The sequence below is a fragment of the Mustela erminea genome, chromosome 9 (assembly GCF_009829155.1).
Source record: "Mustela erminea isolate mMusErm1 chromosome 9, mMusErm1.Pri, whole genome shotgun sequence".
Classification (NCBI taxonomy): domain Eukaryota; kingdom Metazoa; phylum Chordata; class Mammalia; order Carnivora; family Mustelidae; genus Mustela; species Mustela erminea.
In genome coordinates, this window is record NC_045622.1 from 7,090,468 (window position 1) to 7,151,415 (window position 60,948).

General features: G+C 44.2%; 1 protein-coding gene across 1 annotated transcript; it reads left to right on the top strand.

The window, feature by feature from the left end:
• The first annotated feature begins 17,343 nt into the window (after positions 1-17,343).
• Positions 17,344-60,516, top strand: ZC3H12C (zinc finger CCCH-type containing 12C). Its single transcript, XM_032356671.1, is given in 20 exon segments — positions 17,344-18,438; positions 23,846-24,594; positions 50,797-50,816; positions 50,819-50,950; positions 55,337-55,434; positions 55,437-55,505; positions 55,507-55,568; positions 57,463-57,524; positions 57,527-57,544; positions 57,547-57,567; positions 58,199-58,336; positions 58,339-58,401; positions 58,404-58,709; positions 58,712-58,770; positions 58,772-58,978; positions 58,980-59,042; positions 59,044-59,166; positions 59,168-59,363; positions 59,366-59,544; positions 59,547-60,516. Coding segments are annotated over 20 exon segments (2,640 nt in total). The 5' UTR covers positions 17,344-18,414; the 3' UTR covers positions 59,598-60,516.
• The last annotated feature ends 432 nt before the right edge of the window (positions 60,517-60,948 follow it).

Genomic DNA, 60,948 nt, shown 5'->3' on the forward strand with positions numbered 1-60,948 from the left:
GTGAGAAACTTGAAAATAGATTTATATCTTATGGGAGGATACCCTTAAGATTTTAAATTCCACGTATCTTTTAGGCACATCTTCAAAAATATTTTTTTCAGTTTTTAATTTATATTCTCTTCCTTTTTAATTAAATGCACAATCAGTTTAAACAAATCTCGAATTTCAGCAAGGCTGAAATATTACTGCTTTCAGTGTACTTAATGATTCTGTCCTGGTCTCAGTGATAGTTCAAGACCTACTCTTTTCACTGTAGTCCACTGTTACATCATATTTGTAAAATATTAAAGTAGGGCACCTGGGTGGCTCAGCGGGTTAAGCCTCTGCCTTCAGTTCAGGTCATGATCTCAGGGTCCTGGGATCAAGTCCCGCATCGGACTCTCTGCTTGGCAGGGAGCCTGCTTCCTCCTCTCTCTGCCTGCCTCTCTGCCTACTTGTGATCTCTCTGTCAAATAAATAAAATCTTTAAAAATATATTAATAGAAGTAAATGAAGCAGTTTTTACCCCTGGAATAGAACCTTTTATTCAAGTGAAATCTTGGGATCAGGGTCCCAGTGTCCTCCATATTCAGCCTCATAGGCATTTTTTAGAGCAGTGTTTGAAAACTACGTCCCCTCAAAAAAGATTCAAATAATTTATAAATCCCCCCAAAACAGTGCTACTATACCCGAAGTTTTCAGTGGTTAGCAGGAAAACCACCGTCTGAGGTCATGAGGTTTTTACTAAATAGATTTCGCACTGAAGTTCTAATTTAGCATGTCTAAAAAGATGACCAAGTATGGTAATGTGCGCTAGATGAGAATATGGTATTCGCAGATTTGGGTGGACTCTTCTCTCATTGAGTTACTGAAACTTTGGTCCTGGAGTCTCTCCTTTTTTCTACAGTCTTCCATACATCCATTATTGTATTTTAAAATGCCGTCATCTTGCCAATGACTATCACTGGCACGTGGTTAGCTCTCTCTTTTATGCAGCTGTCTTGGGACAATTCCATTTGTATAGCTATTGGTATCTGAAATGAAAATTACCTAAAGCAATTTTTATTCTTCCAAATCTTTCTTTCCAAGACTTCTTCACTTCATTAAGTGTTACTATCTTCTTCTCAGCTGTTCAAACCAAAAATCTAAAAGTTCTTGACTGCTCAGGTCCCTCTTTGCTCTTCCATAAGCAATCCAGTGCATGAGCCTTTCATCGATACATACTATGAATGAACAAGGTTGTTCAGAGGCACCTGGGTGGCTCAGTGGGTCAATCGTCTGCCTTCAGCTCAGATCATGATCTCAGGGTCCAGGATTGAGGCCCACATCGGGCTCTCTGCTCAGTAGGGAGTCTGCTTCTCCCTCTCCCTCTCCTCCTCCTGGGCCCCCACTCATTGGCTGTCTCTCTCTCTCAAAGAAATAAAATCTTAAAAAAAAAAGTTGTTCAATATGAGAAATATCTATTATCATGGAATAAAGTCCACCTGTAAATGTGTATCATTACAATGTAAATACGCCGTGTAATTTACCTTACTTGTAGAGCTTCTGTGGATAGTATAAGTAAGATTAGGCATATATTTGGTTAGTTTTTGTGCCATCTTTGAAGGTTTCATCAAGCAGAATTATGCTAGCCTCTTAAACCACTGACACGTGTCCCATGTTTTCCAGTACCCTAAAATAATCGAAGTGAAGCTGGATGCTTTGAGGTTTTGCTCTAGTGCACCCATAGAAACTATAGGTAGAGCATCCTTTCTCAGGAATGGAATAGAGGATATAAATCACCAAGTGTTCTTCCACGGTATTAACACTTGTAACCTTTTCTTAGGTCAGCTTTCATTATAGATTCCTAATTTATTGGCATGAAGATTTATGAGGAGAATCCTTTCCATTTCATTGAACTTTACTTTTGTCTTGTGAGGTAGATGCAGAACTCCCCACCTCTTGGTCACAGTTTTAGGACATTCGTCATTCATTCGTGCATTCAGAACCAGCTCCATTTTATTAACCGCCTCTGCTTTTTCCTTCTTGCTTCCTCGTTTATTTATTTCTGCTTTAAATTATATTCCTTTGTTCACCTTTATTTGGTTTGCCTGCTCATTTTAACCTTTCCAATTTAAATCTTTAATTTCTTGATTTATTGTTTTCTATTAAATACAGTTGTACGATTAATTTTTCCTTGAGTATCAGTTTGGCCACATCTCCTAGCTTATAATTTTACTTCTTATTTTTCTTTAACTATACAGTTCTTTGGAAGAGAAGTTTAATTTAGATATTGGTTTTTAAAATTTGTTTTTGGCTATCTGCTGCTATCTCCTCTCTGTTTATCATGGCCAGAGTATATTTCCATTCTCTAGGTTTCGGTTTTTACTAAATGCCTTGAAAGCGGTCTTCTAGTGCAAATGTCTGCCTGTATCTCAACTTTGAAGTCAGGCCGCCTGTGGTGAATTACTCTGAGTACTTGAGATAAGGGTCATTTTTATTATTGTTGTTGGTTAAATGCGTGTGTAAACCCCAGAGTTTGACGCCATCAGCATCGTTACAAGCCAGTAAATGAGAGAAGTAAATCTAATGCTTTGGATTGTCAAGGCTTTCTGACAATCATTTCTGACAATTCATCTTTGTGTGAAGATAGGATGGTGTTAACTTTCAGAATAAGCCAATCTCGCAGTTTGTTGCAGAAGTATTTGATTTCCTTCAATGGGACCCCTCAGCTCCTGGATCTGCAGACCTCCGGCCAGGTGTGTCCCCCTCCTCTGTGAGTGTCAGGACATCCTGGGGCCGGGGTCAGGCCAGTGGCCCTGGTTTCCCCGTGGTCCTCGCCGTGCTCTTCACCAGCAGAAGATGTGAAAGGGAGCATCTTCTGAGTCCTCCCTACCGTCCCCCTCAAGATGGTGAAGCTTTGGAAATAAAAATCGACTGTTCTTTGCCGACCTGTTTATGGGAGGGATGAATAAACTGGCCAAGAGGAAGAGTAGACTCATAGCCGTTATTCCACACTCTTGAACATGCGGGATGGTGGCACTTCGAGTGATTCCTGTGAGAAATTAACAAATGACCCTTGTTTTTGAAGGAGAACAAAGTGCTTCAGATGGCTGCCTTTGTAATTCCCGGGTGAGCTCCCGACTGCTCCGTGTTCTCGGGGGTCTTCTGGTGGCATTGAAGAGCGAGCCGCCCGTCGGGCCCCATGTCCACACACCCTCCCCTTCGGAAAGAGGATGTCTGCAGGGAGCAAGGGACAGCTAACATCTGAAGCCCACACCCTGTCCCCAGATCACCGAGATTTTCTGTCCTTAGTCAGAGACTAGATTCAAAGCACAGGGAGCATGTTTAAGGTATGATTTTGAAGAAACACTAGGAATCTGCTCCTAAGAGCCAATGTCACAGGCTGTGGCTCGGGTCAAGGTAGGAGGTTTCAGAGCTGGCCTGGGCGGCTGGGCGGCGGGTACCAGGCTGGCAGCGGCCGCTTAGCCTCGAGACAAGCCCGAGCTGCGAGAGTACCTGAGTGAAGCCGTGGCAGGTGGAGAAGGCGCTCTGGAGCGCCGGGGTGACAGCCAGAATGCAGGTTGGGCAAGTGTGCTGCGGGGGGCTGCGCCTCGAGCCTCAGCATTCCTCAGAACAACAGGCAGATTGGAAATGTTTCTTTCCCGCCTTGGTAGCAAATGAGTGAAGTTTCTGTGCATTTCGGTAGTTGTGAGCACGAATTTGTTGACCAACACCTCAGCTAAGCAGGACGGTTCCATGTGGATTTCCATTTGACCAAAATCCTGAGCTGGTTTCCTTCTACTGTGTGATAGCCGCTTCTCAGCTTTTTGTATGATCGCTGAAAAAATCATCAGTCCTGGAAATCCAATAAGATTAGTGATTCATCTTAGAAAGACTGGTTCCAATGTCGCCAAAGCTTCGCTTTCCAGTAAGGTAGCTCTCTGTTTACCAGACCAAGTGGGTTAGGAAACTCTCCTAAGAGTGAGAAACCGAGTAAGCTAATTCCGTCCTCCCTGCACCCCCTTTTCTCCGTGCGTGTGCACCTGCACGCACACACGCGTGCGCACACACACACACACCTCAGAGGAGGAAAGGTGCAGGGACAAGGAAGCAGGACCACGGTGCGGCTAACACTCTTACACTGAATGGTCTTTCATCAGGTTCTTTATCTAGGTAGTCCTTTGGTTTAACAAGCTGTTGTTCTAATACTCATTGCACCTTTACCCCTTCCTCAGGAATCCTTCACACTTAGATGTTTCATAATTATTTAATCATGTAAGCATCCCAGTCCCCTCACTGATCTTTCTCTGGGCGTTTTGACTTTGGGTGGAGGGAGTCTGGAAGGAGCTACGAGGGGCATCTTTATAGGAGATTACCGAAGGGAGCATTAAGCCTGTAGGTGTCTCCAGGGACAGAAGGTCGTAGATGGATCCAGAGAGGAGGCGGGAGAGCAAAGAAAACGAGCCCCCCCCCCGCCCCCGCTCCAGCCCCCCCCCCCCAAAGTCCGTTTCCTGACTTCTGGTCCTGACTCCTGGCAGCCCTGGCCCCCTGGGTCGCACAGAGGGAAAGCCTGCAGAGTTGGGGTGGTTTCAGCAGACTTACCCTCACTTCATCCATGGACGATGTGCACACCTTTTTTCTCCCTGGTCCCACTGAATCCATTCTCCGGGCTTACACTTTGTAAAGAAAAAACCTTCTCCTTCCCTAACAGCCCCCTCCCCCAATATCTTTACCCTGCTCCTGTCCTGCCTAACTTACGAAAAGAAGACGTGTGCTGTCCTTTTCTCTTCCCCACACTGAGGTGGGAGTTGTCACCTGCCTTCTCTGGTTCCCCCGAGGACCCGTGGGCCTTTTGTGATGTTGGCTGGGAAAAATGTGCGTCTTTATATTCCTGTCCTCTCCTCGAAGTCTCGCGTGTCCCTCCGTTACGAATGTGAGTAAGAAATCCAGTGTCAATAATAGCACATAGGACTTTCTCACCTGCAGAAACCAAAAATGTTTCCCTGTCGTGTCACAGTTGAAGTGAATTCTCCAAAATACCGTTTTCGCTTCTAGCTACTTCAAAATCACGGTAGTTACGAGAACGGCTTCTTCATCTTGTTCTTTCCATGTGTTCATAAAAAATATATATATATGTCACTAAAATCACAGTTTTTACATAACTTGATGACTGTATTTTACTCTGTTTGGCTTCTTTGTAGTGCCCCCCGTGTTTCTGGTTTACATGTTTAGCAGCCTGTCTTTAGAGTGAGGTCTGTGAACTTCAGGAGTCAAGAAGGGCCGTGCGGTCTGGAAAGTTGGTGAAGACCGTCTGCTGTCCGCCCCGCTCCTCAACTCACTGAAGTAGCTCCGTCCCGGGCCGCTAAACACCTTTATCCAGCATTGTCTTCTCGGTCATGATGCAATATATTTGTGTCATTTGATGCCATCCATTTTTCAATACTTTTTTGATATTTTTATTTTACCTCATCCTCTTTTTTAAGATTTTATTTATGTATTTGACAGAGAGAGAGATCATAAGTAGGCAGAGAGGCAGGCAGAGAGAGAGGGGGAAGCAGGCTCCCTGCTGAGCAGAGAGCCCGACTTGGGGCTCGATCCCAGGACCGTGAGATCATGACCTGAGCCGAAGGCAGAGGCTTAACCCACTGAGCCACCCAGGTGCCCCCTTTTCCTCTTTTGTATAAATCCATTGGCTCTATCTTAGGTAATATATCTTGTTTCTTTTTTTTTCCCCTGCATAACTTTTTTTAAAAGATTTTATTTATTTGACAGAGAGGGAACACAAGCAGGAGGAGAGGCAGGCAGAGGCAGAGGGAAAAGCAGGTTTCCCACTGAACAGGGAACCCGATGCGGGGCTTGATCCTGGGATCCCGGGATCATGACTCGAGCTGAAGGTAGACGCTTAACCGACTGAGCTACCCAGCTACCTCTACATAACTTTAGATACCAAGTCACCTTTTGTTTGAACTATTATAATACCTTCCTAATGCATCTTCTTTTAGTTTATTGCCCCCCCCCCAAACTTAACGCAGCTGGACTTATCATCCTAAAATACCGTTAGAAACACATCAGGGTCACCTGGGTGGCTCAGAGGGTTAAGCCTCTCCCTTTAGCTCAGGTCATGGTCTCAGGGTCCTGGGATCGAGCCCCGCATCGGGCTCTCTGCTCAGCAGGGAGCCTGCTTCTCCCCACTCCCTCTCTGCCGGCCTCTCTGCCTACTTGTGATCTCTTTCTCTGCATCAAATAAACAAATAAAATCTTTTAAAAAAAAACACACATCATTCACATTGCCAGAACTCTCAGGGGTTCCCCATTACCTTTCTAAATTGTGGGTAGAGATGCCATTCCCTTCTGAAATTTTAATTCCAGTATAGTTAGCATACAGTGTAATATTAGTTTCGGGTATACACTTTAGCGACGCAACACTTCCATACACCGCCCAGTGCTCCTCCGGGCAGGTGCCCTTCTTCAATCCCATCACCTCATTCACCCGTCCTCCGCCCATCTCCCCGCAGGTGACCAGCAGTGTTTTCGTTAGAGTTAAGAGTCTTTCTTGGTTTGTCTCTCTTTTTCCTTTGTTTTGCTTCTTAGATTCCATGTAAGAGAAATCATGAAGTATTTGTCTTCCTCTGACTGCCTTATTTCACTTACCATTATACCCTCTAGCTCCGTCCATGCTGTTGCAAATGGCAAGATTTCATTCTTTTTTATGGCTGAGTACTATTCCGTTATTTATAGACCCCGCATCCTCTTGATCCATTTATCTGTGGATGGACACGTGGGCTGCTGTCATAATTTGGCTATTGCAAACAATGCTGCCGTAATCATCACGGTGCACGTATCCCTTTGAATTAGTGTTTTTGTATTCTTTGGGTAAATACCCAGTAGTGCGATTTCTGGATTGTGGGGTAGCCCTATTTTTAACTTTTTTGAGGAACCTCCATACTGTGTTGCACAGCGGCTGCACGAGTTTGCATTCCCGCCCACAGCGTATGGGGATGCCTTTCTCTCCACATCCTCGCCAACACTGGTTGTTCCTTGTGTTTTTTATTTTAGCCATTCTGACGGGTGAGGTGATCCCTCACTGTGGTTTTCATTTGCATTTCCCTGATGATGTGACGTTGAGCATCTTTTCGTGTGTCTATTGGTCATCTGGATGTCTTTGGAGAAATGTCTATTTATGTCTTCTGCCCATTTTTTTAGTTGGCTAATTTGGTTTTGGGGTGTTGAGTTGTGTAAGTTTTTTATAGATTTTGGATGCTAGCCCTTTATCATACATGTCATTTGCACATACCTTCTTCTGTTCACTAGGTTGTCTTTTAGTTTTGTTGATTGTTTCCTTTGCTGTGCTGAAGCTTTTTATATCGATGTAGTACTGATAGTTTATTTTTGCTTTTGCTTCCTTTGCTTCAGGAGACATTATCTAGAACAATACTCCTATGACCAATGTCAGAGACATTACTACCTGTGTTCTCTACTATTCCCTTTTTAAAAAAACCTTCAGTGGTTTCCCAGTATCAAAGTTGAAACTCTGGGATGGCTGGCGTTCAGAACTTTTCATGAACTAGCTACAGCCTGACTTTCTAGCCTCTTCAACAGCAGTACTAATCACACAGTGTTCTGCATATTTCATTATCTCTCACATCTCTGGGCCTTTGATCCTGTTGTTCTCGGGACAACAGAAGATGCTCCCTGTCTTCCCCTGAGCACAGATGTGTACACCATAGTCCGGCTGGGGCTGTATTGTCGCCAGCCATCTCCACTCAGCTTACGTGTCACCTCTCCAAACCTCACACCGTAGCCAATGTCCTTGTCTCCTGTACGGACTGATATTGCTGTTAGTGGCATTAATTTTTATATACCCTCTACTTTCTAGATGTTCATTTATCTGGTTTTCCTAGTACAGTTTTATACTCCTTAGGGTAGCACCTGTCTGCGTGTTTATACCGTCTCTCACACTCAGCATTATGCCTTTGACTTTCAAATACACGGTTCTTCAGTGAGCACATCAGTTCATGGCGAACTGGCTGAAGCTCTCATTCAGTTGGGTTGGGTCATCACGGAACATGCTGCTATTTTTGTACCTGACACCACAGTATCACTACTTAAATGTACACAGTCTTAAAACGAAATGTGATCAACTAGCTAACATTTATATATAAAAATGACCTAAGAACTGAGGTACTCTATAATTAATGATACTACTCTCGATAAAATCCCTCTGTCATAAGAAATCTCTTTATTTCAAAGAAGATTCTGTTAAATAGCAATTATTTAAGGGGAGAAATCATCATGGCTTTAATTTCTCAGTAGTTAATAACTCCTGGATCTTAGGAGAGAGCGAACTCAGAAACGTGTAGCAATTTATTACTTGAGGAGAGAGTTCTGTGGCTGGAAATTAAAATGATAATGAAGTTACGTTATGAGAGAGGCGGGAGGGATGGCTGCTCCTCATCGAGAGCCGTTTATTTTAAAATAATTTGTCACAGCCCACCATCTCCATTGTTAAACTGGAAGAAATGTCTCATTTTCTACAAGAAAAATCCTTGCTTCCTTTCAGGTGTCTCTCACTCTTTCTTTCTTTCTCTTTTTTTTTTTTTTTTTCTAATTATATTTGCATTTTCTCTCTCATCCCTTTACTCCTGCCCACTGTCAGACCAGTGTTTTTCTTCTGAATCACTGGCTCCCAACCACTTTGATGCCCATGTTCCTTCTCGGCTTTCCATCAGCATCTCCTGCTGTTCTCCACTGGCCGAGGTATTCGTGACCTTTACACCTTCAGTATGTTTGGCTTTTCCAAACTAAATGTTACCCCCCTTTCCCTCTGAGAAGCATTGCCCTAAATTATTAATTTAACAAGATTCGTGTGACAAGATCGTGAACAAAGGCATAGCCTGAGGCATTTGAACTCCCAAGTGGCTTGAGTTCTTGGTTGTGTAAATACATGGTGAGAAGAGCTCACGGGACACCAACGTAGCCTTTGCCTCCACATTCTTTTTTGTCTAAAGAGAAAACTTTTAGAATTACATCAGGGAGAACATAAAACAATGAAAATCAGGTTTTCTGGGGGTTTTTGTTGTACAATTCCACTTTTCCTATAAACTTTAAGATAATACTTTTAAGTATTTACTATGTGCCAGACACTGTTCTAAGTTACCAAGTATATTAACTCATTCGATCTTTATAACAACCCTCTGCCATTGGGGTATTGTCCCCATTTTCTTGTGGTTAAAACCGAGACACAGCAATTAAATAACTTGTCCAGTTTGCTGAGTTGTTGGAAGAGGGTATGGTATAGTGTTGGGTTTTATATCCATCTGTGCCATCTTCCTCTTGGTCATCCTCTTTTCTTTGGGCCCCGTGCTGGAGTAGACGCTTCCCTGGGATTTATAGTCAGGTTCAGGAGCTAAATCAGATCTCTAGACCTCGTGGTGCCTTTGCAGGAAAGCGTGGCCCGGTCTAGTCAAGTTCCGTCTGGTGCACTGAGCAACTGTTTTGTCACTGAGAAAAAGTCGGGGTGAAATACCATATCCCTTTTCTAACCTCAAAATAGTGGTGCACAACTATGGCAAAGAAAATACATTAAGGAGAGTGATAAGCCAGTCTTATGATTATTGATATAAAAATTCTTGGGGGAAATTGGAGCATATATAACCATCTCAAAATATAATTGTATTTCTCTATTAGTCTATTAATAGAATTCACAGTGTTCACAATTCACAATAATTCTCAAAAAAATATGATCATATTCTTACTGCTATCCACATTCCTAGTTTTTTTCCTAAATCTTTCATGTAGGAGGAAAACGTATTTCTATAAATGACCTTTTCAAAGGCTCTGTACAGTGTGGTGTGTATTTGTATAGATATATATGTAAACATAAAGTTACATATAGCTAACACTTCCTGAGTGCTTACTATGTGTCTGACTTCATTCCAAATTTTTTTTTAATTTATTAGCTCATCTGGTTTCCAAACAACCATATCCTGTCTCTTTTTTTTTCCTCCTTCTTCTTTTACAATTGAGAAAAGTGAGGTCTGGGAAGGTAGACTGGCCCAAGGTGATGTATGTGTATGTTATTTATCTATGTGTGTGTACAGCCTAACGGACAAGCCATATAAAGCTTAATAATAAAACCCCAGAGGCATTCCCATCGACACTGGGAACAACACAAAATAGCCATTAATACAGTGTAATTAGACAAAAGGATTGAGTAAAAGATATAAAAATTGATAGGGAGGAGGCCATCTGATGATTTATGTTGTTCGAGATACCCGGAGATCCCCAGAGCCTGTGCGAAGCTCTGATAGAGACACGGAGACTTCACAGAAATACCGGCTTCACTAATGCTGTATGTGAATAAAATAATAACCTTTTGGACACATGTAGTAACTAGTCAGTAAATATAATGTGAGAAGGAAAAAGAAACCTTCATTCACAGCAGCAAGAACAAAAGAAAATATTTTAAGACAAACTTAGTAAGAAACTTAGGTCTCTTGTGAAGAAATCTAGAGAACTGTACTGAAAGATAGAAAAAATTTCAGTAAGTTCTTTTTTACTAAAGAATAATTTACAACCACATCCTATGAATTTTCAGGTGTACATCATAGTGATACGACATGTTTTAACGTCACAGAATGACCCCCGCGGAAAGTCTAGCTACCGTCTGCAGCATACACAGTTGTGCCGTGTCCCTGAGCACGTTCCCCGTCTGTACACAACATCTCTGGGCCTATTTATCTTGTAGATGCAAGTTTGCACCTTCCAATCCCCTTTATCTATTTTGCCTGCCAACCCCGAACCCTTCTGCGTCTAGTAACTACCAGTTTGGTTCCTGTTTGTGAGTCTGTTTCTATTTCGTTTTGTTCATTTTGTTTTGTGGTTTAGATTCTGCACGAGTGAAATCATATGGTATGTGTCTTTCTTTGAGTTATTTCACTTAGCATCATACCCTCCAGGTCCATCCACGTTGTTGCAAGTGGCAAGATCTCATCCCTTTCTGTGGCTGAGTAGTATTTGTGTGTGTACCACGTTGTTCTTGGTGAAACAGTTGAGCAACTCAGAGCGCTTTTTAAGAAGTATTAGGGCAGCATGGTCTCCATCAAACTCCCAACAGCTTTTTAGTGAAAATCCATCAAAACAATTCTAAAGTATCTGGAAGCATGTATGTGTAAAAATAGCCAGGATGAATATATGAAAATGAGGAGAAAACATGTAGGGAAAGAAGACTTGCACACGCAGGGTTCCCAATATGCCCTAAGTCTACGGTCTTAATATCTGGTACGCGCAGTCTACGGTCTTAATATCTGGTACGCGCACCAAACGGGGAGAGCGATGGGAAGTGTGGAAGGGAGCCCAGGCTTACACGATGTTCCTATAAAGGAGGGTCCTATCCCTCCCTCTACTCAAACTCTGTGAAGGTTTTCCACCGCCGAATACAAGCCAGAGCCTTAGTGTGACCTTCAGCCTTGCTTCTCCCTGTGGGGTCCGTGGGCCAAGGGCAATGGCATCAGCCGTGGGCTTATTGGGATGCAGCATCTCGGACCCTACCCCAGACTCTCTGAATCAGGATCTGCAAGATCTTCAGGATGCACACGCTGTGAAGTCCGGGAAGCGCGGCCCTCCGGAGCGCCACGTGACCGTTTCTCCTGAGCGCGCCTTCCTGCCCTCCGTCTCCTCCCCCTGCTCGCTTGCGTCCAGTGCGACGGGCCACCTTGCTGGTCCTCAAACTCACTCTCCCGTCAGGGCTTCACACTTTATCCTCCCTCTTCCCGGGCACGTTTCCTTTGCTTCCTTTAGGTCTCGGCACACATCTCACCTGATCACACAAGGCTTCTGGGACTCAGCTGCTTTGCAGCCTTCGCCATCACCTGACTCGTGTGCGTTGCTCATACTGTCCCCGCTCCCCACCCCACCCCACCCTGCCACTGCACTGTGAGCTTGGTGACAGAAAGAAAGACTCGCTTCCTTCCTGCTGTGTCCCCAGCACCTCGCCCCTAGGAGGTGCCCGACTGCTGAGTGAAACTGGTATTAAAAATTACAGGGGAGCTCTCTAAGAGTTCTGAAGTCGGGGTGGGGGGGGATGGTGAGCGCTGGCCAAGGAGGGGAAGCCTTGCTTCCCGCAGCCTGGGCTGGACGGTGTCCTCCAGCAGCCCTGATGGTCGGCCTCCGCACACGTCCGGCGATGGAGTCAGGCACCGGGTATTCGTTTGCACGTTACACATCTGCAAATACAGAATCTGCAAATAATGAGGACCAGCCCTGCACCATTCGCTCAATAAATACTGCGTTTCTGTGCGCTCTGCTCCCAGAATTATCCGTCACTCCGACGTTTGTCAAGGCCTGGCCATGTGCCAGGCCCTGCTGGAAACTCCAATAATCCGAAGACAAATTTAACCGTGTTCCAGGGAGGGCTTCCTGGCAGAGTTGGGTCTTGGCTGAATGTTCAGGACTAACGGGTGGGATTTTTAATACGCGACGCTGTGGAGGAAGATATTTTAGAAGAACGGTCACTGGTCTTCTTAAACTTGGGTACACCTCAGACTCTCCCGGCCAGTCCAAAAATACATGTCTCTAGGTATGAGACGCTGGCATCAGTGTATTTTAAATCTCCCCAGATGACTCTAGTGTGCAACCAAATTGCACAAATCGTGTTTGGGTAGAATATGGGTTACGTGAAGGAAAGAGTGAATAAGGGATTTTGACTGAGGTATGGGAATGCCATCAATTTTTTGCATATACCTGTTAGATGCCTGTTGTGTGTCAGACACTTTGCAGGGTCCTGGAGACACCTCCGAAAACAAGAGCCGGGAATCCCTGCCTTGTTCAAGTTTACAGTCGAATGGGGTTGGCAGCTGTTCAGGATGATTCAGGTTCTAAATTTAACTTATGATAGTATATGATGATTTGTATTTGGGAGGAATCTTGTCCTCACTGCTCAGAAATCTAAATTTAATATCAAAATTATTACATCGCCCTCTGATATGAATAGAAGGCTATAAAGAGAAATTCTGTTATAAAACTCTATGCTGATTTCGCTCAGCATCGTCTAACACAACCATATGTTGTGTTAGCCTCTCAGTGGTTTTCCGTTTCTTGCACACCAGGACAGTCATCTAAAACCAGTCGTGTGCAGGAATTTAAAATGACTGGTGTGAGGGCCACTGGAAGTACTAACCCAAGCAATTCATTGCACCATCTCATAAAGAATTAATAGGTAAGGCACTATTTCTGTCTTGATTATCAGGGAGAATTTCGATGGAACTCCTAATAGAGAACTTTCATTGGGTCATAGTTGGTTTGTAGTTGCTTTTGTATCTTTTATTGCATGCCATGCTTTTCTTTCCTGAGTTCCTGTACACGGTACATGCTTACACACTCTTCTAGACCATTAGTAAGAAGAGATGGACTTCATGATAGAGCTTTCTTGTAACCTATCTGATACTTCCTCTTTATAGCTTGACTCTGCCAGTCTGTCTTTTCACAGCACTCCTGGCCAAGCAGTGTTTGAATTGGTTTGCTAAGTAGAATAATTTAACGCCTAAAGAACATGCCCCGTGCCCATCCTCAGCTGGGCTGCACAGCCCAGAGAGAGCCTGATGTATGCAAATGAGCACACATGGTGGGGGAGGGGGGAACGAGGGATGGCACATGGACTGTGGGACATAAGGTCTGTGATATCAGGAGAGAAGTTCTTCCTAGGCTTCAATGATGAGGTTGCGAATGTTACCATTACCGTAAGAGGCAAAGTGTCATTAAGTTGTTAGAATGCAGAGAATGTCTCGTCTATATTTTATGTAAGATTACAAGCTTTTGGTCAGCTTTTCCTCAGTTTCAGTACACTTAATATTACTGTGTTTTATTAATATGGATGATGTGCTTTCTATCCCTCTTTTTAAAAATCATTTATGGCCTCTTTCCCTCATAAATTTTCTCTCCCTTCCTCCCTTACACACGAGCTGCTTGAGTAGCCTGTTTCATCGGCCTTTCAGATGTCCTTTGTACTCCCTGAGCTTTTCTCAAATTCTTTGATTATTTACAAGTTTAATGAGAATTGAAGATCATCTTTCTAAAGACTTAGTTCAATGAATTTTTTAAAATACTGAATGAGAAGTTAATACTGGGAAATAATTTAAGTCTTATGCTGTGGCTTATCACTTAAAGTGACTGCAGAAAAGTTTTTCTTTTTGGACCCCTGGGAAGAAATAACTGTTTTTGTGGATTTATTTAGTATTTGTCTCTGAACCCTAAAGAGAATTGGGGTGTATTTGCTTTTATTGATGTGGCATTGAGAGATTGTCAGACCCACAGAATTTTTATTTGGAGGAACATCATCTTCCCTCTTTGTTACAGGATTTTTAAATTTTTTTTAACCTTTCCCTTCATATGTGTTTTAAAAGGGGTCTGGTCAGAGTTAATTTATGTAAGTCTTTTTATCACTTTTTTTCTGTAATAGTCCTTTATAGCAAAACTTTTGTTCAATGTTGTTCAAGGGGGTGTTTTTCCTGCCTTAGTTCTGAGCCAATTGAGAAATAGACAAAGGAGCCAGGCAGATGGACATCAGAATAGCTTGGTTTTGGTGGGACTGTTGCAGGACATGACAAGAGCCCAGCTTAAAGGACTTAAAGACACTGAATCTTCCAAGTTAGAAAGCTCTAACTGCCCAACCTCAGGCGGTGGTGGGGTGCAAGGCAGACTAGCAGATCCCAAGGAGAAAAGTGCCCAGGAGTGGGGCGGGGCTTTGCTTACACAATTCCTCATCCGAGGCTCACCCACCCAGTAAGTAGTAAGTCCTTCTCCGGGGAGGAGGCTAAGGCCCCGGGGGCAGGGGGCGGGGTGAGTTGCACCAACAGAGGCTAGTCTGGCTGGGAGGCTGAAGCCAGAGCTGGAGACCTTCAGGGAGGAGCCCTGCCATCCCCTCGATGCTGGAGCGCCCTCAGCCTGCAGCTGCCCTGAGTGTTGGCCGCAGCCTCCATGGAGGGCGTTGCAGGAACAGTGCGAATAGCTGCGGGCTCCTGGAGAAGCTCACCTTGTCTTAGAAATAAAACCTGCGCAGGAGCACTATTGTTCCCCTGTTATTCCCTGATGGATTTTGCTCCATTCTCTTACATTGTGTGTATAAATTAGGGCTATAAATTAGGGTTTTTATTGGTGTTTGTTGTGTTTTGTTTTGTTTTTAATTCTCAAAAGTAATAGGTTTTGCTGAATTGTAACCTTTCCACCTTCAGGGGACAGCTGGGGAAATTTGATAGAACGATTTTGCTTCCATGGTGTTACTGTTCGGATCGGGAGAGCCTGTATATTAATGGAGGGAGCAGAGCCATATTAAGAGAAAGGTACCAGGAATTGGGCTTGGGTCACAGTGATGAAGAGAATTGACAGCGGCAGCAAAGCCCACGTGTTCACATTCAGACTTCAGGGAACAGACAAGGTCCTCTCACGTGGTCGAAGCTCTTGACATTAGACACGGCGTTGGCACTGACAGATGTCCGCGTGCCGCTAGAACCCCACACTGTCCTCCGTGTCCCACTCCGGTCCTCGGGAGCACACCATGCTCAGCCCTCTCCTGCGGCGCCCCAAACAGCCCTGGGTATTTGCTTGTATTTGCTTTGGGGTGGAAAGTGCACCAGGGCTTGTGACTCGGGAAGCCAGAGGGGCTCTTCACCTACAGATGTTTTAATGTGCTTAACATGATCCAATACCAGCAACCAAGACAGTCTAAATACCACAGCAGGATCTGATTAGCTTTTTCAGATCACTGCCTTTATTTGTTGTTTGCAAAAAAGCCTAAGCCTGTGCTAGAGATCAGGCCTCCTGCTGAGCCCGGGGGTAGTTTTCTTTACTTTGTGTTCACCAGTGGTAGGAATTAGTGAGAAGATTCCTCCTCCTCCTCCTCTCGAATTAAAGCTATAAAGTAGTAACTATAGTAGCAAGGGATAAAGAGAAGAAAGAAAAGCCAGGGCAAAAGAGAAGACTTTCTATTCATACTAAAAGAGTTTACTTTTTATACGCAAGCAAGTTTGAATATGAATTCATAAATATGGACCTCACTGTCTCTCTCGTCCCTGTGTAGCTTAAGCTTTATTAGGTTTCAGTTGTTGTAATCACTTTGCATTTAATGTACATTTTTAATCTTTATCTTACTAAATCAAACTCAGTTTTACCAAAAGGAGTATATTTACTCACTATCTGGCCTGGATTTATATTTCTTACTCCTTTTACTCATGAAATTTCAAAAAGAAATACCACCACACTACTTTTAAAATATATATATATTTTAAACTCTCTTCATTTTACTTGCTACCCAAGACATAACATTTGAATTCTCTGTAGTTCACCTTCTAATTTGCAATAAACTGTAATGTTCAAGATGCTTTATCTTTAATGGGCTCCTGACATCAGACCATAGGCTTAACCAATGCAGAAACATTCCTGCAACCCTTGGCAGAATAAGAAGAGTTTTGCTTTAGAAATTAGTGTGCCGTGCAGACCTAATAATAATGACATTCAGTTAAATATTTTCACAGGTTTTTCTAACCTTTTGGGAATGATATACTTTCATAAAATATTAAGCTCTTTTGAGGAAAAATGCAGACAAATGGTGATCTAAAGCATACTTTGTATTTTCATTTTATTTCTGGTAACTGATTTTTTTTTTTTTTTAGGCTTTTAGTACTCATAAGGGATGTTTTCTTCCGGGAAATAACCGAAAAATTTAAACGATGTAGAGTAGGCCTTCTAAAATCTCATTTACACTTGAGTGGGCACAGTTAGGTCCCCAGTGGCCAGGAGTCCCAACAACTACTGTCACTCCCCAAGTATTCACAAGGCACCCTTACCGTGGGTAGCCTCGGTGTTTGTGTACGTGTAAAGAGAGATGGCCTCCGATGGTTTGGGGTGCTTTACCCCAATCCTGTAGCTTGGAAAAGCCGCATCATTCAGCCTGTGTCACAAAGTTGTAAAAGCAACTCTTGCCTCCGCCTTTCTCCTTGCACGGGAGTGAACGTGCAGGCGTGCCGGTGCGGGCCGCTTGGGGGCGCTCTCTCCCCGAAGTAGGTCGCAGAACAGCCGGAGACGTCTTTTTCCTTTCCCTTGAGCAGGACGTACTTTGGCAATATCTAGTGGTGTTTAAATTTTGATTGAACTTTTGTAATAATCACAGGCCGCTCAACCTGCAACTTACGCCACCCTCAAAAGCAAGTAGTGCTTAGCCTCATAAATCATACTGGAACTTTGGTCATAAGGGGGTGGGGGGCACAGGGAGGGACAAGCTTCCTCTGTGAGGGGACTGGCTTTGGCTTATTAATAAAAACAAACAAACAAACAAACAAAACCACCTTACTTCTTCATAAAGTTAAATTGTCCCTGAGCTGAAATTTGAATATTAACATCTGAACAAATTTTTATGAAAAATCAAATACCTTTAACAGGTATAATGTGTTGTATATTAGAACATAACATAAGCCTTTGTCTAGTGACATGAGTAAATAGAATCCATAATGAAAGAATTTTACATTGCTATTGGACATGCATAAGGTGAGCTGTAGGTGGGTTTAGGTTGAAGTTACGTGGTTTTATCTAAAGGTACAGTCAGAGGACACATTGGGCACACAGTGGGACCACACTTGAAGTTTTATCTTCTTAAGCTATGCTCTGCTTTTAATGAACATTCTTAAATTCTGTTTGTAAGCTCTTAAACCTTTGTCTTTTGCAGCCTTTCCTTCTCTCTCTCTCTCTCTCTTTTTTTTTCCATTTTATTGCCTTGCAACAAATTAACCAATCTCTAAAAGTATTTTGGATTTCCTGGTGTTTTCCAGGGAAATAGTTGTACTCTAACCTTCTGTCCCATTTCAGTACTGTCTCATTTATGACAAGGGATTACTGCAGGAGCGAATTGCTACTCTGACACACCTCATGTTCTTTATTTCTCAAAACCCCCAAGCTAACAGACTGGGAAGATAGCCTCAACTTTTTGGAAACATGCAACTTTTACGACTTGAAAATATAATTGGTTTCTTTGTTCAACACATGAAAAACAAGGAGGAGAAGCCGAAGGCTGCCCAAGCCAGGTGTTTCTTGTTGGCAGCCTGCTGCCTAATGACGGGCTCCCAGGGAGCAGCTGCCTGCGAGTCGGCTTTGTCTGGCCTATTGTTGAAGCGCACCCCTCCTGAATACACACGCTGCCCGGGGCAGACCCTGGGAATGACATCAACTTGCTTATCTTAGAAACCTGCGAACCTGACCCAGGGTGCTGAGGTTGGCTTGCATCTGCCCGGCCAACTAATTGTGAGCTCTCTGGCCCACGATTGGCTGTTCCTCCACTCGGTAATAGGTTAAGCAAAGACACTGCCATTCCATCTGTTCAGCTATTCATTGTTCTTCCTGCCTGCCTGCAAGTCTGCAGCTAAAACTGTGTTAAGGAGCCACTTACTGCTGAAGCTGCTACAGAAACCAATGTCTTTGTATTTTCCTGCGAACGTGAGTATCTGTGCTACTTCATGCCTCGCCCGCTAAACTTTGCTAAACCTTGAGAGTATTAATTTGAACTCTGAAGGACAGGAAGCACCTGAAATGGAAGGCTACCCATTGTTACATGGTGCCAAGATACAGGAAAATTCTCTCTGCAGACCTAGGTCTGGAGCCCCATCAATAGTGACAGCCTCGGGAACATTTGCACGGCGTTAGGCATGGCATGTGATCATCTGGTCCTTAAGGATGAGTTCTGACACGTTCTCATGTTTTGATAATGAATTTGGGTTTTATCTTGTCACGTTCTTGTGTTTCTTCAAGTGTGCGCTGTGAACCGGTAGTAAGATGTGATAGATGTTTCCATTGTCTTAAAAATCTGGCTTGGGGAAGACGGACTGATGCGCAGGTAGAGGTTCTGGACGGCCTGTTGTAAACAGGATGATTGAGCAGTCACCTGCGTTGTCAGCAGTTTCGGCAGTCACGTATAGTTTCTAATTTCTCCCATCTTTTAGTTTTCCTCTCTCTGCCTTCGTTTCAAAAATCAGGCTGAAGGTGTCAGTCCAAGAACTGCTGCTTGCAGGAGTCCTGTGATGGGGAACGCAGGAGACAAAGACTTTCATCTGTCAGTTGGGAGGGAAAGAGCGAGCATAAAGGGTTAAAAAGAGGTTTTCATTTCTACCACATGCCCTATTGTGTGAACATATGCATGAGTCTATTGAAAGTTTTCAGAAGACGGGCAGGCCACCAGTTGCTGGTCTCCTGCAGTTCCAGGAGGACATCTGTTGCCCCAGAGCATTAACCAATCTGTTCAAAGGGCCATCCTTCCTTTGTTAGCCGGAGGGATGCAGACAACAGCACTCCCTGAAATACAATGGTAATTAAATACACGGAGACTGCAGCAGTAGTATTTATTACATATTCATTATTTTATTTCCATTGTTCTCTTAGTATTGCCATTTGGATAACAACCAGAACCCACTTTATGGCATTGTAACTTTACCTTACAAACAAACAAATGGATTTAACAACATCGTGTTCTCATATTCCTAATGAATTGATATGAGGCTCTTTAGAAATTAAAAAAAAAAAAATTTTCCCATTGGATTTGAGGTGAAGGATGATCCAAGTCATCTAATGAGAACTTTCAGAGATCTCACCGAATGGGGGAATTTGTGTGTCTACAACAAATTTCTAGTAAATGAGCATATTGCTTTCAGCGAATACAAAGTTTCTTTTGACAATTAAAATAATTGGTTACACCTCATCATCTACAAGATTAGCATGAAAATTTGGGTCTTTTTCAAGAACTGTTATTTGATTTTTAACTTATTAGGCCTTTAGCAAGAAAAATTATTTTCGTTTCCAGTACAGTATCTGGAGGGAATCTTTAGCTTTGTAAGTGTAGAAATCTGTGTTCAGACCATTTATATTTTTGCCCAGTGCCTCCTGTGTTCATGAATATAGTGTGTGAAGGCCAATTGCAATGGATTCCTGATATAAAATTTCAAAGTTAAGCCATATTTTTTTTGCAGTTTTGTAAGGGTTTTTTTATAACTATGGGAATATAAACACTGACTTGTTTTGGGTGTGACATTTTGTCTGTGCTGCTGCTTCATGAAATGAGAATTAGCCTTATCAGTTAATAGTTGATTAATTTAAAGACGACCGGCATACACTGGCATTTGAGTAAATGCAAAACTTAGGAGTCTAATAAATGATTAGGAAATTAAGGAAAAAAGTATTTCCTACCTTACTTATAATAATAAATTAGGTGATGTTGTTGGAGTCTTTGCTATCTTTTTCAACATTATATTGATCATTTTTAAGGCACTGAACAAAAATAGATTCTCTACTATTCTTTGTCTTGAGATTTTTTATAATAATACCTCATAAGTTTTACACATGACATTACTTTGACAAGTACTGGCCGATGAAAATATTTTTTTTAGCTTTTAAATCCTAAGACTTGCGTTTAATTTTTTTATTGAGTGATTTCAAGGTAGTGTGGGAAAAAAATTAAGTCTCATGTGAAGTCAGGGCAATGTTTCACTGATCTCAAGTGAGTGAAGAAGCATTTCAGATTGAAGTTTTAAAAACCAAATGTTTCCCATCCGGTCACAACAAGTAAGATTATTTCAGATTTGGATTATGTAGCAGAGATGATCTAGGCCTGGTAATTGAACTCCTTTGCCCATATTTGTACTATTTCATATTTAGTCTATTGATCGATTGGAACTAAAAATAACTATTTAACTGCTTGTTGTGGACAAGATGACATGGGGTAACTTTCTCTCATGTAACCAGTGAGGTACAGAACATGAAGAGAGTCCTGTCAGTGTGGGGAAGAAGTTTAACTAGAGTATCTTAAAAGAAAAAATATGGTGCCTAACTAGATTAGATGTTGATTTTTTTTAAAGTAGGGTAGGTCAGTATTAACAATCATGTTAGCCCAGTGACTATAAGCTTTTTACTTCCATAGTTTCGATAGTTAGATGAGTTGTAAATTGCAAGTTAAAAGTGTGTGGTATTCACTAAATACATTTGTGTATACAATTGAGTTTTTTCTGGTTTAATATTATAAAAAGCAAATTGTTGGTAATCTCATAGTTTCCCTCCCTATATTATAGCTATATAAGAAAGTGCTACAGTAGAGCAGATTTACACACTATCATGAACACTTCTTTTTCTATTAGACTGAAGTGATAGAGAAAGATTTAGATCCTTAGCGTGGATAATTTTTAGTTTAAAAACTTTGTAGTATTTGGTTTTGTTTCTTGAATGCTGTGAAAATGAACAATAATTTCGCTTATTCTCTAAACATTTCATGTCCATGTTCCCCAGTGGCTGTGTTTTTCATGCAGTATTCATCTTGTTTGAAACTGCCCAAAAGGAAAACACTTGAGCCCATTATTAAAATAATATTTCCTAGTTCAAGTCCGGGATTTGGTCAGTGACTCATTATCTTGAAGAATTATCTCACAGCAGCACTTCTGCAAAACCCAAACTTTTCCGGGGAGATCAGAAATGCTGCCCATTAAATACACTTCCTGCGGTCGGAGCAGACTGTGGGGTTTACAGAACAATGATGTCGGAGCTTCCAGATTGGTTTGGCAGCTGCATTGTTCTCGGAGGGTAAACCAGACGCACTTAAGTCCCAGTCTCTTTTATAGGCTTTTGTTCATACCAAATTCTTGTTTCACTGGGCTGGCATTCACGGTGGCGTGTTAAAGGAGTGCAGCTTAGCAACCAGCCTCTGGTTGCCAGGCAGCCCGGCTTCCAATAGGTTTTCCTTGTTCGAGATACTTTTGGTGGGGAGCTCTGCGCAGGCCACAGTGCAGATTTTCCTTTTAACTGTATCCCTTCATTAGGATTCTGTTGTGATTTGTTACTTGCATTATGGTGTCAGTATATTACAGTAGTTAATAAATCACGGAGTGTAAAGATTTGCTTTCAAAATCCCTTCCTCGAATTCTAAATTATTGGGCTTGTGCATATCCATATTAATAGGAAAAAAAATTTTTGAAATGGATACAGCTCCGTCACGGAGCAGATGTATGGAGAGCTCTCCTAAGGAGTATTTCTTTTTATCGGCTGTGCTGTCTGGAGTCAGCAGAGCTCGATGTTGCTTTAAAACTCATCAGCGCTGTATTACGAGGACAGTGTTATCTGTCTTCTCAAGGGATACAACCCGAAGAAACTCCTGTAGAATGTGGAGTTCTGCACTGAGGAGATCTTAAATGCGGCATTAGCAAGCCAAAGATCCCATGTTCTATTCTCGAGTGTTTATCACACTTAATATCATTTATTTCATTATGGAGCCATATTTCCCTCCCTAATAAGTTCACCAAGGATGCATTCAGATGTGTGACTCCTTAGAAAAACACTTAGCATTTTCTCTTAACATTTATTTAATAGCTCCTTCCTAGTGTAAATAAGAGCTTTAGAATAGAATGTTTTTGCAGTTTGCTTTTTTAGATTATTTAAATAGGTGTCCTGACAGTCTGAAGTCTGGCCCCCATTGCCGGACTGCCGTTATCCCTGGGTGGAACCCCGGGGTTGCCCTAGGAAGTAAACTGCTCATGTGACTATGTCCTCACGCTGGAACACAAGGGCAGAAATAATTTTATTTTGCTAACCTGTTCCTGGTCAAGAAATAGCAATGATTCCCAAGAGACCTTAAGGAAAATTGACAAAACAGCAAAAGTGTTTTAAACTGTAAAAGCATTCCTGTGGGAGGGAGGGAAGGCGAAGTAGGAGAGGAGATGACTCTTTAACCAAATGCGGATAGTGGGTAATTAATTATCAATGTAGTACAGAAGTATTTTCTTTTTTAAGATTTTATTTATTTATTCAACAGACAAAGAACAAGTAGAGAGGCAGGCAGAGAGAGGAGGAAGCAGGCTCCCTGTGGAGCAGAGAGCCTGATGCGGGGCTCGATCCCAGGACCCTGGGATCATGACCTGAGCGGAAAGCAGAGGCTTTAACCCACTGAGCCACCCAGGCGCCCCCAGAAGTATTTTCTTACATTAGATTCAGAAATCAAGATAACATGTATTCAGTGTACTTTAACTCATTGCTGTTAATTTCATGTGAACTGTACCATTTCTCTGCTTTCTGTAAACGTGCAGAGAATAAAGGAGTTTTTCCCCCTGGAATGAAATAGATGGCACTGCCCCTGACCCTTAGTAAGGGTAACATCCCATTAAAATGTGTATTCTGATACTATGCTCAGTATCCACAAAATAAGGATTGTTAGGACAAAACTATTTGTCTGCTAATTGGAGTATAATTCACTCGGTGATTATTTAGTTCTTTGTTGACTGTTCGAATTTGCTGACTTGTCACCTGTGCTCTTTTAGCACTCCACCTAAATTCTGTCTGGAATGTCTTCAGATTGTTGTTAAGCTTGATCCAAGTTAATGTCAGTCTTTCAAGTATAGTAAGTTAACGTTTTCCTTTCTTTCCATATGGCTTTCCCTTCAAATACTCTTTACAAATGTTTATGAATTCTTTTAGAGAAAATGTACATAACCTATCACAGTTCATCTAGAACCTGCTTTTCGGCAATATTGTAGGTGTCGCTCTGAAACACTGGCCTTTCTGACACAAAAGGTCAAGAAGTGCACGAGAGAATGGGAAAAGTCACGCAAAACTGGGTTCAAAAAAAAAAATCCAGTTCCACTAGTTACTTTCTTTCTTGCCTTAGAGGGATTGCGTGGCATTCTACTTCCTAACTTCTTTATCTGGAAAACAGGGCTTGGTACTATCTGGGGCAAAGGTGTTGCGAGGGCTGAGGAGATGGAGAGAAACCACCGCGCTGCATATTCCGTGGTCTGGCAGTGTTCTTTCACGTTCTTTATGGGAACAGAAATGAAACAGTCCAAAATTCTAAGAGTCTTACATGTTTTTTCTCTAGGAATACGGGGTGCTTTGCATTCAGGAATACAGAAAAAATAGCAAAGTGGAGTCAAGTACACGTAACAGCTTCATGGGCTTGAAGGATCATCTGGGGCACGACCTCGGCCACCACTATGTGGAGAGCACCGACCCGCACTCAAGTGCACCCGTGCCGTGGTCGATGGTAGAGAAGCCGACCATGGATCCAGTGCACTCGGGGAAGGAGGAGAAAGACGCGCCGGGAGGGAACGCGAGCTCGGGCGACTCGGACGGAAGCGCACATTCTGATAACGAGTCCGAACGACTGCGCGTGTCGGTGGAGCCGTGCTTGGTGACCAAGACTCACAGACAGCTGTGCCGGTCCCCCTGCTTGCAGCCCCGCGCGCTGACACGCAGTGACCTGCTGCGAGACTTGGAGCCCGCGGAGGCGCCGGCGGCGTGCGGGGAGGCGGCGCAGCCCCCCGACGCGGTGCGGGAGTACCAGACCAAGCTGGAGTTCGCGCTGAAGCTGGGCTACTCGGAGGAGCAGGTGCAGCTCGTGCTCCACAAGCTCGGGACCGACGCCTTGATCAACGACATCCTGGGAGAGCTGGTCAAGCTGGGGAACAAGAGCGACGCCGAGCCGGCCGCGAGCGCCGTGCCCAGCGCGCCGCGGGACTCGTCGTCCCTGGAGTCCCAGCGCTCGGACTCGCCGATGCAGGAGCCGCTCGCGGACGACGGCGAGAACCTGAGGCCGGTGGTCATCGACGGCAGCAACGTGGCCATGAGGTGAGGGCGGCCGTCCACGCCCCTTCTTCCCTTCCTGGGGGCCGGGGGCTTGCTCGCTTCGGGGCCGGTTCTCTCCCGGCTGTCGGAGAGGTCCAGATGGTCCCGCATCGCAGCGCTGGCCTACGTGTGGCCTAGCTGTGTCGCAGCTGTGTTGCCTCTGGTCTCCTGCCAGTTCGCTTGTGTGTGTGTGTGGGGGGGGGGGTCAGCATTCTCACCGCACTTGTCCTTAAAGACAGATCCTCTTCCCCCCCATAAGTCTCTCTTTCCTTTCCCGCATCTGGCTGCATTACTGTGGCATTAAAATGAGCGCGTGTCCCCGGCTGAGTGTTGACCGCTGGTTGTAAGGGAAGGTCTGGAGTTCGGGGATATTTGGCACTTTTGAAATCTAGTCGGAGAAACAGTCTGTTTCTATGCGAGTCAAATAACCATGGGGAAAAAATGCCAGTTCTTTTCGAAAATTATTTTTATTGATTTGGGAACAAACCGAAGTTATAGTTTCAAATGTCTTTTGTTTCACTTAAATGTAAATTCAGGGGGGCTTGGGTGTCTCAGTTGGTGAAGCGTCTGCCTTTGGCTCTGGTCGTGATCCCAGAGTCCTGGGATGGAGTCCCGCATTGGGCTCCCTGCTTGGTGGGAAGCCTGTTTCTCCCTCTCCCTCTGCCTGCCACTGTGTCTCTCTCTGTGTCAAATAAATAAATATTTTTTCAAAATGTAAATTCAAAAATAATTCCTTAGGAATGGGATTTTTAAAAAAGCAAAAACTTCTAATGAAGTTCTTTTTACAAATTGTGATAACATAACATTTTAAATGCCTCTAAATTAAATTAGTATAAAGTTAATTACCCACAATGTTCTGAACACTGGTGGGGATCTAAAAATAGGGAAAGGTGTCCACTCTTTCAGAGAGCTTGGAATTTCCTATATCGTTTCTTAGGAAATGCTCTGATGTTCTCTACCACAAGTATCATCTGGAGAAGCGTCTAGACCAATGCTGTTCCATAGAAATATAATGTTGGCACATACCTCAGTTTAAATTTTCTGGTACTTATATTAAAAAATGAAACAGGTAAAAATGATAGGAAAGGACGTATTTTATTTAGATGCATATAGCCAAAATATCATTTCAACATGTGATCGATAATGAGATATTTTGCATTATTCTTCTATAGTAAGAGTTAGGACTGGCTGTTACATTTAGAGCACATCTCAGTTCAGACAAGCCAGACTCCAGCGCTCAGTAGCACCCCTAGCCAGTGGCCGCCATACTGGACAGTTACTTCTAGAGACCTAGGTCACTTCTAGACAACATCCCACACACAAACCCGCCAAGTGCAGGTCCAGGGGTAGCTCATGCATCGACTTTTGTCACAAGTACACCAGCTAATAAGAATGTATACTGAAATCTGGGAGCCACTGGTTTTTAGCAGGTGAGAGTAAGGGCTTGTACCCAGGATCAACTTACGATCCTCAGTATAACCTTTTCAGGTGGAAGCAGTGTTATCTTTCTTTCATTTACAAGCAGATGAGACTTGCAGGGTATTAATTGTTTACCCAAGGAAAAGCATAATTCAAACCCAAATATGTCTGACTTCTAAGTCTGTGTACTTTTTATCGGATAATGAGAGATAGAAACAAGTTGAAAGGTTCAAGCCAGACCTTTTAAGGTCTTGAGTGACAAGCCAGAGAATTTAAACTTGACCCTAATCCAAAGATACCTGAAGGTTTTTGAGGAGAGGATGTAGGAATAGAGTTATTCCTTATACTCATAACCTGGCAGTGATGCTTAAAGTGGATGCTGCAGGTAGGAGATCAGTTGGGATCTCCCCACAACCCTTTCTCACGGACTGCAGAGGGCCTTGAGCGTCCTAGAGGTATGAAGCATAGGTATGACCTTGAGAAGACTTTCAGTAAAATAACCTCTCTGTTTAATCTTTCCCAAACTTAGCCCCTTGTAATCCAGAACTAGGAAATGGTTACCTAAGCAGAGTGGTAACTTGTAAGGCCAGAACATCATGAAATCTCCAGAAGGAGTAGTGAGGGAAGGTGACAGGATCGGGAGGAACCACCTAGAACTGTAGCCAGAAGTCAGAATCCCCAGGGGAATCTTAAAAAAAATACACCTTCTAGGACTCTACTCTTGAATCAATGGGGCTATAATAGAGCCTAAATAATAATGTATTTCTTGAGTGCCCAGGTATTCCTGGTACATAGCCAGTGTCACAGGTCATTCTGCATGAAATGTGAGTGTTTACAGGTCAGGAGGGGAGAAGAGTAGCATGAAAAATACGAGTGTTAGAAAAACCAAGGGAGCCACACATGCCATCAGGACTGGAAGGAGAGCAGGCTTCAAGGAGAGAATATCCCGTGGGTTGTACTGAAAAACGATCAGAGGACATGACAGCCAGGAAGCCACTGTTTTCAGGAATTCCATTTGGCATTGAAGATAGAGGCCCAGTTACAAGGATGTCAAGAAATTAAGGATCGGGAGCCTGGCTGGCTCAGTCGGAGGAGCGTGTGACTCTTGATCTCACGGCTGGGAGTTCAAGCCCCGCACTGGGCATGGAGCCTCCTTAAAAATTAAAATTAAAAAATAAATAAATAAATAGAGCTAGATCGGTGTTCTAGAAAGTTGACGGAGGAAGGGAAGAAAGAGGAGGAAGAAGTGTTGGGGGAGGATTTTGTTTAGTTTGGGGTTTAAGAATGAGCCTAGGTAAGCGGAAGAGACAGGGAAAGCATGTCCGCAGGAGAGGAAGGCGGTAACCGGGGGACAGTAGCCGGGCTGCTGAACTGTGGAAGCCGCATTCTGAAGGGGGAGAACAAGACGGGCACCAGGGGAGTGTCTGGCAATGGAGTTAAATGCACCGTAAATGTACAGACACAGACAGACAGGAGCGGGAGAAGGGCAGGAGATTTCTAGAAGGTGGAGCCCACAGAAATGAATTCATAAGTTGGATGTCATTTAGATAAACAGTGTCACAGTCAGATCAGCCTCCTGTCCACTCCCACGACCAACACCTAGCTCCCAGTGGAAATGCAAATTTCCACCGGAAATAATTGAAAATTTGCATCTGACTCTAAAGTCCACTCCCCGCACATGGTGGAAATCCTCCCCAGGAGAACTGTGGTTCAGAACTAGGCGGCATCCTGTAGGCGTGTGAACACGGTCTGTTCTTCTGTAAGTAGAAGACGGACGTCTGCCCCCACACTCGTGCGGCCCCACCGGCTCCCCCTGCTGGACGGGCGGGACGGTGCAGAGTCTGCTCTTCTCACCATCTTGTATTTTAATCTGACGCTGGGAGTGAAGTGCTCCAGGCATCTCAGGACAGAACAAGTTGACAGGAAATTTTTAGTATAGCAGCATTCTCCTGTCAGTCACAATACAATGTTGTAGCACGTCCGTAACTCTGGAAGTGCCAGAGCTCGTGAAAATTCATAGTAAACTTCTATATTCAGCCATTTGTAAGATCCCCATAAAGAGGAAAAAAATCATTTAAAAATACCTATCTACTTCAGATTCAAACTCTTATTTTAACAAAAAATGCGGACAGATTTCACCCATTTCATGTCTCATAAACTAGAACATGCTTTTACTTTTAAAATTAATTGCCCACTCACGCTAAGTTAGGCAAACCTATTACATAATTTGTACACACGATGTTAAAATAATAAGTAAATGTGGGGATGAGTTAAGACTAGAATACTATTTAATTTTCCTTCTGATCTCTCAGGCAGAAGTAGTGCATATATAAGATGAATATATTTTTAGTTTCATTTAAACGCCTGCAATAAAACTGATGGAAAATGATTCTTTAGATAGAAATTAGAAGTAGGAAAGCAAGGGTATTTTTATTAAAATTACCAAAGTAGGCTTTAAAAAAAATGAGTTCTCTCTGTACCACTTTTGTGATTCTAAGTATGTTGTTAAAACTTTCCAGCCTTCCTTTTCAGAATTGTAAAAAGCAGAATTCTTATCTTACAGGCCTGTTATGAGAACTAAAGATAATTAATACCAACTGCCTAGCGTGTCATAGGTGCTCAGTAAATTATAGTTACTGCATTAGAGCTAGATTTTGTATTTCAACCTGGAATATAGTAACTAATGAATACTTTGTTATCCCAGGGCTTTTGTTTTTGGGTTTGTTTGTATCTAATAAGCATAGCAATTTCACAGTCCATTTTATTTGTATAATTTATAGGACTTTTTTAATTCTTGCTTCAAGTTTATATTATCAGTGGTCTTCAGTGATGATTTCCCCAGTTTCATAAAGAAGACTTGGACTCAGGGCACCTGGGTGGTTCAGTGGGTTAAGCCTCTGCCTTCGACTCAGGTCATGATCTCAGGGTCCTGGGATCGAGCCCCGCATCGCGGGCTCTCTGTTCAGCGGGGAGCCTGCTTCCCCCTCTCTCCCTGCCAGCCTCTGCCTACTTGTGCTCTCTCCCTCTCTGTCAAATAAATAAAATCTTTAAAAAAAAAAAAAAAAAAGACGTCGCCGACTTGGGCTCCTAGATCCAGGCGCCGTCCAAGTAACGCAGGGAGACGCCACATTGAGATAGACACCAGAGCTCCCAGGAGAGCAGAGACCCTCCTAGGGGACCATGGAGGGAGCGTGTTTCTACTCCACGATGATTAATATGCTTTTTAAAATGTGCCACACTGATACAGGTTCTGGGCAAGTTTGCTGAATAAGCAACTGACAATGACCCAGAACTTAGTGCAGCACAATTTGTGACACCTTTTCACTGCTGAGAGTGGAGGGCATAGCATGTTGAAACAGAAAGGTAAACTACATTTGGGGAAAGCCCTAAACGTTTACATATATAGTATTAGGCATTCACAATGTGCTTGGTTTCTGAAATGTGAAACAGAATGAAATTTACATTTAGTGGAGCTGGACTAACAAATCCTGACAAAAAGTGCAGTTGATTTAAAGTCCTTTAAAAAAAAAAAAAAAGAAAGAAAAAGCCTGCAGATTGGTCACTGGGCAAGTAGGCCTCCTTCCTTCAAGGGGACACACACCGGGTAATGTGGATGTTCCGGGAGGCGTATGCCCCAAGTGCAGACGCGGAAGGAAAGCATGAGTAGCGTGTACCCTGTTTCTGGAATGAAATTCTGAGGCTCTTGTGGTGTTCATTCCCTCCAAGCCCCTTTACACCTTTTCAAGCCCGGTGATTCCATCCAACTGAAGGTAGTTCAGTGGTGGGTATCGAATTCGTCTCTGTCCAAAGGTGTCCAGTAGTTTGTTTGTATTTTTCCTTAAATCCACTGCTCTTCTCATTCTCATGTGGCTTAAGTGTCTGATGACGAGTCATGCCGCTAACAGTGCGGTCCTGAGTGCCACAGGGATGGGCACCTGGTAAGCTGGCCCGAGTGTCCGTGCACTTCGATGACCCAAAGTCCTCGGTGACTGTTCTGTTTGTAATCGAAGCGCGGTTCACGGACACATGCTGTACAGGCTTCAGACGTCCACCGTGTGGATCTGACAGCGCCGTCCATCATTCCGGGCTCTCCATGATAAGTGTCGTGACCGGATGTTACTGCGGTGATAGTGACGATATGCCCTAAGCTGTATCTTTCATCTCAATGACTTACTGACTTTTTTGTCTGGAAGTTTGTACTTCCGAAGGCCTGTATCTGTTTCACCCATCCCCACTCCCACCAGCTCTCCCGCTGGCAACCCCCAGTTTGTTCTCAGTATTGGAGTGTGGTGGTTCTTTTGTTCTCTGTTCTTCTGTTTTGTTTCTTAGATCCTCCATTTACGGGAAACCATAGGGCATTTGTCTTTCTCTGCCTGACTTATCTCACTTAGCCTAGTATTTTCTAGGCCCATCCACGCTGTTGCAGATGGCACAATCTCATTCTTTTCTGTGACTAATATTCTGTGTGTGTGTGTGTGTGTGTGTGTGTGTGTGTGCGCGCGCGCTGTGGGCACGTGCATGTGTGTCTTCATCCATTTAACTAAGGATGAACACTGAGGTTGCTTCCATGTCTTGGCTGTTTTAAGTAATGCTGCGGGAAACATAGCAGTGCACACGTCTTTCTGAACTAGTGTTTTCCTTTTCTTTGGGTAAATACCCAGGAGTGGAATTACTTCATCATGTAGTATTACTATTTTTAACTTCTTGAGGAGCTTCCACACTCTTTTCCAGAGTGGCTGCACCAGCTTGCACTCCCACCAACAGTGTACAGCGTTCCCATTTCTCAACATCCTTGCAAGTTTGGTTTTTTTGTATTAAGTTGTGTGAATTCTCTATATTTTTTGGATACTAACCCCTTATCAGATATAGGATTTGTAAATATCTTTTCGCATTCAGTAGGTTGCTTTTTCGTTCTGTCGGTTTCCTTTATGCAAAAACTTATTTTGGTGTACTCAGAATAGCTTATTTTTGCTTTTGTGAAACTGTCGGGTCCTGGACTTTTGTTTGGCAGTTTTTTGATTACTGATTCAATTTCATTAATAGTAATCAGTCTGTTCAATGTTTCTATTTCCTCCTGATTCAGTCTTGGAAGATTGTATGTGTCTGTGAATTTATCTATTTCTTCTAGGTTATCCAATTTGTTGGTGTAGTTTTTCATGATATTCTCATAATCCATTCTATTTCTGTGGTTGTTACTTTTTGTTTTTTATTGTATTTATTTGTGTCCTCTTCTTTTCATGATCAGCGTACTTTAAGGTATATCAGTTTTATTTATCTTTTAAAACAACTTAGTTTCATTGATTCTTTTTTCCTTTTTTTTTTTTGCTCTCTATTTTTTTTTTTTTTTATCTGCTATAATCTTAATTCTTCCTTCTAGCCTTGGGTTTTGTTTGTTCTTTTTCTAGTACCATTAGGTGTAAAGTTAGGTTGTATATTTGAGATTTTTCCTTTTCTTCAGATAGACCTGTATCACAATAAACTTGCCTCTTCCCGCTGCTATTTCTGTGTCCCAAAGATTTTGGACCATTTGTTTTCATTTCTGTCTCCATGTATTTTTTTAAATTTCCTTCTTAATATTTCAGTTAATCCGTTCATTGTTTAGTAGCACATTTTTAAGTCTCTGTGCATTCTTGTTCTTTTCAGATTTTTTCCTTATTTTTGATTTCTAGTTTTATATAGTTGTGGTCAGAAAAGATGCTTGATATGACTTCAGTCTTCTTAAATTTATTGGGACTTGTTTTGTGGCCTGTCCTGTAATCCCTTCTGGAGAACATTCCATGTGCACTTTAAAAATCGTGTATTCTGAGGTGCCTGGGTGGCTCAGTGGGTTAAGCCTCTGCCTTCGGCTCAGGTCATGATCTCGGGGTCCTGGGATCGAGTCCCGCATCGGGCTCTCTGCTCAGCAGGGAGCCTGCTTCCCTCTATCTCCCTCTCTGCCTGCCTCTCCGTCTGCTTGTGATCTCTCTCTGTCAAATAAATAAATAAAATCTTTAAGAAAGAAAAAAAAAAAACTTGCACACAAATGCACAGAACAGCATTATTTTTTTTCTTTAAGATTTTATTTATTTACTTGACAGACAGAGATCACAAGTAGGCAGAGAGAGAGGAGGAAGCAGGCTCCCCACCAAGCAGAGAGCCCGATGCGGGGCTCGATCCCAGGACTCTGAGATCATGACCTGAGCTGAAGGCAGAGGCTTTAACCCACTGAGCCACCCAGGCGCCCCAAACTACTCTCATTTTTTAATTATTTTTTTTTTCTTTTCGCTCTTCGGCTTGGTTGCTTTTCATGACCTTGTCTTTCAGATCACTGATCTGGTCTGCAGTGTCTTCTCATTGGCTGTTTATTCCTTCTGGTGTATTGTTTATTTCCATTACTGAATTCTTCAGCTCTGACAGGCTCTTTTTTATATTTTCTACCTGTTTCTATAAGTTCTGAGATGATCCACTCTTCTCCAGCTAGTGGGTATCTTTTAGGATCATTATTTTGAATTCTTTATTAGGCATATTGCTTATCTGTTTCTTTTAGCTCTTTGATTTGATTTGATTCTTTTAGCTCTGTGATTTTGTCTTATTCTTTCATTTAGGACATACACCTCTGTCTCCCCATTTTGTCTAACTCTGTGTCTATTTTTATGTGTAGGTTAGCTATTTTATGGGTAGGTTAGCTGTGTCTTCTGGTCTCATAGTGGTCTTGTGTAGAAGAGATGCTGTGTTCCCTGCTGTGGTGGCTGATCTGTGATAGCTTTCAGCCTGGCAAACTACAATGACCCACTTTGCCTGATGTGGGCATACTAGGCAGCTTAGGTCCCCGGGCTATTGAGAGGCCTGAGACCACTGCCATGGTTGGCTTGTGGGTCGGCCGGCAGTCAGACTAGTTGTCTGCAGTTAGCTTCTCTGCCACAACTCTAGGCACCACTATGGCCGTGCTCCCCGTGTGTCAGAGAGGCCTTTGGTGGTGAGTGGGGCCAGCAATCATCCTCGGTATGTGCCCTTAGCTTCTCTGCCGCATCTGCAGGTGCACTGACAGGCAGGGCTTTCTCCAGATGCAGCCAGCTAAGAGGCGGGGCTGCTGGAACTGTGGGCATGCTGGTGTGTGAGGACGTCTCTCCCTCCCCAGGCAGGAGTCACTTTGCAGTGGTGCTGGTCCCTCTGGGATTGCCTGCAGGGTGTGTTGGGGGTAAGAGCTGCTCTGGAGGTTTGCCCACCAGGATGGGTGGATTAGATGGGGAATGTCAGGGCAGGGTTTGTGTGCTGGCGAGAGTTGATAGGACTCTTACAGGCATCTGGCTCTCTGGGCTGCGGAGGGTGGGGATGAGAAATGGCCCCCATGAGCACTTCATTCTTCGAGAAATCTCTTGCAGTTCTCTGCCCCTCCCTCCATCACACATTCTAAGATCAGTCAGTAAACCCCTTGCATGTATACCCCAGGCACCTTCCAAACCGATGTTACTGTGCTGTGTCTCAGTGGAGTTCTGTATTACTCTGGCTCTTTGGGGGACGGGGCTCTGTTTCCTGTTGCCCTCTGGCCCTCCTGAAGTTCGGCCCTCCTGCTTCTCAAAGCCAGGAGGGCTTTCTGGATGTTCTGTGGACTCACCTTCCCAGGACAGGTCTCTGGTTGCCGTGGGTGCCTGGCGTGGGGTCTGATCGTCTTGCCGCTCCCGTTTACGGGGATTCCCACCCGAGCTTTGGCTCCCACGCAGGGCCCCACCCCTGCTTTCCTTTGCAGTAAGTCTTCGGAGTTCTGATTAACGGGAGCAGGTCTGCTCCGTCAGTCTCCAGGTCATTTTCAGAATTTGTTATGTGGATGCAGCTGTCAGTGAGCCCGTGGGGTCCTGTCGAGGGGAGCGCAGCGTCCTGTTCTGTCTTCTTCCCAACTCGAGGTCTTGATTTCTTCACTGTGTGTCCGTGACCTGGTCACCTGACTTCCTTAAAAGTCACTGTATCTCTATCTTTCGCTTCTGCCCTTTCAGTGAGTAGTAAACAAGAAAACACCCAGAGCCTTATCACTCCCCTGCACGCTGATGTGCCAGATTCTGTGGAACAGAATGAGGACGAGGTGCACCACTCGTCTCTTTCTGACGCAAACGAATTACTGAAACGCACCTCCCGCCCCTCCCCGCAATCGCGGCAAGTCCTCTGTCTTGGTCAGGGAACCAGGCTTTCTGGATTTAGATCAAACCTCCTGACTAGTAGGTGGGCTTTATTGTTGCATGTTTGTGCAGAGAATTAGGACAGATATTTTCTTTGCTAATAATCTCGGGTGAACCACGTTTGGCCAATAGGATCCATCCTTATATTGCATCTCTGATAAGGACCAGGAGCCATGGAAAGAACTGAAGTAAGGGGGGAGGGGCATATCAGATGAGCCTTTTAAAAAGTTCGCTGCGGGGCACCTGGGTGGCTCAGTGGGTTAAGCATCTGCCTTCCACTCGGGTCATGATTTCAGGGTCCTGGGATCGAGCCCCACTGCAGGCTCCCTGCCCCTTCCCCCACCTCCCCTGCTTGTGCTTGCTCGCTCTCTCTTTCAAATAAATAAATAAAATCTTTAAAAGCAAAAAAAAGTTCACTGTGCAGATAAGTTTAGAGAAGGATTTCAGCACTAAGATTGCAGACGAGGAGACCTACTTCTATATGCAAAGGTTAAGTTGTGGACCACTGGGAAAAAAAAGATGAACTAGGAATATTCACTGCTTTCATGTACCAGTCACACAGCAGAGAATGGAGAAATAACGATTTCTACCTCTACCCCCCAGAAAGCTTGGGATAGGAACTGGTTATTAAGTACACATCTCAGTGTTAACAGGGATGTACACAAACACCCCAGGTGAATCACTGAAAGTTTGAACAGAAATCAGATACAGATTTTAGAGTATGAGCAGAGAAAAATGTGTAAGTTATGATAACTTTTCTTTATATCAAGACTAGTGGGGTAAACCCAGATATTTATGAAAAACAAGCAGAGTTTAGCAATCTGTGTAACAGGATTTAGCTTCTGATCTTTAAAACGCAGAAAGGCTTTCATGTATCTAATCTGGTTTGTGAAGTTCTGTGAACTTGAGAACTCCTTTCAATGTAAATTAATTTGAATATTGAAGGTCATCTTAGCCAGACTCTGAAATTTGCTGTCCATTATTTGGTGGATTTGCTGTCCTGTTGCCTGTTCAGCATGTAAATACAGGCCCAGTATCTAGTTAATAAAATCCTCCTGGAGCCTACTCCCCACGTGTATGGTTTACACAAGGAGAGTTCATTCAGATTTGATTTGGTTCTTTCAACAAAAATAAATCGAAAATCTGTGCAGCAGACCTGTGTGGTCCAACATGGTGACCACTGGCCACAAGTGGCTTTGAGCTCTTGTAATGTATCTAGACCAAACTGAGATATTCTGTAAATGTAACATACATACCAGATTGCGAAAAAGTATTTGAAATATAGCTGTCACTTTTGTTATGTCTTAAAGTGATAATCTTTGATAAATTAAGTGAACTGAAATATTACTAAAGTTATTTTAAACTGCTTTTTACTTGGTCTTTGCTTTTAAAAATGCACTATACTAGATCATTTAAAATTATGCATGTTGTTCCCATTATATTTCTATTAGATAGCTTCTCAGTGGAATACTTTTTATGCCCCAGCTTAATTGGGGCTTACCATTAACTAAAGGACAGCTTAATTTCCCCCTAGGTGAACATTCTAGGTGTTACTTACAGGTTAGTTGGCAGTGCCCCATTTCTCTTACTGTCGTAAAGAAAGTCCTTAGAGACTGCAAAAAGAAACAAGCATGACTAGTTTTTTCTGTTTTTAATTATATCAGTACGACAAAGACAAATGTTAGTAATATTCCGCTGCATCTCTTTATAATCCTGAATTCACTGTTCTGGTTGTCATTAACCAGGAATTTTTTAACAGGCCAGTGGTCAGAAAACGTTCATGTTATCTCTGATGTGTTTAACTAACCTAGGACTCAGCAACAGTAGCAACCCTATTACATACGAATGAAGTTAATTACAGATCCCCTAAGCAGTGTTACCAGTTACAAGAAATAGGAAATGTTACCCAGTTATAAGAATAGGAAAATGTGACTAGGGTCTCTGTTTTCTATTTTTGCTGAAATTGAAGACCTTTTTATACCTGCTTAACAGATATGTTCTCTTCAACATCTTTAGACTAATGACCCTCTTGGGTCAGGATCAGCTGGATGTGCTTATTATTAATTTTGGCTTCAAATTATGGACCTTATAAGGTCAACACAGTCTTTCCCCTTTCCTTCTTCCTTATGTTTTTCTGTTCTCAAAGCTCTCCTGACTCCACTGCTGTTACATCCATAACCAAGTGGAGGGTGATAGTGATCTAGTTTACATTTCGTGTATTTTCATTATTGAACATCAGTGATTTTTCAGACTTTTTTTTTAAGCGGTCTAATCCTGCAGATCCTAGTAGCATATTTTTAAAACAGACAAAATCAGAATTCTGGTGGAGTCCTAGAGGTGGGCTTTTTCCACTTAAAAATTCCCTTCCCTGCTACCTAGAAGTGGCTCTGAGCCACAGTGTGGAAATGGTGAACACTGATTAAATGACTTTTAGTAAGGGAGCGTAGACTTGGTTTCTGGTGGTACATTCAGTGGTTAGCATCCTAACCAGTAGGTTTAGCTTCAGAGTGCTCTTGGTATATTGGAAAAAAGATCAGAGATCACAAATCTGAGGAGCTATTAGAGTGACAAAAGAGACATCAATCATGCAGTCGTATGAGCCTTCAGTGTAAAAGAAAATTTTGGATTTCCGTAAGACAGTGCATGGAATTCATTATACATTATCATACAATATGAAATTTAGACTGCAGTGACAGAAAGTAGGATTTTATCTTATTTCCGTATTTAAGATTCCATCCAGCTGCACTCCTTTCTCCCTATTTAAGGAACATAGGAGAGATGTGAGAATTTCTTTTAAATCAGTGAAGAAGGTCTTAAAGCCACTTTTCAAAGAGTTCTTTGAAGTTAAAATACATTCAAATGTCCAACATGGATTATGTATGATCAGGCCTAAAAATTGAGGGAAAAAGGGGCGCCTGGGTGGCTCAGTGGGTTAAGCCGCTGCCTTCGGTTCAGGTCATGATCTCAGAGTCCTGGGATCGAGTCCCGCATCGGGCTCTCTGCTCAGTGGAGAGCCTGCTTCCCTCTCTCTCTCTCTCTCTGCCTGCCTCTCCATCTGCTTGTGATTTCTCTCTGTCAAATAAATAAATAAAATCTTTAAAAAAAAAAAATTGAGAGAAAAAATATCAAGCAATGAAATATTTGAAAAGCACCTGGATCTCTTAATAATTCAGTGTTTGCTATCTTTATTGTGAGTATTTTCATGTTCCAGTTACTCTGTGATTAGCACCTAGTGTGCCCGACTTCCTGTACTGTGACGGAGTTCAAGCTAAACTTGAAGGGCTTGGCACAGAAGATTCAAACCTGGTTCTCGAGTTTAAAGGGGTACCTCTGGCTCTTCAGTTTTTCATTGTAACGACTTAACCTTGCAAACGTGTTCTTATGGGTAGCTTCATGTGACAATGGCCCATTAAAGCCCCTGGGGTTTACAGTCCTCCTTGGACCATCCAGTGCAGAACAGAGCGTACTTATAAGTCACATTCTAGATTAAATAAAAAATGATATATATACCAGGTTATAAAAAAGGCCATGCTCCTTGCAGCCCTCTGATAACCTTGATTACTTTTTGGTTTCTTTTGAAAACCGAAACCGTGTAGTGATCTCCAGACATCAAATGTATTGTTCTCAAAAATCACAATTTACTATCGGTGAGATTAAAGCTAATGAAGATTTTGTTGGCTTCATTTTCACTCCAAAGCAAGTTTTCTCCATCTTCCACAAATTAGGATTACAGGGTCATGAGAGTATAAAGGCACTAAAGTTGTTCCTGCCCACTGTGTGTGCGGGACACCTTACGGACACTGCCTTGTTCGTTTCTCACCTGCAAGGTTCCTGCGTTTATCTCCATTTTAAAGATGAGAAAACTAAGAGCAAGTAACTCCCACCGTCACACAGAAAACTGGTGAAGAAAACACCCAAAGGCAATATCATTTTCACCATACTGGGCAACTCACTAAGTCATCCCCCTGTGGTAGTCCTAGTATTGGAACTACTACAATAACTAGCTGTGCTAATGTATTACAGTATGACATTCTGTTACTTTTATAATTAGATTTCAGATCAGTTATGGGAAAATCATTTTAAGAATAGCTTTCCTTGGATCATATAAGTAGTATACTTGCTACACAAATGTCAAAATGAGAATAAAAGTCACCTGTGATTTCCAAGTTTTTTGGGTTTTTTTTTTTTTAATAAGTTCACCACTTTATTGAAGCATAGTTGACATACATGGTATTAGTTTCGGGTGTTCAACATAGTGATTCAGCAGTTATGTGAGTGAGGAAATGCTCGGCACAGGTACCATGTGTCACTATACAAAGTCATTAAAATGTTGACTATTCCCTCAGGTGTACTTTCTACTGCTGTGACTTACAGCGAAGTTCGTACGGCTCAGTCCACGTCACGTGTTTCACTGTTCCCCGACACCCTTCCCCTCTGGCAGCCACCAGTGTGTCCTCTGTATTTATGGTTCTTATCATTCATATGTTTGTTTTCGTATTTGTTAGTTTTCTCCTTTAGATTCCTCATATGGAACCATGTGGTATTGGTCTTTGTCAGGCTTATTTCACTTAGCATAAGACCCTCTGGGTCCACCCGTGTCTTCATGAATGGCAAGATTTTACGGCCATGTAATACTTCATTACATTATCCGTACCACATCTTCTTTATCCATTCTTTACTGGTAGGTGGTTAGGTTGCTTCCCTATTGTAAATAAGGCTGCAGTAAACATAGGGGTGCATACATCTTTACAAATTCGTGTTTTCTTTTTCTTTGACTAAATACCCAGAAGTGGAATTACTGGACTGTATAGTATTTCTAATTTGGGGGGGACATAGTGGCTGAATCAATCTATGATCCTACCAATCGTGCCCGAAGGTTCTCTTTTTCTCTCTTTCCTCACTAACATTTGTTATTTCTTGCATTTTTGATACTAACCATTCTGACTTGCTGGAAGTGATACCTGATTGTGGTTTTGATTTGCATTTCCCTGGTAATTAGGCATGTTAGGCATCTTTCGCTGTATCTATTGGCCATCTATTTCTTCTTTAGAAAAATGTCTGCTTAGGGGCGCCTGGGTGGCTCAGTGGGTTAAAGCCTCTGCCTTCAGCTCCGGTCATGATCTCAGGGTCCTGGGATCGAGCCCCGCATCAGGCTCTCTGCTCAGTGGGGAGCCTGCTTCCTCCCCTCTCTCTGCCTGCCTCTCTGCCTACTTGTGATCTCTTATCTGTCAAATAAATAAATAAAATCTTAAAAAAAAAAAAAAAGAAAGAAAGAAAGATGTCTGTTTAGATCCTCTGCCAGTTTTTTAATTGGATTGTTTGTGGGGTTTTGAGTTGTGTTTTTGTTTTGCTTGTTGTGTGAGTTCCTTATATATTTTGGATAGTAACTCTTTATTGGATATATTAGTTTTGCAAATATCTTCTCCCAGTTAGGTAGGTTGCTTTTTTATTTTGGTTTTGCTTCCCTTGCCTCGGAGACAGACCCAGAAAAATAGTGCTAACGTCAATGGCCGGGAGATCACGGCCAAAGTTTTCTTCTAGTAGTTTTATGATTTCAGGACTTACAGGTTTTTAATCCATGTTGAGGTTTGGGGTAAGAAAGTGACCAGTTTCCCCAGCGTCGTTTCTTGTAGAGATGTCTTTTCCTCATTGTAGAGTCCTGCCTCCTTCATCATTGATTAAAGGATTAAATAGAAATGGGGGCTTGTGGGGCGCCTGGGTGGCTCAGTGGGTTAAGCCGCTGCCTTCGGCTCAGGTCATGATCTCGGGGTCCTGGGATCGAGTCCCGTATCGGGCTCGCTGCTCAGCGGGGAGCCTGCTTCCCTCTCTCTCTCTCTGCCTGCCTCTCCAACTATTTGTGATTTCTGTCAAATAAATAAATAAAATCTAAAAAAAAGAAAAAGAAAAAAGAAAGAAATGTGGGCTTGTTTCTGGCCTCTCAGGTTAGTTCCGCTGATCTCTGCGCCTGTTTTGGGGAGCATTACCCTGCTGTTTCTAATTACTACAGCTTTGTAGTCGGTCTTGAAATACGGCTGTGGGACACCTGCAGCTGTGTTCTTGCTCCGCATTGCTTTCATTAATTCAGGTTGTTTGCAGTTCCATGCAAACTGTAGAATTGCTTGTCCTCGCTCTGTAAAAAATACAGTGGGTGTTTTGATAGGGATTGCATTGAATCTGAAGATTGCTTTGGGTAGTATGGACATTTGAGTAACATTTATTCAATACCTTTATCCATGTGAGAGTACAGGTTTTCTACCTCTTTCATTGCATTTCTTCCAAGGTATTTTACTCTTTTTGATGCAGTTGTAAAGGGGATTATTTTAATTTCTCTTTCTGCTAGTTCATTATTAAGGTATAGAAATGCAACCGAATTTCATTTCCTGTGTTTCTTCCAATTTTTTTCATACCCCGGTTCTCAAAAAAGATGCTTGATTTCTAAAATTTGTTGAGACATGTTTTGTGGCCCGTGTGTCATCTGTGCTAGAGAATGTTCCATGTGTGCTCAAAAAGGATATGTGGATTCTACTCTTTCTGGAGGGAATGTTCGGGCTGTGTGTCAGGGCTGTCTCGTCTAAGTGTCCCTCAGAGCCACTGTTCGTTGATCTTCTGTCCGGGGTATCTACTCAACGATGCAGGCAGGCCGCCAGATCTTCCTGTTACTAGAGGGCTGTCGATTCTGCTTTATGTTAATATTTATGTATTTAGGTGCTCCTAGATTGAGAATGTGGGTGTTCACCAGTGTTATTGCCTCTGGTTGGGTTGATTTACCATCATTTGTTTTAAAGTTGGTTGTGATATAAATATTGTTATCCTCACGTTTTTCACCTCCATGTGCACAGCGTGTGTGTCTGCCGCGTCGCCTTGGGCCCAGGTGCGTCCTTGGGGCTGAATGAATTGCCTGCAGGATCATAGGCAAGTTCGTCATTGGGTCAGTTTATCCTTCCGTGGCCCGGTGCCCTCGACTGCAGCACGGGTTTCCAAGTAGTGGCTGGTGGGCGTGTACTTCCTGCCCCTGGCCCTTCCCGTCCGTGTGTCCGGCTCGTTTCTGTAACACTTTCTCTGTTGCTTTCTTCTCTTGCTCTTTCCTCGGGAATGGTGACTTGCTTTAAGGTGATGCTGGACTTTCTATTCGTGTGTATTTATTGCAGGTTTTAGGTTGTGATTGTCAGGACAGCCTAAGTGTACAGCAGTCTATCTGAACTCATGGTCACTTGAACACATTCTAAAACATAACATTTTTACCACCCCCCCCCCCGCCCCCGCCCCTTTGAGCCGATTGTCTAATTTTTGTAGATATAATTAATTTTACTGCTTTTGTCCTTTAACCTTTGTAAGTGATTGATCTGCTACCATTATGTTTGCTTTTACCCGTAAAGTTTTTTATTTTTCTTCTAGTTAGGGCCTTTTCTTTTCACTTAAGGAAGTCCCTTTAGTATTTCTTGTAAGACAGGGTTAGTGGTGGTGAACCTAACTTTCGTTTGTGTGCAACAACTTTTTCCTTCAGCTGCGGAGGACAGTCTTTGCAGCCAGAGCACTCTTGGTTGGAGGTTGTCCCCCTTTCTCCACTTTGCCTAGTCCCTGCCACGCTCTCGCGGCTGCAAACCTCCTGCTGAGAGAACGACCCACAGACTTAGGGGCTCTTCCTTGAATGTAACGGTTTTCCTCTCTCTTGCTGCTCTGAATATACTCTTTAATTTTTGCCATTTTAATTAGTGTCTGGTGTGGACCCCCTTGGGTTCACCTTGTTTGGGGCTCTCATTGCTTCCTGGACCTGGAGGTCTTTTTCCTTTCCCAGGTTGGGGAAGTTTTCAGCTCTTCTTTCTTGTAAGTTTTCTACCCCATCTCATCTGCTGGGACCCTTGTAATGCAAACATTAGGCCACTTGATGTCCCAGAGATGCCTTAATCTTTTTTTTGTTTTTTTGCTATTTAGCTTGGTGCTTTTTATTACCCGTCTTCCAGTGCACTGATGGTTCGCATTTTCTAATCCACTGTCGATTCCCTCTGGTGTGTTTTTCATTAAGTCATTGTATTCCTCAGCTCTGACCGGTTCCTTTTTCATTCACTGAAGATGCCACTGTAGTTCACATACTCTGGAGACTCACTCAGTGAGCGTCTGTGTGATCGTTACTTTGAGCCCTTTATCAGGTTGACTGGTTCTCTCCATTTTTTGTTCAGCTCCTTATCTGAGCTTTTGTCATTTTCTTTCTTTTGGATATTTCTCTCTGGCTTCATTTTGCCAGACTACGCATTACTGCATCTGAGTTCAGCTACATCTCCTGGTCTCGCAGGTAGACGTGGAAGGTGCTCTGTGGTGCCCAGTAGCACCGGGCACCCTCCTGTCGTGGCTGTCCGCAACTCACACGCGTGCTCTGGTGGGCAGACCTGGCCCTCAGCCCGGCTGCCTGCAGAGTCCACCTGTGCTACTGCTGTGGCCCGTGACTGGTAGGACTTGCCTCTGACTGGTCTGGCTACATCCGCTGTCAGTGCACTGCCTCGGGACACTAACTGCCCCATCCTCGGGGGGGAAAAGTTACCACAAGGGGGTGAGAGGCCTGACCAGGGCTGTCTGCTGGCTGGGACCAGTCCTCAGGGGAATGTCAGAATTGGTTCCAGCAGGCACTGAGCCGGCTAGAATGAAGGAGGGCAAGAAGCAGCACCTTCACCTCCTGTCTGCTCCGCACACGTCCAAGATGAGTAAATCCTCACCTGTGCCCCGGATACTTTTTCCAAACTGCTGCTACGCTGCTGGGTCTCCGGCTAAGAGATGTGGTGACCTTTTAAGAGAAGAGACGGGATTTATTACATCCCTCAGCTCTCCCAGGGTGAAGCCCCACCAGTTTTCAAAGCCAGACATCACGGGGCCCTGACTTCTCAGGGCAGGGGAAGTCAGGCCCCCAGGGTCAGGGCCCCCTGCACTGAGAAGTCAGGGCCCCAGGGTCACTGGCGCCCTGCGTGGTCCCTCCCTTCTCAGGCACACACTCGGCTGGAGATGCCCCTCCCACTTGCGGGATGCTGCCCCACGGTGGCCGGTGGCGGGGAGGGGAGAGCTCCTCTCTGTCTACCCGCCTCCATGTGCTGATTCCCTCTCAGATCTCCGTTCAGTCTCAGAGGGAGTGGCGGTTCCTGGAGGTGTTGCCGCCGCGTGCCCCGGGAACGGGGTGCACCCGGGATCCTCTTACCGCGCCAGCTTCCTCCCTGTCCCCCCCCCCCCCCGGCACCCCCGCCATGTTCTTTACAAGCTGGTAGCTAGTGTGTTAATCCAAACCAAACACTCAAACCAAAGGTATTTAAACGAGAGTCCTTTGTTTTCCTTTTTCAGTGCCCTTAAAAGAATTGAAAATAGGCAGTCCTTTGTACTAGAAGCCTTGTTCCGTTTTTATATTTCTCCCTGTTTTGGGGTACTCCTCATGTCCACCACTGGACAAGTTATCATTTTAAAGTAACCCTTCCCATCCTTTGGTTAACCCAGTTAATTATATATATATAGAGAGAGAGAGATTGAGAGAGAGATATCTCTGTCTAGCTAGCTGGCTAGCTAGCTTAAAGGAAGTGTTATCTAGGAAATTCTCTTTCCTAGATATGGCTCATGCAATGGTTGGCCCATTGTCCCCCTCTTCTAAGTCCTGTTTTGAAGCCAACTACATGAAAATATGTGCTTACCTGAATTTTTCTCTGCAGAATATGCCTTTATACCCATTAACCATCACAGCTGGTTCTCCATAGTTCTCCACTGGGAGGCGTATATGGTCTTGTAAATCATGTAATTTCGAGTGCTAATGGAATTGACAAAAAAGGAGGATTCGTGTACTTTTCAAATTTAGTACAGAAGTATATATGAATACATTAAAGATAGTTCTGTTAGACGTGGCAACGGTGCATGTACAGAAAAGTTGGAATAGCGAAAGGCTTAACCAGGAATATGTTTGTCAAGATGCTCTGTGTTTGTTTGGGTTCCCCTTGGTTTCCAGTTTCTAGTTCACAGGGAGTTGCTCCCTCCATAGAACAGTATCAGGGCTTCCGTGACCCCAGCCAACTTAGTAGCCCTTTCTGCAGCTCGGTCTGCAAATTAATTCCATCCCACTGTCTGGAAGCAGCTGTGTAACGAATTACAGACTCTGCCGGGGAAGTTGCGATGACTAATAAATCCGCAATTAGTTTCCCTTGTGGTTTATTAGTCGCCACTGATGGTCTGAAGTCTCTCTTCTTCCAACTTTGGCCCAGAGCCCGGCGGCTCCCCAGCACACATTAACTGCTCAGATGCCCTGTCTCCCAGAAGTTTCAGAAACACTACCTGGAGCAGAGAATAGGGTAGACTTTCACAGCAGATTAACCCTCACTGGGAGACAAGAGGGGATCTCTGATCCGCTCGGGAGCCTCCCAGGGGAAAGGCTGTCTGGACATAACCACAACTGGAGTGTGTGTCTGGACCTGGGTGAAACACGAGAAAACAACAGAAATTGCACAACACATTGCTCTAGGAGCCACAGGAAACGACAGGAAAGGACTAAGGTGAGAGGGAAAAGTCAGCTTCATAAGGTTTGGTAACACTGCAGTCTTGGGTGAACTTTTTCCCAAAATGTTGGGAAAACGTCTTGCCCAAAGCCAGTCTCTGAGGACCTGTGTAGCTTACCAGCAAGTAGCCCGTCTCTTCCTCGTGCCTGAACCGAACAGCGAGGCTGACACAGCAGCGAGGGGAGGCAGGGTCTCTGCTCATCTGCACCCCGCATTGGTGTAGAAAGTGCTTCTATGAACCCTGACTGACCCGTCCGGCAGCAGCCCTGCGGCTTTGCCCACGTCCCCTTTTGCAGGAGTTCAAGGACTGCCGCCAGCGGTGCCTCGCGGAGGAGCGGCCGCATGAGGCCGTGGCTGTCCACCGTGAGGGCTCAGCCTCGGCCCCCATCCTACCTCTGCCGTGCCAGGTCGCCGCTCCAGGCAGGCAGCCAGTATCCGTCCTCAGGCGCAGGGCTGTAGGACTGAAAACAGGCTGCTGAGGACCTTGGTGCGTCTTTGCAGTCTCTCCAGAGTACTGGAAAGTAGCTCTTAGGACAGCGCGTATCAGCTCGGAAAAGGGCGCGTGAACTCTTTCCCAGAGCTGATGCACCCAGCAGTCCTGGCTGACGTCTCAGAGACAAGGGGGTCCTTGCAGCCCTAAAGAGCAGTCGGACTTTGCTCACCCTCTGCCGAAAAGTCGGTTTGTCTGGTTCCGTACACTGCTTACCGGGCTGACTCCTCTAGTTTCCCTTTCTGCCAAGTCATCAGGGCAGCGGTTTGCTAGCACATGCTTTCATCTAGGACGTCTCTTATCCAAATTCTCAAGACTCCTTTTTCCTCTTCTTCATCATTTCTGCTTCCCTGGCTGTGTTCTGCCTGTTGAATGTAGGGGATCTTGGAGGCGGAGCTCACATCACAACAGTTAATTGGAGGCTGGCAAGTCTCTCTCTTCCGCAGGAAGTTATTCTCAGACCCCAAAGCCATTGGGAAGTGGCCATTCCAAAAAGTCACCGTCTCTCTCTTCTCAGTCCTGGACAAAGAAGGTGAAGGGGAGTTAGGGGAGGAAGAAGCAATAGCAAGAAGGCTTGAGAACCAGGAGGAAGGAGCTTAGTGTTTCTTAATGCATGCTTTATGGCTGTCGCAGTTCATTCTTTTCTTCCTGATATTCAAAGATACCAGTAATCCTTTTAAGTAGGTTTTGTTTTTGGTTTTGGGTTTTTTTTTGGGGGGGGGGGGTTCGATTTTATTCATTTGACAGCATACGCAGGGGAGGGAGACTGATGTAGGGCTCCATCCAGGACCCTGGATCATGACCTGAGCTGAAGGTAGACCCTTAATGACTGAGCCACCCAGGCTCCCCTAAGTAGGGTTTTCCTAAAAATCCCTACTTCAGATGAGCCTTTCTCTGATTATCGCAAAGCAGGATTTTTATAAGCATGCTTATATTCCAAACATGACAGTAAAATAAGCCTTTTAAAGAAAGGTATCTGCTGGTAGACTTCTTGTATTCTTCTAGCATTTCAGCCAGTGGAGAATCACATGCAAACTTTGAATTTGTATTATACAAGAACTCAGAATTTGCCATGAGAGTTTAGAATTGTCCCCCGGAACCCAATCCCCCTGAGTCAACAGGACAGGTTTCATCAAACATTCAGGGTCTCTTACCTAATCAAAGGTGGGCACAAATCTTCCAGCCAATTCAGCATCAGAAGGACTCACATGAGGTATACCATCTTTATTGCCAAATTGTTGAAATAAAAAGAAACCACGGCCCCAAAGGAACATGCCAGCTCATAAATATAGAATTAGCTATTTTTACTACTGAGAAAATGCATGCAGACAGAGCCCACAAGTGACTACAGAACTATAATGAATTTTCTTCTCTATTTATATGGAATTAAAACTTCAGTTCTTAAACATCATCCTACTTATTTTAGTAAATACTCAACAGACAGTTCATTTGCACCAGGAGCTACAGCGTGCTTGCTCTGACGTCCTGTTGGTATAATTCTTTGTCAGAACCTCCTACAAGCATCCTGTCCAGCACACGTGGTGACGCATGTCCTTGAACACGCCTCAGGAAGGGGAGATAAGTTCAGTCTCCTAAGCTCTCCTAGTCTGTACAAGTCCCATCTCCAGTTTGGAACCACCTATCAGGGCAGCAACCATTCCAAGGATTTCGTGGTTAGCACTCTTTTCCTTGGTCTGATCAGGAGAAGATGGGCTGGAAAAGTGTCACAGACTCAAGAGACCCGCTGTGCACTTCCACACTCGCCTGCCTCTCCTCGCCCCATGTGCGCTTCTAGTGTGGGTCAAGCATGAGAGCCAGTTGCTAATTGCATTAAATCTGGTTTCAGACTCATGTGGGGTGTTACTATACCTGGCTATGGGTTACTCTGTTTTAGAGGAAGCACGCCATCAACTTGACAGAGCCCCGCCACCACTGTTCTCCCGGGTGGTTATACCAATTTACACTCCCCCTGTAGGTCTGAGTTCCTCCTTTCAACACATCCTTGGCAAACATCTGGGTTTTGCAGACTTTATTTTTTCCAATCTGATGGGTGTGAAGTGGTGTCTCATTTTTTGGTTTTAATTTGCATGTCTTCACTATTGAGCATCTTTTCATATGTTCGTTGGTCATTTGGGTTTCTTCTTCTGTGAATTCACTGTTCATATCTTTTGGCTTCAAAAAAAAAAAATGGTTACCCATCTCCGTTGTGTAGGAATACTTATATAGTCTGAGCACCAGCCTCGTTCTTTGGTCCTACACATTGCAAATACCTTGTCCCAATCTATGGCATTTTTGTTTATTCTTTTGCGTAAAGCTTTATGTACTCAAATCTGTCCTTCTTTTCCTGGATAGCACATGGCTGTGTGTCTTCTGTAGTATTTCCCCAGCAGGGCGCCTGGGTGGCTCAGTCAGTTAAACCTCTGACTCTGGGTTCCAACTCGTCCTGCTCTCAGGTTATGGGCTCGAGCCCCATTTGGGACTCTGTGCTCAGCACAGTTGGCTGAAGAGCCTCTCTTCCTCTCCCTCTACACCTGCCTCCCCCGACCACTTGCACATGTGCACATGCTCTAAAATGAAATGTTTTTTTAAAAAGGTGTTTCCCCATCCTAATATGTGTGCCCTGTAATTTCTTTTTAAAGCTTTACAGTATTTTTCATGTTTAAATCTTTGTTCTAATTCATTTTTGTGTGTGATAGGAGATAAAAATACAGTTGTTTTCCATGTAAATAATCAGTTGCCCTAGGACCATGGTAAATGGTCCCGCTTCATTAATTTCTAATGTCACTTATACACGTGTATTACCTTCAGCTCACTCTTCTGTTACATTTTTTTTTTAATTTTTGCCTGTATCAATATAACCTCGATTGGATTTCTGTATTTTTATACTGCGTTTTGACAGCTAATGAGATAGTTTCCTCCTCTTTGGTTCAGCCATTCTTTGTCTATTGTTTTCCCATTCTAATTTTATGATAAGCCTCTCAGGTTCCCTAAAAGTCCCTTTTAAGGACTCTTATTGGAATTGCAGTAGACTTAACAGATTAATCTAAGAATTGCTGGCTTCATAAATAGAGTCTCACCATCCATGAAAATAGTATGTTATTGTTCCTTTCATTCGAGTCCTCACTTATGCCCTTCAATACAGGCTTTCCATTTGGTTTGCTACATAAAGCTCTTGTCTATTTTTTCCTCTTTAGATTTTAGTCTTTGTTACTTAACAAATGGGATTTTTTTTTTTTTTAAATATTAGAGAGAGGGAGTACGCTTGAGGAGGGGAGACAGAGGGAGGAAAGAGAATCCTGATGCAGTCTCCCTGTTGAGCAACAAAGCCCACATGGGGCTTGATCCTAGGGCTCTACTATCATCACCTGGACTGAAATCAAGAGTGCGGCTTAACTGGACTGAGCCACCCAGGTACCCCTACAAATGGATTTTTTCAAATTTTTAGTTGGTTTGCTAGTGTAGAGCAATACAAATGTTTGAACTAGAACCTTGTATCTTCAGGGTAATAACATTGTCCAAGAATACTGTCCCATATGATACAGTTTTTGCTGTCTATGGAAATCTGTGCTAGGGCCTAGTACATAGCCAATTTCCTAAGTCTTCCACATGTATTTGAAATGATTTCTCATCTTGTGCAGGGCTTTGTCTATATCCATTAGGTCAATCTTGTAATTAATCTGTCTTCTTACTACATTTTCTGCTTCATCATTCAATTAATGATTTATTTCTATTCATTGAGTCATCTTTTGCATTACTCATTTGGAGACTCAGTTCTCAATTATTAAAGGCATCCTTGTGAATTCTCTTTTTACTATGACTTGATAGCTTTTTTTTGTCCATCTAATGTTTTTTCCATTTTAAAATATATGCATAGAGCTTTCCAAGTTTACTTTAGTGTAGCTATAAATGATAGAAACTTGACTATAGTTTCTTAAATCGAAGGAGGTTATTTTTTTCTCAAAGAACAAGGTCAGAGGTAGGCATGGGCCCAACCGCCCAGAAACCGGGGCTCTTTGTCTGTACATCACCCACACCGTGTCACCCCTCATCTCTTGTGGGCTTTCTCCCTGTGAGCTACTGTTGGATGGGGGAGGGTTGGGGGGCATGGAGGGGGCAGGAACAGCCCGCACCCGTCAGCATCACATGGGCTAATACCTGTTTCAGCCTCCAGAGAATCTCTTGTCCCATGATTATAAACGATTTGCTGTTGCCACACATTTTGTGAACATTCTTTGCAGAAAGAGAAGATCTTATCTTGTGGTGAGTCAGATGTGACCATTTCCCTTCCCAAGTGAAGTCACCGGGATGAGAAAGTGCGGACGCAGTGCTCTCTTTAGACCCAGAAGCAGTTAAATGCTCAAGCCTCAGGAAACCACATGTCATTAACAACGAGCAAGGCACAATACACTTAGATTTCAGAGCATTAATACGAAATAAAAATATGATCTGTTTCAGGGAATGTTTGTAGTTAGGAATAATAAATTGATTCTCTCAAGAACTGATACCAGTGTTTTGTGGAGTTTTTCAGAAGGCCCGGTTTCAGTATTTACTATGAAACTCTGCATCACTGTGTGTCGTCTGCTGGGCATTGGCAGAGCATCCAGTAGACCGACTTGACCGAGGAGCTAGGACCTCAGACTTGCCCTGCCCTGCTTCTTCCCTCTCAAACTTCCCCAGCATCTGAGTCCACCTGTCCCCCTGCCCTGGGACCATCCTGTGGAACACAAACCATCTAGTGGTTGGCATTTGGAGGCCTCAGGATGTACAAAGCAAGTTGGTCTGTCTCTGTTTTGTCCTTAAAATGATTATTTAGATGGTTCTAGTCTTCTCAGGCATTTAGTAGAATGTGTTAATATACCTAATATTTGATTTGTGCTAAAAATTAACAGAGCATTTACTTACCTTACTCAGCCCTCCTCGGCCCAGAGAAGTAAAGATCTGTCTCCATTATGGAACTCCAGCTGAAAAAAATATAAAAACAGTTGTTACATTCAGAGGAGGAGGACTATTTCTTTTAAAACCGTTAGAATCGGTGTTAATTTTGTACTTCTTAGGTTCAAGTGCACAGGCAGAGCCTGGTGCTAGATAATTGAGTGACGGCACTTTCATCTGACCGTTCCTCATGGGCACTAAGACTGCGTAATCCAATTTTGAGTGCCCTTTTGTCATCATTAATCCTCGTCCGGACACGATACTGTTAAAACCAGGTGTCTTTTCATTAAAGGACATGGGAAGTGTTTCTTACAACAATGTAAGCATTGTGAACATAAATTTCCATTCACAGGGGTACTTCCTAGGTGACTTCTTTTCACATCTGACAGAAGTTCTGGCTGTGGTGGAGACCCCTTCCTTTTCTCCCCATCCTGATTAAACAGAGCTTGTAGCTTCATACCAGTTAGCCTTTACAACTTGGTTATTGAAAAACTCACTCTATTCTCCCCACAATGATGATCCCAGTTTTCCTCACAGAGCCTCACCTTTCCAGGATCTCTGTGTTTCTCTGAGCTGTACAAGTCCATCTTAAATTTGAAGTCCATTACTTTTGCAATTAAGTGGCCATTTCTGCTTACAGATTGAATTGAGTTGAATTTAGATTCTGTCGTGTCTTACGTGTTCTAAAATCACCTTTCAGCCATGGAAACAAAGAAGTATTTCCTGCCGGGGAATCAAGTTGGCAGTGGACTGGTTTTTGGAAAGAGGCCACAAAGATGTTACAGTTTTTGTTCCGGCTTGGAGAAAAGAGCAGTCCCGACCCGATGCTGTCATCACAGGTAAGCCTGTGAGCGGTCTGGTCGCGGCCTCAGGACCTTCCCCGGGCGGGCCATCGGACACGGTCAGGTGTTGCGCTGCGAAGATGTCCCTCTGTTTACTTGGTCTGTGTGACCGCCCCGTTCCCCGCGGGCGAGACCTCGGTGTTGCTGGTCTTTACAGACTCGCTGCTGATGATAAGAAAAGGCAGTAAGATCCTTGCTCTGTAAACCAGTGGTTTGGGGTTTTTTTGGTTTTCCTGTTGTGATTTAGAAGCTTTTTACTTCAGATTTTGTAAAGTTGTGACTTTGGGACATTTGCCTAGGAGTCAGGAGACCTTGGTTAAAATTCTGAGCCACCTCTGCTTCTCATCTGCAGTATAAAATCAGTAACATAGTTCAAAACACACTGGCAGGCCCCTGGGGGTCCGCTCTCTGGGGGTCAAGTAGAAGGAAGGGACTCCATCTCAATAAAGTGTCTCTATTTTGCGTTATTTTGTCATTTTTTAATGTATGCATTTTAGGCAGAAAACTGCTCGTGATTCTTGCTGAACATTTGATGAAGTTAACCATTCCCTCCCCTCTGTCCACCTCCAACATTAACAGAAATGGAGGAACCTGCATGAGGAAAACTATACTTTTCAAATCAAAAACAGAGAGCACAGGCCACGTACCTGAAGGGAAGATTAATCATTAAGTCAGTACTTGAGCTGGCATAAGGGGCGTGCTCAAGTTCGAACTGTTGCAATCAGACTCTAGTCTGTGTTAACTGTCAAGGGAGGAAGGTGCCAGAATTCAACCAGGAGCACCAAGACCCTGGGTCAACACTCTGAGAAAACACATTTAGATCCTCATCTTCCTCCATGTAACGGCGCATCCCACATGGTTGAAGAATCATCAGAAACAGTCGTTGCATGGCTGGGGAAAACTTTACTAATGGTAGAAATGACAAAGGAAAAGATAAGTCTCATTGCATGAAAATGTATGCTTCTGTGTTTTGGGAAGTTTTCTTTAAAATGAGATCTTTCTAAGGGAGAAAAGAAACAAAGAATCCACATCCTTAATGTCTAAGAGCTCATAGACACTGGGAAAGCAGACTCCGGGCTCTCCCCTGTATATAAATGGTAACATGGTAGGAACAGGCAAACACAGAATGCAGGACCCAATAAGAGAAACAATTCACAAAATGACAAACTAAACAACTCTTAGTTTTCACCCACCAAAACAGCAGAGATTGGAGAACTGGTAAGCCTCCAGGAGCTCTTCTTCACTGCTGTGGAAATAGATTCTTACAACCTATCTAAAAAACAGTTGAGTCTTAAAATAATTAATATTGTTAGATCTGCTGGTTCCCCTTCTAGGCATACTTCCTCAGAAAATAAACAGAGTTACAGGCAAAGATTTACGACCATAAAGACATTCAGTGCATGATTACTTTAAATAGAAAAAAAAAAAACGGAAATGAACCATACATTCACTATAATGGTTTGAGTATTTAGAATATTTAGGCAGAATTTCTCATGAGCTGAGGAAGTACCCTTTTCCATAAAAGTTTTATTGTGTTGCACGTACATGTACCACACGTACACACATGCATATTTAAGCAGAGGCAAGAACAGAAATACACAGAGAATGACTAGAAGGAAATATGCCAAGGCCAGTCCCAGTAATTGTCAATTACTGACAGTGACTCTGTCACTCTTTATGAGGTTTTATGTTTCCCTCCTTCTGTGTATTTCCCCTTACTTTCCTAATTTTGCTCAAGGAACTTAGAGTACTTTAAAGTCAGGGGGAAAAATAAATCGAAAAGGAGAAAATATTTGAACATGTAAATGACTGGAAAGAAGGTAAATGATCACGGGCATGACAGGTGTGTCTCATTTTAATTTTTAACATAGCCGCACACCAAGGGCTCTGGACCACACCACTCGACCTGACCCTTGAACAACAGAGAAATGGACTTTTTACTGTACAGTACTGTAAACATATTTTGCTTACGATTTTCTTTGTAACATTTTCTTTCTAGCTGAATTTAAGATGTAAAGATATAAAATACACATATCATAAAAGATGTGGCTTCTACACGGTGGTTAAGTTCTGGGGGGGAGTCCAAAAGTAAGGGGGTCAGCACCCTAACCCTGCCTTGTTTAAGGGCTGCTCAAAGGTCTGGAGGTGTTTTCTCCCCCTGGGTAATACTTCCAACTAAAACCTTCAACCAGCTAAAACCGTGTAAATAGAGTAGTCCATTATTTTTCACTGTACAAAAAGGAAACTTGACCATATTTTCAGGCTCTCCCCTGGAGATTTCGAATAGCACTTTTTGCCAGCAAGATAACACCTATCTTACAAGCACGGAGCTCTGGGTCAGGTGCTGTGCTGGAAGGAGATTCGGTTTCCACTCAGTAGCCCTACTGAACCCGGATCTATGTCAGTTAGGATTACTGACCCTGACTGGTGTCCTTTTTACCTCATTAGCTATCCTAGAAAAAGCAAATTAAGCAGGTGATGTTGACCATTTTTCTATGATCACTTCGTGGCCTATCATGTATGAGCAAACACTCCCGCCAAATAAAGTAGCCATGGCTGCTTCCTGAACGCAGCAGCTAACCCGGAAGACCTCAGAAGCGCCGTCTCTAAGTGCCTCACGCGTTCATTCTCCAGACACGACTAGCTCCTGCTCTGTTCCTGGGCAGAGCGCTAGTGGGAACAAACATTTTGAGGGCAGGTACCACGTCTCATTGATCAGGGCAACACACAGAAATACTTACTTATGACAAATCCTGTAGCTGAGACGGAGCTTGGGGTGTGTCCTGGTCTTCTGTAACGAAGAGACCAACAATTCCGTCTATTAAAGTGCAGCTGAACAGTGTTGAGAGCTTGGGAGATGCTGTGCTCTGTGCTTGTCCCTTTCACAGCTCCCTGACTTCCAGCTGCCTGACTGCATCGGAGGCTCAATACGGTAGGGACTGCCAGATAGAGAAAATGCCAGAACCTGAGATTTACCTATGATTTGCTGCTTCTAACACCCACATGTCCTCCAGTTCTACTCTGCTGCTTTTTCTAAACCAAAGTTCTGGCTGGATGAAATCATGTCGGAAATCATGAAATCTCCATGCCAGCTTGGGAGCCAGCCAACCCCTAATACTGCTTCTGTTCCATCCCCGGGACCCCTGGCTCACCCCCACCACCCTGCGGGATGATTACAACCCTTGCTTACCTAGTTCTGCATGCTGTCCCATGACGGACACCCTCCTGAGAAGAAGCTATTCTTAATGTTGGTGGCCCATTGATACGTGACGCACTATAGCACAGGCCCGCCACATCCAGTCCCTGAAGACAGAGGTTTTTAAAAGTTAGCAATTCCAGTTAACAAACATGGAGAAGTAGCCTTTTAAAAAAAAAAAAACAAACATAAGGTGCCCTGGGTGGCTCAGTGGGTTAATAAGCCTCTGCCTTTGGATCAGGTCATGATCTCAGGGTCCTGGGATCAAGCCCCGAGTCGGGCTCTCTGCTCAGCAGGGAGCCTGCTTCCCCCTTCTCTCTCTGCCTGCCTCTCTGCCTACTTGTGATCTGTCTGTCAAATAAATAAATAAAATCTTTAAAAAAAAAAAAAATCACGGACCTCATGATCCTGGGCCAGAATGTACGATAGAAAGACAGGAGGTAGAAGAACCAAAGCAGGAAGAAGGCAAGGTAGAGAGAGCATTTTTTATCATTAATCAAAGTAGAAACCCCAGCCCTTGGCGGGGGGAAGTTTACTAAACAAAGTCGGAGTTCATCCCGGGTGCTGTGAGCATTGCCCACAGAAGACCGCAGGCGCCTCCCTCTAGCTCCCCTCACTCCACCGGGGCCGCCTTCCTGGCTAGTCACTTCTAAGCCTCTTCCCACAGCCCAGCCTCGGGGAGGACGCTGCACTTGTCGCCACATGTGTCCCGGGAAAGGACACAAAACATGCACCAGTCACGTCTAACGTTGTGACTTCCCTGCCTCCGTGACCCTTCCACAACCTCAGACTCTTCTCCTGCCACCTCAGTGACTTTGCTCCCGCTTCTCGAACTCTTCCCCCGTCCCCTCCCCTCGTCAGAATCAACGGGGTTTGGGCGGGGGGAGGGGAGTGCACTCCTGAGCCTCACACGGCTGTGTTGTCAGAACGGCTGGGAAAACCACACTGAGCAAGCTGATGTTTATTCTGTTAAAGTTTGAAACCGTGTTTAGTCACCTTGGGGGCTGTTTTTAAAGGCTTTATTACCGTAGGTCCTCAAGGAAAAATACTGGAGTTAAAAATGTGCTGTAAATCATATCACCGGTGAAATGATGGCATCAGTCCGGTCCCTCTCATAAAAGTCACGTTGTACACGCGTCGCCCTCCGTGTCCAGGGATGTACTCACTCCTGACAGTCGGCCCCACTTGTCCTTGCAGATCAGGAAACCTGCGGAAGCTAGAGAAGGAGAAAATCCTGGTGTTCACGCCGTCGCGGCGCGTGCAGGGCAGACGCGTGGTGTGCTACGATGACCGGTTCATCGTGTGAAGCTGGCTTTTGAGTCAGACGGGATCATCGTGTCCAATGACAACTACAGGGACCTGGCCAACGAAGAAACCCGAGTGGAAGAAGTTCATAGATGAGCGACTATTGATGTACTCCTTCGTCAACGACAAGTAAGTGACCCTGCTCACGGACCCCCGGGGGTCCCGCCGCCCTGGCCATCCGGGCCAGCTGCGGCCTGAGCGCTCGCCCCGCGGGCCACAGACCAGACCCAAGACACGTCTCTTCCCGTGGCTGACTCACCCTCTGCTCCTCCGTGGAAGGAAGGAAGCCGTGTAGGAGGGACAGGGCCCGCGCAGCAGGGCGCGCACACGGCCCGTCTGTCAGAACCGAGAGGGATGGTTCTGGAACAGATCAACCCCCAAGACACTGCCTTTCCAAAGCTACCCAGAGCCTTACATCTATTTTTAAATTATGTGATTTTTTAAATCCTATTCCAGTGGTAAGACTCTAGTCACCACTGGAGTTGGTAAATGGGCAGAGCACCATAAAAAAGCAGTCTCCTGAGAGCTAAGTTTATTGACAAATGAGGGGGGCAGGTTCACCTGTTGGTAATCAAAAATGCAAACTAAATCTACAAAGAACCTGTCTTTCACTCATTTAATTCACAGAAATATTTTTGCATGTGCTTTGTCCTGTTAAAGATGGAACGAAACTGTTCACACAGTTTGCCATAGGTCAGCAGAAGCCTTGGAAATACGCGTACCCTCTCAGGCCCTCATCTCCTTTCTGGGAGTATATCTGAGGGAAAAAGACCAGATAGGTTCATTTCTGTATTTTTTATAATTGCAACAATTCAGAGGCAGCTAAAGCTACAGCAGAGAAGTTGGTTAAGCCACTCTGCACCTAGTAGAATATTCTCTGGCTCTTGATTAGGAGCATGAAGTCTCTTGAGGAACATGGACATTTATGTGTTAAAAAGACAAAAACACAAAATTATATTTGTGTTTGGGAAATGTGTATGCACACAGAAACGACTCAAATGCAACACATAAATGAAAAATAATTGTATTTCAGGTCATAGGATTGAGTGACTCTTCTGTTCTTAATAATGCTGCCACGTTTGACGCTCCCCTAAGAGTTGGTCTAACATTCACATGTTCTGGGTAACTGCTTGGCCCATTTCAGGTTCTACCACTGACCTCACAAGTAGCACAACTCCTCAGCTGTAACTCCTTCCTGTCATGCTGTGCAGGCTGGGAACTCCTGTGTCCGGGAGATTTTGTCCATCTCTGCCGAGGCACAAAGAGAATGGGCAGTCTCAGCTGTGCCATGTGAGCTCAGATCAAAGTCTGCTAATTAGGAAAGTGTATTAATCTGCAGAAATTAATACCTGAAGGGCCCACTGTCCGGAAAGACGGGCACGGGGGGTACGCACGGCCTCGGGCCTGGACTGGGGCTGGGCCTGGTGTCCATCTTCCCGTCCACTGCTCCTTGCTCACCCAGCCTCTGTCCTGGACAGGATCAAGGCTCACAGCGCCCTCCTAAAATGTCCTGGTGCGTTTCTGAGGTCCTTACAGAATCCGAGGCTTGGCAGGAAGAAAGAATTCATGAGACCATGCAAAGCTCAAAACTTAGTTGAGTTAAAACCAATACAAGTTCAGCTTGACATGTTTCACTTTTGTGCTCATTAAGGAAATTCTGTGTACTGAGATTCTTTACCCCCGTAGACAATGAATCGAAAGACTTGATGGAAAATGTTTTAGAGGCACCTGGGTGGCTCAGTGGGTTAAATCCTCTGCATCCAGCTCAGGTCATGATCTCAGGATCCTGGGATCAAGCCCACATTGGGCTCTCTGCTCGGCAGGGAGCCTCCTTCCTCCTCTCTCTCTCTCTCTCTCTCTGCCTACTTGTGATCTCTGTCTGTCAAAATAAATCAATCAAATCTCTAAAAAAAAAAAAAAAAAAAGTTTTGAAGTCCTTAGAGTGAATCAATCTGTACTTCTGTCTTCAGAATTAAATTATCAACCTCCTACTCAGGATCACTTTTCATTCTATCCCTGACAGGTTCATGCCCCCCGATGACCCTCTTGGCAGACACGGCCCCAGCCTGGATAATTTTCTGAGGAAGAACCTATCGTTCCTGAACACAAAAGCAGCCTTGTCCATACGGTAACTTTCCTTAGAACTATTTAATATACGCCTTCAGAGCACAGTCTGTTGTTAAACTTTTGTTACTAAAAATAAACGTGTTATGTTTTGGACAGCATAGTATGTGGTTCTTTGAATTATGATTAAATTTAAGAAAACATCTTAGCCGTGAAAATAAGTTATTATTTTTACCTAGTCAAGTTCAATGCAGATGCATTTCCCAAAGTTAAAACATGGTTCCCAAAACTCGGCTAGTCCAGGCAGGTCAAAATGTGGAGTTCTGACCTCGAGCCACACCTCAGACGGGCAGGGGCGAGCGCGTCGCCGCGGTGCGCGTGGCTCTCCAGAACAGAAGGTCCCACTTCCGAAGCCAGACAGGAAGAGGATGGGCAGGGAGGAGGTTGAGGGCGCAGGGCATTAACCCAACCCTCGGGAGGTGACTCAGTCACCCGGGCCAGTGGGTCGGTCGCTCTAGAGAGGACTGAAGCAGGGACGACGGAGGAGGGGGCAGGTCTCCCGAGGAAGGACAGAGGAGCAACTTGTGTCCCTTCCATTTCTGCCTTCATCTCCCGAGTTATAGCAGTCGTGCCAGACTGAGGCCGCCGGGGCCCGGTGGGGCGCTCCTTTGCCTAATCGATGTTCCTCTCCGTAGGGAAGAAGTGCACCTACGGCCACAAGTGCAAATACTACCATCCCGAGCGGGGCAGCCAGCCGCAGCGCTCGGTGGCCGACGAGCTTCGGGCCATGTCTAGAAACACCGCGGCCAAAACAGCCAACGAGGGAGGGCTGGTGAGAGCAACAGTGTGCCCTGCAGCACGAAAGCGGACGGCACCGCCGACGCCAAGCGCGGTGCTCCCAGAGGCAGTCGGACCCCAGCATAAGGACCCAAGTCTACCAAGACCTCGAGGAAAAGCTTCCCACCAAAAACAAATTGGAAACCAGGTCTGTCCCTTCTTTAGTCAGTATCCCGGCTACTTCCACCGCAAAACCCCAAAGCGCTCCGTCTCTAAGCAATGGCCTTCCATCTGGAGTTCACTTCCCACCTCAGGATCAAAGACCACAGGGACAATATCCTCCGCTGATGATGGCAACCAAAAATCACGGAACGCCGATGCCTTACGAACAGTATCCCAAGTGCGACTCGCCCGTCGACATCGGATACTATCCATGTTGAACGCGTACTCCAACCTGAGCATCTCAGGCCCACGCAGTCCCGAAAGGCGTTTTCTCCCTGGACACAGATTACAGGATCAGCTCCGTGGCCTCTGACTGCAGTAGCGAAGGGAGCATGAGCTGTGGGAGCAGTGACTCCTACGTGGGGTACAACGACCGGTCCTACGTCAGCTCGCCCGACCCTCAGCTGGAAGAGAGTCTCAAGTGTCAACACATGCACCCGCACAGCCGCCTTAACTCCCAGCCCTTCCTGCAGACTTTTCCACGACCCCCTAGCTAGAGTGCAAAGTTACAGTCACGAAGAACCAAAGTACCATCACAAGGCCTCCTCTGCCCCACCTGGCCGTGCACCTGCCGCACCCCGCGGCGGGCGCGCGCTCCAGCTGCCCCGGCGACTACCCCTCCCCGCCCGGCTCCGCGCACTCCAAGGCGCCGCACCTGGGCCGGCTCGCTGGTGGCCACGCGGCTGGACAGCATCTCGGACTCGCGGCTGTACGACAGCTCTCCCTCCCGACCGAGGAAGCATTACTCCCACCAGGACGGGCTGGCGAGCTGGGAGCGGCAGAGCTACGGCCTGGACGCCTACGGCTACCGGCAGACCTACTCCCTGCCCGACAACCCCACGCAGCCGGGCTACGAGCAGTTCCCCTTCAGAGCCTCCCCGAGCCGCGGGAGCCCGCGTGGCGCGTCCCCTACTGCGCGGTGCCGCCAGACGCCCCCGCGGTACCAGGACAACCGAGAGAGATCTACATCAACCTGTGCAACATCTTCCCCCCGGACCTCGTGCGGACGGTCATGAAGCGGAACCCGCACGTGACAGACGCCCTAGCAGTCTGGCCGCTGCCATCCTCGTGGAGAAGTCGCAGCTGGGCTACTGAGAGACGATGCATCTTCGTGGTGTTTAGTAGTTTTTTGTTCAGCTCAAATGCTGAGGGAGGTTTGCTACAATAGCACACGTGATCTCCTTGGCGCAAGGAGGTTATATAGTATCCATTTATGTGAACTACTGTATCATGGAATCTGGACGTAGAGCCCCCCAGAGCGGAAGTGGCACGGGATCGCTTTACATCCAAACTTTTTTTTTAAAACCTTTCCTTTTTAAAAGCTCTCTCCTCCTCGGCTGGAAGTTGTTCCAGTTTGATTTATTAGATGTCTCTGTGATCTTTGATATTAATCTTTGGTGCATCAGGGGTTTATATGCAGCACTTTTTATCCTTGTTTCGTGTTTTATTACCTTGGTGTTTGTCTATCAATTGCAAGCAATTACAATACTTTCCGAATGTCGGACCTTTGACTAGACCCTAGCCAACTATTTTTTGCAAGCCAAGCTTAATTGGAATCTTTTACAGCTTTTTAAGTTATTTTTATTTGGGGAAGGTGGGCTTCTTTGTGCTATAATCATTATTTATAGAAACAAAGATATACTACAGCACTGACTTTATATTTTAAGCAAAATGTAAGTTACCAGTTTATATGGAAATGGGTAACAGTCTATATTAGAATGATTTACAGTACGGCACTTTTCATTGTTTTGTTTTTGTTTGGATTTTTTTTTTTCCTCCCCGTTAGGTAATTAGTTAATTTAATATGGTTGACTTAAAGGAAAGCAGATGCAATCAATGGAAAAAGTTGTTTCCATTTTTTTTTTTTTTAAGAAGGCAAAAGCCGTAACTGTGCCAGTTTAGAGCTTTGTGACCCAGCGCTGATGTGCTTCTAGGCAGTAGAAAATGGAACTGAATTCCCAGATTCTCATTAACCTGTATTTTTAATGTGTTCGTCCTTTTTGTTTCGGGGCACAGCAAGACTGGATAAAAGAACCCTTTCACAGTACTTGCCTGTTTTTAATGAATCTAATTATTCTCAATGCAACTTTTATATTTAATATACTCTTCGCTTTCCTGCTATTTATCAAGGCTGGCCTGAGGTGGGTTGTACGTGTTGAGGATATGCAAAATTTATTGATACTGCACTATAGGAAGGGTGGTGGAGGCATTTTAAGTGGTAACTTAAAAATGTTTGTAAGATACTGTATATTTTCCATTTCCTGAAGGTAGTTTTTGGGGGGCCTGTTATATTATTAAGGCCAGATTCTTGCCACAAATAGTGTAGTTTAGCTACAGACTAAAGTCTGTTCTAGTATTAGTAAGGGATATTTCTGGTTTCAAAGTGGGTTTTGCTAGATGCGAATTCCTTTTTGTTCTCAGCAGACAGACCTTTGCATTGAGGGTA